The sequence below is a fragment of the Solanum verrucosum genome, unplaced genomic scaffold (genome assembly GCF_900185275.1).
Source record: "Solanum verrucosum unplaced genomic scaffold, falcon-dt-bn FXZP01000178.1, whole genome shotgun sequence".
NCBI lineage: Eukaryota > Viridiplantae > Streptophyta > Magnoliopsida > Solanales > Solanaceae > Solanum > Solanum verrucosum.
Window position 1 is genome coordinate 741,068 of NW_026020286.1, and position 72,089 is coordinate 813,156.

General features: G+C 35.7%; 1 pseudogene; it reads left to right on the forward strand.

The window, feature by feature from the left end:
• Positions 1 to 11,614: 11,614 nt before the first annotated feature.
• LOC125834316 (uncharacterized) lies at positions 11,615 to 36,877 on the forward strand (annotated as a pseudogene).
• The last annotated feature ends 35,212 nt before the right edge of the window (positions 36,878 to 72,089 follow it).

Genomic DNA, 72,089 nt, shown 5'->3' on the forward strand with positions numbered 1-72,089 from the left:
ATCAGGACTTCTGTTCTAGTTGACTATTTATTTATATGATTTCCTGGAAGTAGCTGTTTCCTTTATAGATTAGTTGACAGGGGCCTTGCCGGCCAATGGCTTAGTTTTAAGCCGAGATGTACTTGTTTGATTTCTTGATTGCGTGTGGCTGTCATGCGCTAGTAGAAAATGGTTCAGCAGGGTCGGCTCGGGTCTGAGTTTTGGCATTAGGAGCCAGTTGCACCCCTCGAGTTTGGGGCGTGACATATAGTACACAAAAATCGATAAAATCTTGTTTTTATGATCTTGGGATCATTTAAACTGGAAAATGTACCAGATTGCCCCTCAGGACCATCTCACACCATTAATAAGGTCCTAATGAATGTCAACAAAAAATTTCGGCTAAACTCATGTCAGAATTCTGTATCACCAAATATCCATGGACTATTATAGTACACGAAATTTGATAAAATTTGGTTTTTCACACTTTGGGGCCTATTTAAACTTGAAAATGGGTCCGATTACCCCTCAAGACCATCTCACGCCATTAATATGGTACACAAACATGTACAAAAATTTTCAGCCAAAATCATACTGGAATCCTGTATCACCAAAAATCCATGAACTACATCACATGTAAGTCGATTAAATCTGGTTTTTCACGCTCTAGGGCTCGTTTGAATTTGAAAATGAGCTTATTTTCTTCTCGGGACAATCTCATGCCATTAATATGGTCCTAACGGACATCCACAAAAAATTTCGGCCAAAATCGTGTATCACCAAAAATCCATTGACTATATCACACGTAAACTGGTAAAATCTGGGTTTTCACGCTCTAGGGCTTGTTTGAACTTTAAATGGGTCTGCTTGCCCCTTGGGACCATCTCACGCCATTAATAAAGTCCTAACGGACGTCCACAAAAATTTTGGGCAAAATTATGACCGAATCCTGTATCACCAAAAATTCATGGGCTATAGCACACGAAAATTGGTAAAATCTCGTTTTCACGCTCTTGGGGGAGTTTAAACTTGAAAATTATCCCATTTTCCCTTCGGAACCATCTCACGCCATCAATAAGTTCCTAACAGACGTCTACAAAAATTTCGACCAAAATCATGCCGGAATCCTATATCACCAAAAATCCATGGACTATTAACATCCAAATATACTTCTTGAAAAGAAATATAAATGGTCGTATGCAATATATTAACCCAACTATGAGTCGGGGTCAATCCCAAAGAGAATATGAAAGAATGTTGTCAATAACAAATATTTAACTCGATAGTCGTTATTTAAAAGGGGGGATTTAAATTTAAATAAAAAAAGAATAACAATAGCTTGGAACTGAGTATTTATTTATATTAAGATTATTATAAATAACTAGGAATGTGTTCCCCATCATTTCATAAAATAATAAGAATATTGTACTAGTGATCTATTTCAATTTTTAGCATGGAAGGTTGGTAAGTTAGGGAATTTCATCACCCAATTTGTTCCGTCTACGGGTGTATGCTTTACTAACCCTTACCCTTAACCCCAGATTAGCCTTCGCATTATTAGGGTAGACTATTAGATAGAGGCTAAACACGTCTAAATCTCTGTTGTTTAATTCTTTTCTCATTCAGTACTTCCTTGGTCCGACAAGTAGGAATGAGGCGAGTTCTAACGTTGGCTAGTGTTAAAAAGCATTCAAAACGAAAGGACTAAAAATACATGCCTCAAAATCATTCAAGAATCACTTTGTACATCAACTTACTTTAATATTTCATCATGGTTCCCACAACCCTAGTTATGAAATTTAGCTACTCATTATCTCAAAAACACAATCAAAATTGATTAAAATAAATATGCTTGTGTTAATCATAAGAAATTAAGAACAATAACTAAATTATATTTTATTAACCATGAATACAAATAAACAATAAAGGAGAAGAAAGAATAAACCAAAATTCTCTGGCCTCCACGGCGGCTCTTCCAAAGTTCCTAAGCTATAAAGAATTTATATTGTGTATTGTTTCTTGATTCTTGGTTGTCCAAAGAATAATTTTTTGTGCCCTATTTATAGATATAAAAACCCTAAATAAAATAATTAAGTTTAAGAAAATTAGGAAATCAAAATCCAATTGAATTGGATTTCCACGTATTTTTATTTTTATTTTTCAATAACCGTTGTTCGCCGCCTCAATAATTTTGAGGTGTCTTCTTTAGCTGCCAAGTGTACAACAAATAGGAAATTTGATATTTGATCAATTTCAGCCACTGTCTGCATTATATACATGAATATATTATTTTATTCAATTTAATCCATTAAGCTAGCTACTTGATTTCCTTCTATGATTTCTTGTTTTTAATTTATTTGTGCTCCAAATTTCTTCATCTTCATGTCATTTTAATCCTACATATTAAATACACAACATAAGAATATTTCGTAAAATTTATGCTCAGAAAGGATAATTAAAAGATTAAATATAAGGCAAATAATGATTAAATATGTATTTTTTTAGACTCACATCACTTTCCTTAACTGGATAGGTTGACTTCAAACGGGCATATCTCCTTCATCCAAACTCGAAACTTAGCAAATTCGGTGGCATTGGAAAGAGGATTCAAAGACTTTTCATTTGATATCTTATGGGCCACCTAACTCTTCCTATACTGAAATTTATGGTTGTTTGAAGTTGACCCACAACTCACAAGTTAAGCTTAATTTGAACAAATCCCAAATTAGTTCTTTCTAAGGAGGGATGTTACAATATCTCCCCCTTGGGAACATTCGTCCTCGAATTTGATTAATCTAAGTAGACCTAAGGGTGGTAACATCTAACACCCAACTCATACACCCAATATGCAATTTAAAACAACATTTCAACTTAAAAGTACTAAGAAAAGAATTAGTACATTGATTTGAAGCTTCTCCAGAAGCAAATAGATGTGGTTATGTCTTCTTCATATCCTTCTCAGCCTCCCAAGTAGCTTCCTCAACAAATTGGTTTCTCCATAAAACCTTGACTGATGCAACCTCCTTGGTTCTCAACTTGTTAAACTGACGATCAAGTATCTAAATGAGAATATCCTCATAAGATAGGTTGTCCTTAATACCAATATTCTTAGTAGGTATAATAAGCGAAGGATCGCCTATGCACTTCTTCAACATTGAAATGTGGAATACCGAATGGACTGCTGCTAATTCTGGCGATAACTCCAACTCATAGGCTACATTGCCGATCCTATTAGATATCTTGTAAGGACCAATATATCGAGGACTAAGTTTCCCCTTATTACCAAATCTCATATGACCATTCATGGGTGAAACCTTCAAATAAACCCAATCATCCACCTCAAACTCCAAGTCTCTTCTCCTAACATATGTATAGGATTTCTGATGTCATTGCGTTGTTTTCAACTTTTCTTGAAAGATCTTCACTTTCTCCATAGCTTGATGAACCAAGTCTGGCCCTATCAACCTAGCTTTACCAACCTCAAACCATCCAATAGGAGACCTATATCTTCTCCTATAAAGAGCCACATATGGAGTCATTTTGATGATAGAGTGATAACTGTTGTTGTAAGAAAACTCAATGAGAGGTAAGTGATCATCCCAATTACCCTTGAAATCGATCACACACGCCCTCAACATATCCTCTTAAGTCTGAATTGTGCACTCTGCTTGGCCATCAGTCTAAGGATGGAAAGCAGTACTCAAGTTTACCTTCGAACCCAAACTTTTCTAGAAAGACTTCCAGAATAGTGCGGTGAATTGCGCACCTCTATCTAAAATGATGGACACTGGAACTCCATGAAGTATGTCTTGGATATATAACTTGGCATAATTTTTTTCTGAAAAGTTAGTCTTACCGATAAGAAATGGGTTGATTTAGTCATTCGATCTACAATCACCTAAATCGAATCATGCTGCCTTCGAAACCAACCACCTCCTCTGTATGAGATTAAGCTCATTCTGACTGAGTACATATTGAAGACTCTTGTGATCGGTGAACACATCTACATGAACACCATAAAGATAGTGACGCCATATTTTCAAAGCAAACACTACAACAACCAACTCTAGATCATGGGTTGGGTAATTCTTCTCGTGAATCTTAAGCTGTCTAAAGGCAAAAGCTATAACCTTGCCATTCTGCATCAATACACAACCAAGTACAAATCTAGCGCATCACAATACACAACAAAGCCTTGTGTACCTTCTGGTAAGGTTAACATTGGGGCAGTAGTCAACCTAGTTTTCAATTCTTGAAAGCTCTTCTCAGAAGCTTCAAACTGTTGAAACTTTGCTATCTTCTGAGTCAACTTAGTCAACATGGATGAAATAGATGAGAACCCCTCGACAAACCTCCTATAATAACTATCCAATCTCAAGAAACTCCTAATATCAATTGGAGATATGAGTCTGGGCTAGTTCTACACTGCCTCAATCTTCTGAGTGTCAACTCAAATCCCATCACCACAAACAATGTGGCCTAAAAATGCCGCATACTCACACCAAAACTCACACTTTGAAAATTTGGCATACAACTCCTTATCCTTTAGAGTTTGGAGAACTATTTTGAGATGACTAGCATGGTCTTCCTCATTCCTCAAGTAAATCAGAATGTCATCAATGAATACGATAAAAAACATAACAAGATAGGGTTTAAACACTATGTTCATAAGGTCCATGAACACTGTAGGAGCATTAGTCAAACCAAAAGACATAACCAAAAACTCGTAATGACCATAGTAGGTCCAAAAAGTTGTCTTTGGAATATCACTCTCTCTTACTCTCAACTGATGATAGATCGGTCTAAGGTCTATCTTAGAAAAGCAAGTGGCACCTTAAAGTTGATAAAAAAAATCATCAATTCTCAGAAGGGGATACTTATTCTTTTGTCACGACCCAGGGGTACCCCCTAGATGTAACACGGCGTACTCAACCCTGAAGGGGTTTCATACAAGCCCTTAACATATCATGACATAAGATAAATAGAAATGATGCGGAATTTAAAACTTTTACAATCGAAGTCTTTCATAAAATCAAATGCAAGTCTAGACATTTTCTCAATAAGCCATCTAACACAATCAAGTATCAAATAGGGTCACAACCCTTTACAACATAGTGTCAAAATATAATGTACGAAAGAAACTAGAAATGAACAACTTCCGTCCTCGAACCATGAGACTCACCAAAAGCGTGGAGAGAATCGATCCAAGCTTTGAACAATAGGAAATGCACACCTCAACAACCGGGCCCTACACTTATAGAAAAATGTTGAAAATATGGGTTAGTACAAAAATATACCAAGTATGATAGCCATGCGTAAAATCCTTCAAACATGACAAAAGGGGACAATTTAGTTCAAATCATGCACTTTATCAAGTTTAAAAAGTCATCATGCACATTAGTGTAAAAACATAAGTCAAACCATCTCATAAGTAACCTTAAGCTATACTTGTGCAATGCATAGATAAGATCTCATAATCCTATCTAATACTAAGTATCACTTTTAGGCAACCATAATCATACATATCATGCTTTGACCACATCATAGACAATACTCATAGATACGGAAAACATTCATGTTCATTAACTCATACCAAGGAAAGCCACTCATAGCAACAATCCATATTAAGCATGCATAATTCATATATCTTTATAGCATAAGAGAACCACACCATAACCAATCTCAAAGTCTACTTGTGCAATGCATGAATGAAGTCCCATACCCCCACTCACACTAAGTAGAGCTTCTTGAGAAGCCATAAGTCATAGTTCGTGTTTGTGTTCATGTCACAATTCATATTCTTGTCATGTAGGGAAATAACGTTAACCAACATAGACCATGCAAGCTACATGGAATCCGGTGTCATGCCCCACACCAAAAAGAGGTGTCCTACTTGCCTAAGGTAGAACTAAATGTATTAGCTTTTAGGTGGATCCACTAGCTAAAGACCTATGTGGGAACATAGTTACGGGATAGGGAGATTGTTACTAGAAACCCCAACCTTTTAAATTGATGGGGGAGCTTCCATCTCATGAGATTATTTTTAGAAACCCGACCTTTATTGACGGGAGGGCCTCTACCTCATATTTCATATCCACTCGGTGCTAAGCATTACTTCCCAAAATTTCATGTTTAATCTTGAATTAAGTTCACATGCATGAAAGAGTGCCTTGAAACTCCATCCAACATAATTCGTAAAATAGCTCATAGATTCAATAGGTGAGAATGGACTTTCGACCTTAGAATCATCATTAATATGTGAGGAAAACTTTCGCATCATGATTATGTCTTTTCATGAGAATGGTCTTCCAATCAACACAAGAAGATTATCGTGGTCATAGACATTTCATGCATAGTCATGTATAAGGGTGAATATGAGAAATAGCATTTCAACAACACCTTAGTTACATCTTAGTCATGTTCATGCATGGAGTGTGTATGTGTGATGTCCTTTCAATGACACAACAATGGTATTATCATCATAAACACTTCACTCTTAAAGTGTTCATAAACATGTACGTAAATTCACAATCATGCATAATTCTCATATCTTGCATTCAAGAGTCATAGATCACATTAAATCAACACATCTAGGATTCACTACATTAGACATAGATATAATCACACTTAAGTAGGTCATTAATTACATGCATAAACTCATGTTCTCATATTATAGGTCATGTGGGTAAAGTCTTTCAACAATCATGCCATACACAATTCAACATACATAATAGTTTACCTCTTAAAGCCTTAACATTCATAACTCATTCATATTAGCTTTTACCCTTAAAGACCTAGAAATCATTTTCATACTACAAGCCTTACTCTCAAGAAATACCTCACATAGTCATCATGTATACCTAACTCTCAAGGTAATCTAACCACATGATTCATTTTTAATCAATTATAGTCATATAGCATCATGTAAACTCAATCTCAATACTACTCAACCATGATCCATCATATAACCCCTAACCTAATCCATTCATGTCTACAAACTTTACTTATAAGAAATTCATATCTAGGTGATCTAATCTCAGGCAATTCATAAAGAAATTCATCAATCTTAGAATGTCACATCTAAGCCCTCAATTTCCTCTTTCATGGCATAACACTAGACTAGATCAATTCCACCCTAGAATCTTAGGTTAATCAAGAATACATGTATAATTATACTAAAATCATGCAATTTTATCATAATCAACCCATATCCAATCAATTGGATCTACATGCAACAACATCCACAATGTAGAGAAGAACCCTAACTAGAATTGGGGAATTCATGGATTCTTGAGAAATTCAAGTTAAAACCTTATAAAATCATCAATATATCTATAAAAAAAATAATTCAATCTTTAAAAACCACTTTGAAAGGAATCAATGAAATTGAGATAAAACCTTAACTTTTGGGAAATTGCAAGCTTTGAAATCTAGTTTTGGAGGGACTCTATGGGTGAAATCTTCCCATAGATGAAGAGCTACTATACCTTGATGATGATTCCCCAAGGAATTTGAGGAAAAAACCTTGATTTCTTCAAGCTCTAGCTCCAATTCTACTCTTTTTCTTTCTTGAGTTTTAGAGAGAGAAATATTGTGAAGAAGATGAACTTTTTTATATGATTTGGGTGTTTGTGAAAAATGACTTAGTTAGGAGGTTAAAGGGTTAAAAATAGCTTATGTAGGTGTATAAAGTTCATACAAAACGACCCCCACTTAAAACCAACTAAAAAGAAATTTACTAAAAGACCCCTCACTAGGCAGCCATAGTGCCAGGCACCACGACAAGGCTCACGAGCCGTGGTCTTGTTTGTGGTCCTTGGGCAGTGGCTAAGGCTTGTTACATTTGTCCTCCACAAACTAAGGCTTCTTCACGAGCCTTCCCCCGAGCCGTGGTCTTCACTACTGACCGTGAAGTGGCTCGTGAAGATGAGCCATTTTTGGGCAGCCTTGAATGGTACACTGCCTCACCACCACGAGTAGCCCCACGAGCCGTGAAGGCTCTTGCTTAATAAAGTTTCAAAGACACTTCATCCAATTCTAAGCATCAATGATCGCTAATCAATATATAACCCAACTAAGTGAGTTGGGGTTGAATCCCACAAGGAGCGGTACGTGTTTCAAATTCAATTGGAAAGTATGAACATGGTCAATTCAGTCATAGGAATAAAAATTATCGAACAAAGACATCATTCAAATCAGGGGGTGACACGAATGTCAAATTGGGGGTTTTGGTTTTGATTATCAGCTACAAACAGTCACAAACAATACAAATTAACAATATTGAGACGGGTTCTTGGGGTGTGATCGATTATAGGCTAATATAGACATATTGGTAATTGCAACTATTAGATATTAGTGAGTATGCTAGGCTATACCGGAGGTAAACTTTCTCTCGAACAATTTACCCCGAATCAAGTGGTTTCTCTCGAACATCAACAAGCATGCAAAATAAGAGTAGCCCACACCTTAATCCATTCACTCTCTCGAGCTGAATGTGTGGGATTGGGTTTAGGATTCACTCTCTCGAGCTGAACCCAGGTCAACCCAATACCCACAAACCATCAATCAATAATTTTAGTTCTAAAACCTCTCTCTCGAGCAAGCCAATAACACAAACCTAGAACTGCATTTGCAACTACAATTCTTAAGTTAAACCACAATTAATGATTGAACTCACTTTTAAATAGCATTTAGACTAACAATTAGCAATACCCATAAGCTAAATCAACCCATAATCACATAATCACACCCCAAGAATTGGAGTTTTAGCTAGACATCATAAAAAGGTAAAAACTGTTACCAAATTGATTATCCATCAACTAGGTAAGAGTGATTTCGTCTTTACAATGCTCAAATTTGAAGATTCTCAAAGACCCACTTCCAATTTCTCAAAAGTGAATTTCTTCAATCCTTCAAAGTTAAGGAAAAACTTAATCAGATATTGTTCTAAAGTGTAATTCCTCTAAAAATAAGATTTAAGATACTAATCTAAATATTCAAAAACGTATTTATAGTCGCCAAAAGTGTGTTGTGAAAAGTCACTCGGTGAAGTAAATCAGGCTCGCCGAACCACTCGGTGAGCCGCCCTTTGTTCTTTTCCCTTGCTCTTGTGCCTTGTTACTTAGCATCCTCAAGGTCTATAACTTTGGGCGATCTATCTTGGCTTTGCGGAATCACTTGGTGATCCGCCGATTGCTCAATTTCACCGCCTGCTCATTTTCACCGCTGACTACTCCTTTTCACACTGGAACTTTAGGCGGTCTAATGATCCACTCGGCGACATACCGAGTGCTCTTGGCGATCCTTAGGCTCGCACTTCTTCATATCTTCAGCTTGTTTTTGTCCTTTTTGCCTGCTGGTGTCCTTGCTTTGTTCCTCAATCCATATACCTGAAAGTCAAGGATTTACATTAGTTACTGGCACAAATTAAGCATTCGTGGACACGAAATCTATGTAAACAAAACCCTAAATGAGCCCAAATCTTGGACTCATCAACAACCCCAACTTAAACTTTTGCTTGTCCACAAGTAAAACTCAAGTTCAGCAGTTCAAAAAGGATGTCTCAAACAGTGCTACATAAGACTCAATCATGAATACACACAACAAGACTCAACTTACTCATGCAAGGATCAATTGTGCACTCAATGATTCCAATTGTGACTCACCATTATAAAAAATGCTCAAGTTCACAATACCTGTTTCAGATGCAAGTTCAAGCTCAACAAAGGTACCCAAATTCCCTCACAACAAAGATGATTCCATATTCACACACTATTCTTCAACATTTCATAGCTCCAAAACCACACAAGACTCTCACACTCACAAAGATAAACACATCCATGACTCCACCCATAGGTTTGCCCTTATTTTTCAATCAACATTCATTTCAGCTCACTCAAGATAAAAAAAAAAAAAGTCTTTTCAAGGCTTGTAACGGGGCTGAGTGTAAATGTATGATCATTTAGGTTCAGTGGTTGCTACCCTCATGAAATGTGGTCTGAACATTACTTTTCTTCCTTTTCTTCAGCATTTTTATTCATGCTCAAAATTCACCCCATTATTCAACTTTCTGGACACCCCATTTCTTTTGCAACTTTCAAAACTTTATTTCATAACTTTTCATTCTTTTTCTTTTTCTTTCTTCTTTTCTGTCTCTTTTTTTTTTTATATGGAGGGGTTCCATTTTTTTTCAAGATCATGACTTAAAAGGGGAATTCTTCATATTTCTTGATTTACCTTCTCTTTTCACCACACCCCCAACTTAGGCTTTTGGCCTAAGTTGGCTATTCAAACAAACAACACTTCATGAGAGTTATGGGTGAATGGATAAAGAGGGGTCACATTTGTTCAAGATTCTTCCAAGAAAAGGATAAGGCTCAAAGGGGGTTCAAGCAAGGTTCACACACCTCAAAAGGTTGGCCACAAAAGAGGTATATTGTCACATTGTTTCACTCTTCAAAGTTGTTGCCTAAGATCATTTCAAGAGCTTGCATCACTTGGTCAACCGGACCAACGGGGCAAATTCTAGGTGTTCACAGTATGCTCATCACACAAGGCATTGTCACCAATATCAAACAAGACTCCACACTGTCGCTAGTGTGCAATGTTCATCACAAGAGACTCATTCAATAATCGGCTAGTCACAACGAGATGTAAAAAGTTCACACATTCTGTATGCAACTTCATTTGGCCTCGTCATAGCCACACATTCATTTTTGTTTGATTAGGAGCACTACTCAAGTCACCGGTATTTATCATGATCGATGCTCAAATTTGCACAAGAACAACCACATTCACACGCAACAAAAGTGGCAAAATTTTTTAGAAGGGTAACAAACCATTTTCATTCATAATAAGGAGCCACAAGCTCAAACATCCACAAAATAGAAACCAAAACACAATTCAAACACAAAAACACAATATATACAGAATGTAGTCACAAGAGGTAGGTATGGAAATACCTCACCCCACCACAAATAAAAATGCAATTGTCCTCAAATGCAACAAAATAATAAATAGTCAATAAAAATGACAGAGAGGGAGGTAGAAGGCTTTCTTCCTTCCAGGACTCGTGACTGCGATGTGCAAGCGGGAGGGGGTACCCCTCTTGGACACTGATGAGGTACTTCCCATGGATCCCCATCTTCACCCTCTTTTGGTTAGAAAGGGTTCCACTTCCAGGAGCAAACAGAGGAGGACAAACCAGACTAGTAGCAACCAGGCGGCTGCTGAGGCGGACGACGACGAAGGCGATGATAGCGCAGGTGGCGACGCCAGTCCCAACCAGTCCCAGCCCCTACTGTCCGAATCCAGTGTAGAGGAGGACCTAGCTGTCTTCCGGAGACAGTTAGGACACTCATTTTCTAGCACTACTCCAGTCCCACCCAACATTGCCCTGGAGGTTGAGATGCTCCGTCGCGAGCTGGGTCAGGAGATGAGGAACGGTCGATAGAGGGATACACTTATGGTCCGGATGTGGAAGACCCTGAAGGTTGTCTTCTCGTGCGTTGTCCCCGGTCAGGAGCTTCCCCGGGTTGAGGCAGGAGACTCTTTTATGAGATTCAAGATTAAAATATAGGATACTTTTCGAATCTGCTTACTTGTTAAAGTAAGGCAGAAAGAGTACCCTTTCGGCATGGACGAGGCCATGACTGGCCTGGTACCCCCTTCAACTCCGATGATGACACCCCCTGGTCTCAGGACTCTTGATTTGGTTTTCACCCCTTTTGGGCTTGTAATTTGGAACAATACTTTATTTTATCTTTTCACATTTCCCTACTTTTGTAAGCACATGGATTCTGGTTTTTCTGTGTGTTTTCACAACTTATAATTGATGTTAAGTTTTATAATCTATATTCGATTGCTGAGCACTGACTGAATTGCAGGAAGTAATTTATACACAATTCGAGGTCTATGTTGGATAACTAGGAAAATAGGGGAAACAGGGCTAACGTTCTGTCTCGCCCTGTCCCGCTCTGGTGGGAGAATTCTCACCCTGGCGGCACCGCCCTGGTGAGGATGGTCCCGCTCCAGCGGAACCAGAACCCCGACCAAAGTTTTTCTGGGTTCATTTTGTTTTTCAAAACATTCCCATTGATTCCCAGGTTCCAACTAAGCATTTTCGGATAATACTTTCAACTAGGATATTCGTTGTCTACCCCTAGGTCAACCCAACAGGGTACACCCTAAATTTTATCCCAGCGATTTCAGCACGACAAATATGCTCATCCCCAAGATACCCCCAGACACACATGATTATTAGTTGATTGAAACACACATCGAGATTCCATTTATGAATTAACTCATAGTTTATCTAGAACCTTGCACCGAACTTAGTCGTGACTTTTTTTTCACAACGAGTTTCAGGATACTCAAACAATTACAACACACATAATTTCAACAATTCAACCATTATATTGCACATATCAAGGTTGAGACACACAATTATTGTGCACATAATCATATCATCACGTCCAGGAAACACTTTTCACATTCGCAGTTAATCCTGACAACAAGAAGCATACTTTCACATTTACAAACTACACATCACAACAATTCCACCTTATTAGTTAGTTCATTCCATATACGACCATTATTGATCGTCTATGCCTTATACAACCCCTAAGGTTAGATACCAATTGGAACCTTCTCAGTTTCAATTAACTTTGCTTGAGATACCAATTGGAATCGAGAGATACCAATTGGACTCAACTCATACCACAAGCAAAAACTCGCACAAAAGGAGAGAAATGATGGAACAACTTCCTAGGATGCTTCATAGCTTCCTGAAGATTAGATGTGGATGTCAACACACCCATCTGCAGGGGTCTACTCCATATTTTCTCTTGTATGGGGAGACCAGTAACCTGACTCTAATACCAACTTGTCACGACCAAACCCACCGGGCCATGCGGGTACCTACTCTAACACCTAAGTAGGATAACCCTCGATTCCCAACAATTTAAAACATACGGAAGATTAAAGAAAGACTGAGATAAAAGAATTTTCTAAAAGATTTTTATAAATAAAGGTATTACACAAACTCAAGTTAAGACTTGTAAAGTAATTAACACCCCATGGATTTAGTCTAAACAGGCACAAGAACTTCTAATATTACAAGGTAGAAACAAATAGCAAGACACAGCTCCCACTGTGCGAAAGGAAAGATAGAAGCTGCTGGAGATTTTCTTCGTCTTCACCTAATGAAACATCGCCGACCCTGCATCCAGACTATGCCCAAAAGGCATAGCAAGAGTAGTATCAATACAAAACCACACGTACTGGTAGGCATCATTGGTCAACCCAACTCCCACCGTATTATATAAGAAATCAACTAGTGAGAAACATGCAAGTTAACCGTTTATTCCTCCACCTTTTCCATTCCCGGATACCTCCAATTACACTAGTACCTTTTCTACTAACTTCTGTCTCAGTCAACCTACTGACTAGGTTCTTGATCATAGGGTAAACATTCTAAGTCATAAAAGAGTCCACAAATACTACCCCAACCATTCCGACTAACCACTCACGACATACCCTTACTTCCTTTACATCACAACTCAACCCTTGACCCATAATACATTGTATCAAGGCTTTCTAACAGTTAATTACTAACCCTTTCCCCAAGGTAAAATCTACCTATTTATTTACATCACGTACACTACCCCCCTCACTATTAAACTTTTAAGGACGCAGACAACCCTCTACCTAATCAATAGCAACTCTTGGACCTTTGGTCCCCACTTACCGCATCACATTCTGAATTTGGACTCAACTCTTTCGGAATTATTCAACACACAAAACACATACCGGTTTACTCAACATAGTAGAGTAATCATATATAGGTTACCATAAAACTTTATCAATTCAGGAGCAATGTATCATTCCACATTCTCAATAATACACATATATCACTAGTCAATGGTTCTCTCACGGGACCCGTACTCAAACAGTTAGTGTGTCGTATCGTGACACCCAATCCAATGTATGCATGTATACCGGAACGTGGAATCCGATCCAATGTATGAATGTATGCTAGTACGTGGCATCCGATCTAATGCATGTTAGTATGCTGGTACGTGGCATCCGATCCAATGTATGTATGTATGTTGGTACGTGACATCTGATCCAATACATGTTAGTATGCCGGTACGTGGCATCTGATCCAATGTATGTATGTATGCTGGTACGTGGCATTCGATCCAATGCATGTTAGTATTCACAATCACATCAATAACGAACATACTTATAATCGCACAATCAATCAAGTATTAGGTTCATGGCCTGCAAATTATACAATTTTAGTCTTTCCCTTAGGCTTGATTCATTCATCTCAATTCCACCCACGTATCCATATAACGAAGCCATCAACACATTTATATCACGCAATAGGAATTCAACCCTCACTAAACCCTAACACCCATGGTGAGGTTTTACCCCTTATGGCACAGATCCTACGCAACAGTTGGAGTCACATGCATAATCATCCCTTATTCGGTGCACAAAGGCCTACACATGAATTCTACAATTGATTTACATTATACTATGCAACTAACACAGATTTATAACTACTTAATTAACAAAACCTAGCCTTCCTGGGCGCCAAGCGGTTGTAGAGAGATTGAAGCTCCAATCTGGGCTTCCGAACGACGAGACGACAATTCTTGGCTGGAATCCGCAATCTATCGACTTCTCCACGCTAGAAATCTCTTTCTCCTTCTTTCCCAAGTTTAGGGCAGCTTTTCGAGGGTTTCTGGGATGATTTAGTCTAATTTAGGTGTTTTTGGAAGAAGGGGAAAATAAGATTTTGCGTTATTTACATACTGCCCACCCAACCTACTCTTGCGGCTACTTACCCCGCTGTGGCGCCGTCGCCCTAGCGGCATCTGGCCAACCCTGGCGTGACAGAGGCCTAGTAATTTCCCAAAGTTTTTGCTTTGCCTAACTAACGACGGTTCGGGTCGTTACATGTATAGACCTGAACCTGATGATTTCTAAGTTATAAAAATATTTTAATGTACTTTACTAAGTGTAGTAAGTGTATATGATGTGTTTTAGGGTCTTAAGATACCTCAAACACCAAGCCAAGTTCAAAGTATTCCTATCGGCTAAGTTTTCACATGAGTTCATATTAAGGTCAAACTAAAATAAGTATATCTCTTAGAATATAAAAAGTTAGGTGGCCTATAACCTACCAAATTAAAGGTCTATAAGTCTTCTTTGCAACTCCACTAAGTTTTCATCATTCAAAGTTCAAAGTAAAAAGTTATGGTGGGTTTACTGGAACATGTTCGGATTGAGAAATTCGGAGAGGATACCTGTCCATTCGGCACCGATTGGTTTGGTGAATCGCAAAATTACCTCGCCAAAATGTCCCAAAAACGTTCAATATCTAAATATTTTGGCCATCTAAAGCCCCATTTGGTGATCCACCGAATATTTCGATGAGGGAACCTCCAGATTGCCGATGGAATTCATTAAAAGGTCATGTTATTTGATTTTTATGATCTTCATACATTCCCAGAAGGGCATTCATGAACTTTTATACTCAATTAACTTCCCTAAGTCCATCTTATAATCTACTAACATCATTATATGTATGGAAACTCTTATAATCTCTAATTTTGTTTCTTTAAAAAATCAAGAACACCAAGGAAGGAATTTCTCCAATTTTTCAAGATCTAAAGGCTCCAAATTCAAGATCTCTTCAAGAATTCTAAGGTTTTCAATCCAACATTTATTTTCCACACTAAATTTCCAAGAAAACCATATATAGAAGGATTTCTCAAGTTCATGCTATAAGGTTCTAAGGCACCAAAATGAGTTCTTTTTTTTTTTTAAGTCTCATTTTCTAAGGTATGTAACGGTTCAATGAGAGTACTCTTTTCGCGCTCATGCCTAAAGTATTTTGGTTCTTAAGAATTTCAAAAGATTACTAGAAGTAAAGTTAGGACTTTTATGAAATTATGATCTTTCTTCAATAAGCTATGTTTTCATTGTTTCACTTTGATTTTGAAACCGGATGGTACTGATTTTACATGTTTTTTATGGTTATGCAAACCCTTATGGATTTTAAGCATGAAAAGAAGCATTATATGAATTACAACCTAAAAACATATTATTTTAAGATGACTTTTGATCATAGTGTAACGATCCGGAAAATGATAGAGTGAAACTAGAGCCTCACATGTGAGTTTGGAGTCGAGAACTTAATGAAATGATTATATTTGAATTTGACCCAAAAAGTTCTTAAAAATGTGCTTCAGAAGTTACCGGAAACTTGTTTAGCTGTATATAAAAAGATCCGTTTCGTTTTTTGAAAATACGACTTCATATTCTTGTTTAGGGGGTCAAATTGAGTGGGAAATGGGTCTAAACCAAATTTTAGAGCAACCGTATCAAAATCCGAAATTTCCAAGTGAAGCCTTTTTCGAGGGTCTACTTTGGAGGGTCATATCTCCTAGCACACAAATTATTTGGGTGGCCAATAATATATCCATGGAAAGCCCTTTGAGTTAGCTACCTAACACACTTCGTTTCATCTCATTCGGAGTTTGGACGAAGAAGTTATGCCCATTTTCGTAAAATCTGTTCGGCAGGAAAAGACAATTTCCAGTAGGCGTGGTTACTGTTCACCCGCCTCATTTTTTTTCTAAGTGTTGGACCATTCTTCCAAAGGACATATATTATTTCCTAGATACCATTAGTTCAATTCCCATCCCTAAAACATTTCCCTCTCTACAATCCTCCATTAAGAAGAAGAAGAAGTGGGAGCTAGGGCTTTGGATTCAAGGCTTTCTTCATCAAATTTCGTGGGAGATCATAGCAAAGGTATGGTGATCCTTGATCCTTCATTATCTTTCCTTCAAGGAGTCCATTAAAAAGGGTTTCAAAAGTCTTCAAAGAACAAAACTTCTATTTTCCATTCTAGGTATGAGTTCATGGGTAAAATGTTTTCAAAGTCATTATATTGGTGAATTGAAGTTATATTTATGATTTTAAGATGATTTTATATGAAACTTCTTCAAGAACCCATGTTTTCATTAAAAGCCTCGAATTTGCTTATGAAGTGGGTTTAATGCCTATGATTTAATGTTGATGAAATTGTGTTTAGATCGGATTGTATTGTTGATTTATATGGTTTTGTATATCTATTTATGATGAATTGTTGATATATGGATGAATTGAGGATTGTGGCCTTATGGGCAAATTATGGGTGAATCACCTTGTGGTGATAGAATTGTTGGGAATTGAGTAATGGTTATTATGGCTTTGGAGGATGGTAAGTTGGCTTAATCTCATATTATGGATAAAAATTGTTCTTGCTTGGTTTGATCCACTTATGGTGGAGGTGTTTAATTATGGAATGTATTGTGACCATGGCCTTAAAGGCATAGTATGAGAAATTGGAGTGTTATCATGACATTATATGAATGAGAATTCAATGAAGATAATGTGATCATGTTATGAACGTAAATGTGTTGCTATTGAAAGATTATTTCTCAATTTGACACTCATGAATGTTGATGATAGAATATGAAGGATTCTTCAATATAAAGTATACCTTGAATTGGTAGGGCTTATGCATCATTTTCTTGTATAAATGATTATATTGTTGATGGTTGAATCCTCGGATCGGTAGGCTAGTGGCACCCTTCCACACGAGCTTATAATGAACCTTGGAATCGGTAGGCCTATGGCACCTTTCCATGAAGGTTAATGATGAGACTTGAACCGGTAGGCCCATGACACCCTTTCAAGAGGAGTTAATGAGCTTTCCTAAATGAACCTTGAAACGGTAGGCTTAAAGCACCCTTTCACGTGTTAATAAATGTATTTTGGAGTTGGTAGGCCAATGGCACCTCTCATATGTGATAATGTCAAGGTAACGAACTATTCTATGGGAATGTAGGCTAAGCACCGAGTGGATTTGGTTAGATGGAAACTCCCCCAATAGTTAGGCATGAGTTTCAATGATAGTCTACCTTATCCCATAAACTATGTGCCCGCATAGGTAGCTAGTGGATCCATTAAGCTATATACCGATCTTCCTTAGGCAAGTAGACCACCTCTTTACGGTGTGGGGACTTATGACACCGGATTCCATGACAAGCTCTCATGGTCTACGTCGGTTAAACGCTTACTTCCCATCATGCGAGATTTCATTATGGTTTCTTGATAGGTTCTACAAAGTGTAGGTAGTAGTATGGGATGCTACCTATACATTACACGAGTAGGCTTGGAGATGGTCATAGTGAGTTTCTCTAAATCCTAATGTATGTGATACAATTGTGGCCTAAATGAGGTTATTAAAGAATGTTGGCTCTCAAATGCTTAATATGAGATGCATGCTATACTTGGGTTATATTACGAGTTATTTTCCCTTGTCATGTCTTAAGTGATGATATACCTCTTATGTATGAATATTGTGCAAAGGTGAAAGAAAGGAATGATAAGTTGCCTTAAGTGACCTTAATGTGGTGCCTTAGTATGGATGGTGGTATGGGACGCCATCCATACATTGCACGAGGTATAGCATAAGGGTTTCTTGAGGTGAAGGTCCAAGGTAAAAGTTTTCATGTTGAAATTGTTTAAAGGTAATATTATGACTTACTTGATGTTTATGCTTGTATTGTATGTCTTTTATGCAACTATTCATGGTACTTCAAAAAGTGGCATAATGCATGGTTTCTAACCAAAATGTCCCTTTTGAAGCATGTCTTGCATGGTCATCATACTTAGTACATTTTGTGTACTAACCCATATTCTTCATATTTTTACTATAAGTGTAGGTTCCGGCAAGGGATCCCTCCTAGCTAGTTTGAAGTGTTGGATTGCTTTCCTCTAAGACTTGGTATGTCCTCATGGATTCGAGGATAAGACTTTTAAGTTCTTTTGTTCATGTAATAGACTTCTTTTGATTGTAAAGGGCCGTGTCCCTACTTATGTTTTGTGACTGTGTCTAAGATGGCCATGTGAGACTTAGACTTCCGCTGTGTGTTTTTAAAGTTGTTTTAATGAAGTTTAAATGTGTGGATGTAAATAAGTTTATTTTTTATTATTCCGCACTATTTTCATTATTGAATGCAATGAATGACTATGTGGCTCGTATAAGACCCCTTCGGGGTCGAATACGCCATGTTACGACTAGGGGGTACTCTTGGGTCGTGACACATAGCCTCATATATGATTCAAGATTATAAGTGTTTTTCATCCCTATGAGCATGATATGAATTACAACCTAAATACATGTTAATTTAAGATATGACTTTTGAGCTGAACCTCATATATGACTCAAGATGATAAGTGGTTTTCATACCTTTGAGAATTATATGAATATATTTTGTTTTCGGAGTACTATTTAGAACCAAGAAGTCGCATGTTAGAAAACTCAAGTCCCCTTACTATGCGCCAATGTAGGATTATGTTTCACCACTTTGTCGGCTAATTTCTTGGCCTTGAGAGGCTCAAATTAGTAGATCTACATAGATATGATATTGTTTTATACTCTATCAAAGTATATGGAAGCCCACCCAACTAGGTTAGTTGTTGGACATCATGAACTCGCATGGTGTATATCGGTTAAAAGAAACTCTCAAATATGCATATTTTACGATATTCTCTTAACTTCATTTGAGGTATTTGAGTATGCTATTTAACATTATGATTATGCAAGGCTACTGATTTAAACTCAATTTTTTGTATATGCTTTTAAAAGATCTTAAAACGGATATTTATGTATGAGTTTCAATTGCTTCTCTTTAGTCCCTTTATTATGATTATGACTCTACTTTTTAGAACTTTATTTCATTGTTTCCTCCTTATGTTACATTATATGAGTATGTTGGTGCCCTTACATACTCAATATATTCTACGTACTACGCATACTTTTCTTTGCGTTGCATTCTTTTATGATGTAGATTTTGGCTCATACTTAGACTCGTGGCAAGTAAGGTTACAACATTTCTAGTTAGCACTTGACGAGCCCTCCTCACTTGGGAACTCCACTAATTTAGGTTATTAGACTTTTCTTCATGTTATCTTTGATTTTAAGGTAGTGGAGGCCATGTCCCGCCAAAAATATACTTTCAATTGAACTAGTAGAGGATTACTTCAAACAATAGAAATGTGATTTCATAGATTTTTTAATTTCTATTATTTAGTCATGCATTTTAGCTTCTGCTTAGATCTTTATTTTATGCTTTGATATGTATACCAAGGATTAGCTTGGGGCCACTCGTGGTTCTAAGTATCGTGTCCCTCCTGGGCTATAGACTCAGATCGTGACAAAACATCAAAGCACTAGGTTCAAGTGTCATAGAATGTCTGAAAGCATCTAGTAGAGTCTTTTTTATGGGTGGGAAGTGTGCCAAACTTATAAGGGGGAGGCACGTGATGTTGAGGAAATATTTTTCCTTCTTTCATACTTTGGATTGTGCAATAGAGTTATCCCCTAAGAAACACATGCAAATTCATGCTTTGTTATAATTTCTCTAACTATTTCTCAACTTCGAGGTGATATAATTAGTAAAACTCAATTCCTACTGATAAGATATTCTCAGATAAAACTATCAGCATTTCAAAGACTGTGCCAAAGGCTTGAGAGGAGTCCATTAATGTGATTTAGCCCTTTAATTTGAAATCTTATGTCCTTTTTAATGTAAATTGTGTTGCTGAGCCAAATTATGATATGCATTCAGATTCTTTTATAATCCTTCATTACATATAGCATTAATGAAAGATAAAAGTATTTGTCCAGATATTGATTGTTTTGGGTCTTTCATGAGTCAAGAAATTCGCTTAGGGTGTTCCTAAAGGTAAAAGGAAAAAATAACCCTTTTTAGTATTTTTCCCGTCAGTTAAATCATCACTACATCCTATTAGTTTAGTAAAATCATTATAACTCTCTACTCTGAATGACTCAAACTTAGTGGCGTTGGAAAGAATACTCAAATGCCTTTAATCTGATAGTTTATGGGTCACCTAAATTGTCATATTCTAAAAGATATGAGTATTTTAACTTGACCCAAGTAGAATCTCATATCAAAACTTAATCGGTAAGGAAACTTTCAACTTAATTTTATGTTAGGGGATTCTTGTGACCTTAATTAATCTCCAAATTTATTCTCACACTAAAGAATTGACCTTAACACCTAAACACAATTTAAGAATTACACAAAACGACCTTATGCGTAAATGAAGAATGGTTCGGGCCTTATCTTAGAAATTTTCAGTAACACCCAGTTATTTGAAAAAGAACTAAAATTAGAAAGAAGTCATTTTTGGAAATAACTAAATTTGGAAATTTTGGCAAGTTATGCTAAGTATGACATTTGGGTCAACTTCAAATGACTATAACTGACAACACATGATGAGTTATATGGGCTACAAGATATAAATTAAAGGTTTCTGAATCATCTTTCCAACACCACTGAGATTTCTAGTTTTCAAGTTAGTATGAGGGAGATACGCTCGTTTGAAGTTGGGCTGTCTGGATAAGGAAAGTCAACCGGATTTTAGAAGGGTATTTTGGTCTTTTCATTACCCAATTAGTCTAATTCATTTTTAGTGATTTAATTGGGGTCAAAAGTGAATTGGTTCAGTTTACGCAACACAAAAATTACGCTAGGGTTTTGAGAGAAGACAAAAGAAGAGAAAAAAGGAGAAAAGAGGAGAAGAAGCCTAATTTATCTTGTTCTGGAAGTTTCGCTTGTGGATTTCAGCAAGGGTTAATCTCTACGAGGTATGTGAGATCACATAGAGTTGGGTTCATTCACCCACACGCCAATCATGATTTAAATCAGCGTAATTATGTTCTTGAAAGAAGAGTTTATGAGTTCTTGATGAATTCTGTTGAAAGTTTCATTTGAATCTTGATCGATGAGTTTTGGAGGAGTTCTTGAGTTAATTGCATGAGTTGTAAGGTTGTTTTTGAGTAGATTCTTGTATACTTTGATTGTGTATTCAAATCTAAGTGTTTAGGAAAGAAACCAATCGTATCTAGATGAATTAGGGTTGAAAAACGAACAAGAAATTTCATCCAAATTCTGGTAAAAAGGAGTCGGGGCGCCGCGCCACTCAGAGCGCCCCACATTGGGGTTTGCAGTTTGGGCTCTGGGCGCCGCGCCACTCAGCGCCCCAAACCAAGTTCTATAGTTTTGAGCCTGGCACATGGCACCACTCAATAAGCTAGGGTTGCCAGGTCTTCTACTCTTTTTCATTTCTTTCAGTTTGAGTTCCCTTGAATCGTACCTATTTTTTCTAGTTGATTTCTACACTCTAAGGTACGTCTAAACATCATGAGATCATACATACCATTAGATCATAAACCATGAATCAATAATTCCAATTCAAGGAAAGTTAAGAGTCAAGTCAACAGAGTTCTTAGAGTCTTTCAAAAAGTCTTTTACATTCTTTCTAAAACATGTTTTAAAGACTTGAGCGTTGTTTTGAGTAAGAGTAAGTGTGAAGTTCATTTCTTCAAAAGATTATAAGGGAACTAAGTATTCCCAAGAGTTAAAATGTTTTCACATTTAAACAAGAGAGGAAACACTGATTTTCAAGAGAGCGTTTGAGCTAGTTTTTGAGTGATAATCTCAAACTCCAGACAGATTTATGTTTTTAAACATATGAGCTAGTATATTTTGGGAGTAGTATTGAGCACTGATTTGGGGACAACTTTGACTTCGAATAATTGAAAAGTCTCCATAAATCGTGTAGCCAACATGGGTAGACAAAGGTCATACTTTTTAGATGATTCCTTGATGCTTTTAGCATAGACTAGTGGATCCACTTAGTGAGGTAGATTCTATACCACTGGCAAGGTATATGACGGCCCTGGCAGCATGAGGCAAGACGATGTACCATCACTTAAGCTCATAGAGATGGTTTTTTTTAGAGAAACTCCCACAGAGATATTTCGTATACTTATATACACAGATTTATTTGTATTTTCATATACAAACTGAGTTGTTGTGTGTTTTTTAATGCACTTAGTTGTTATCTTTATGTTTTAAAGCTTTTCTTTATGCTGCATCTTTATTTCTGCTTTATATTGAAAAGAGTTGAGTTGAGTTGAGAAGTGATAAGTGTTTCTTTCAGATTCCAGTTCAAGCTTATGTTTGTTTAGATTTCCCCTCACATTTTCGTACATTTAATGTACTGATACCATTTGGCCTACATCGTTTTATGATGCAGATACACGTAACCAGGATCAACATCCAACGCTTCGTTGACCCAGTTGAGCACTCAGAGCCTTGTGGTGAGCCTCTTTCCAGAGGATCTCCATTTTAATGCATTGTTTAGTAGTTTCAGTTGTTAGGATAATCAGGGGTGTTGTCCGACGTCCCTTATAGTTTTAGAGGCTTCATAGACAGATAGTTATAGTTCTTTAGTCTTGATATTTCAATTGTTTGATTTTAAAACTTGAGTTGCCATTCTGGCTAAGTTGGATGATGTTTTCTAAAAAATTCTCAGTTTATCTATTCAGACAGTTTATTTAAGCTTGTATTTAAAGTACTTTTCAGTTGAGTAAGTCTTCCACTGAGAGTCAAGCCAAGACAAGGGTTTTCTTAGGGCAAACAAGGGTTCTCGAGTGCGAGTCCGGCCTAGAGTATATGATCGGGGAGTGACAAACTTGGTATCAAAGCACAAAGTTAAAGATTCCTAGGGAGTCTATGAAGTAGTGTTTGTAAAGTCCTAGTTTTCGGTGTGAAGCGCTCCACATCTATAATTAGAAGGCTGCAACATTTAGGAACTATCTCACTTCTTTTTTATTGATTTCGTGCGATATATTTTATATCTATGAAAGTTCCTTTCTAATTCATTCTTGTGTGTGTCTTTCAGATCATGCCTCCATGAAGAGCTGTCAGAGGCCGTCCTGCTAGAAGGAATGTTAAGGAACAAGGGGTACCTAATACACTAGAAGTGCAACCCTAAGGAAAGGTCACCAATGCTGAGTTCCGTGAGGCCATCCGGAAGTTGAGCCAAGTCGTGACCAACCAAGCTGGGCAACAAAGAGAGAATCGTCAAGAAATGCTTCTAGGATCCGTGAGTTCTTAAGGATGAATCCTCCAAGCTTCACTGGTTCAAGTGTCATTGACGATCCGAAAAACTTTGTTGAGGACCTTCAGAAGGTTTTTGAGATTATGCATTTTGTCGATGCTGAGCGAGTGGAACTAGCTGCTTATCAACTGAAGAGTGTGTCTAGAATCTGTTTGACCAATGGAAAAAGAACTGGGCTGAGAATGCACCGATTGTGAGCTGGTTTGTGTTCGAGAGTGCCTTTGTAACACCTCGATATTTGAAAATAACTAGAAATAGTTAGAATTGGAAATTAGTCATTTTAGGAAAGAATGAAAAATCTGGAAATTTGTTTAAGTTATGTTAAGTTTGAGTTTTAGGTCAATGACAGACGATGATAACTCCTAGCTTAGGATCAGTTAGGTGTGCTTCCAGATACCGTAGGAAATATCTTGGAATTATATTTCCAACGCCACCGAGTTTGCGTGATTCTGAGTTTGTATGAGAGAGATATGCTCATTTGAAGTCGGGTTGTTCATATAAGGTAAGTCCAATCCGAATTTTAGAAGGGCATTATGGTTTTTTCCATACCCTATTATTTTAATTTCGTTTTTGGTAATTATTTTAAGGTCTAAACTGATAGGATTCAGTTTACGCTATTGAAAAAGAGTTGGGGTTTTGAGAGAAAAGAAAAGAAGAGGAGAAAAAGCAAGGATTCGTCGATTTCTTGGAGATTTACGTGTGGATTTCGCCAAGGGTAAATCCATACGAGGTATGTGAGATCACATAGCGTTGGTTTAGTTCACCCACACGCCAATCACGATTTAATTTAGCGAAGTTGTATTGTTTTGAAAGCAAATCTTATGAGTTTTTTATGTTAATTCATTTGAAATCTTATGGGTTCTTGTTGTTGAAGTTTCTTGAGGTTGATTCATGTATTTAGGGGTGATTTCGAGTTGAATCTTGCGTATATTGAGGGTATAGTCAATTCTAAGTGTTTGGGGAAAGAACTAAGTTGAATTAGGGGGTTTAGAGTTGGAAAATGAAGAAGAAAAGTCGGAGTGCTTTTTAGCATAGACTAGTGGATCCACTTAGTTAAGGCGTCCTATATGACGGCAAAATATAGGACAATTCTGGCAGCATGGGCAAGACGATGTATCATCACTTAAGCTCATAGTGGTGGTTGTCGGTTAGAGAAACTCCCACAGTATTATATTACTTTTATGTAATTAAGTTGTTATTGCATTACTCTAACCTGTTGAGTTATCATCTACTATTTTTAAATGCTTTGTATAAATTGCACCTTTATTGTTGTTTTAACCTTGCATTTGAGTTGAGTATCCATGAGTTGAGTAAAGTCAAGGTAAGTGTTCCTCTCAGATTCCTTTCAAGCTTATGTTATGTTTAGTATTCCCCTTGCATACTCGTACATTCAATGTACTGATGCCAGTTGGCCTACATCGTCTTATGATACAGACACATGTAACCAGGATCAACATCCAGCACCTCGTTGATCCAGTTGAGCACTTAGAGTCAGTTGGTGAGACTCCTTGCTATCTAGAGGACCCCTTTTTATCATTTGATTTAGTACTTTAGTTGTTAGGATTTTCGGGGGTCTTGTCTCGACATCCCTCTTTGTATTAGAGGCTTCATAGACGAGTAGTTATAGTTCTTTAGTCTTTCCATTTTCAGTTGTATACGTTAAGACTTGAGTTGCCATTTTTGGCTAAGCTTTATATCTCTTTAAGTTATTGCTTGAGTTGTCTTTTGGGACTGTTTCTTATGTTAAGTCTTCCATTGAGTAAGTAAGTCGAGCCAAGGGTTCACTTGGGGGCCAACAATGGTTTTTGAGTGTTGGCTATGTCCAAGGTGTAGGCTCGGGGGGTGACATCCTTCATGGGGCGTTTATTTCCCCGTGACCTAAGAGAGGCAGAGGTAAAAGAATTCCTCACTCTTAAGCAGGAATCTATGAGTGTTCATGAGTATAGTATGAAGTTTACCCAACTTTCCCGCTATGCTCCAGAAATGGTTGCTGACATGAGGAGTAGGATTAGTTTATTAATTGATGGGTTGTCTCTTATGTCAAGTAAGGAAGACAAGGCAACTCTGTTGATAGGAGACATGAACATAGCAAGACTGATGATTCATGTACAACAGGTTGAGGAGGACAAGATGAGGGATAGAGAAGAGTTTAAAAACAAGAGGGCTAAGACATCAGGGAATGAGTCTGGGCAGCGGAAGAGTAATGCGAACCGGTCTTCTTTACAATATAAGCAAAAGGGACCTGCTCCATCATCTGCTAGTGCACCTGCACCACAGAATAAAGGTGAGTTCAACAATCAAAATTCACAAAACTTCAGAGCTAGACCTGCAAGTCTCAACGTAGTGTTGCACAAGGAGGTAATGGGATTCCTGTATGTACTAAGTGTGGTAGGACCCACTCAGGGGTGTGTCGTGATGACTCCACTGGTTGCTTCAAGTGTGGTCAGAATGGTCACTTTAAGAAAGAGTGCCCTAAGAACAGACAAGGAAATGGTAATGAGGGCAATAGATCCCAATCTTCTTCAGTTGCTCCACCAGACATAGCTGCACCTAGAGGAGCTACTTCAGGGCAAGACGGTGGATCAAACCATCTGTATGCTATTACTAGTTGCCAAGAACAAGAGGATTCGCCAGATGTTGTCACTGGTATGATCAAAGTCTTTACTTATGATGTTTATGGTTTGTTAGATCCAGGAGTGAGTTTATCTTTTGTGACTCCATATATTGCTATGAATTTCGATACTCTCTCTGAGAAACTTTTTGATCCCTTCAGTGTTTCTACACCTGTTGGTGAGTCTATTCTAGATGAGAGAGTCTATCGTGATTGTACTATTTGCGTCAATCACAAGAGCACCATGGCTGATTTAGTTGAGTTAGACATGGTAGATTTTAATGTCATTCTAGGTATGGACTGGCTTCATACATGTTATTCCTCCGTCGATTGTAGAACTCGAGTTGTTAAGTTCAAGTTTCCTAATGAGCCAGTCATAGAGTGGAAGAGTAGTTCAGCAGTGCCTAAGGGTCATTTTATTTCATACCTTAAAGAGAGAAAGTTAGTTTCCAAGGAGTGTGTTTATATCTTAGTCCGAGTTATAGACTCTAGTGTTGAGACACCTTCTATTCAGTCAGTTTCAAAAGTCTTTCTAGACGATCTTCCCGGAGTCCCTCTTGAGAGAGAAATAGACTTTAGTATAGATATTCCTCCTGATACTCGTCCTATCTCTATTCTGCCATATAGAATGGCACCAGAAGAGTTGAAAAAGTTAAAAGAGAAGTTGAAAGATCTCTTAGAAAAAGGTTTTATTCGACCAAGTGTCTCACCTTGGGGCACTCCGGTCTTATTTGTGAGAAAGAAATACTGTTCTCTTAGAATGTGCATAGATTACCGTCATTTGAACAAGGTTACTATCAAGAATAAGTATTCTCTTCCGAGAATTGATGATCTTTTTTATCAACTTCAGGGTGCCACTTATTTTTCTAAGATAGACCTAAGATCTGGCTATCATCAGTTGAGAGTAAGAGAAAGTGATATCCCTAAGATAGCTTTCAGGACCCGCTATGGTCATTATGAGTTCCTAGTTATGTCCTTTGGTTTGACCAATGCTCTTGCAACATTTATGGACCTTATGAACAGAGTATTCAAGCCTTGTTTAGATATGTTTGTTATCGTATTCATTGATGACATTCTAATTTATTCGAGGAATGAGAAAGATCATGCAAGTCATCTCAGAGTAGTTCTCCAAACTCATAAGGATAAGGAGTTATATGCTAAGTTTTCTAAGTGTGAATTTTGGCTTGAGTCTGTGGTATTCTTAGGCCATATTGTTTTCGGTGATGGAATTAGAGTTGATACTCAAAAGATTGAGGCAGTGAGAACTGGCCTAGACCCACGTCAACAACTGACATTAGGAACTTATTGGGATTGGCTGGCTACTATAAAAGGTTCGTCGAAGGGTTCTCATCTATTTCATCTCCTTTGATTAAGTTGACTCAGAAAATAATTAAGTTTCAATGGTCTGAAACCTGTGAGAAAAGCTTTCAGGAATTGAAAAAGAGGTTGACTACTACCCCAATATTGACCTTACCAGAGGGTATGCAAGGTTTTGTAGTATATTGTGATGCGTCCAGAGTTGGATTGGGTTGTGTGTTAATTTAGAATGGCAAGGTTATAACTTATGCCTCCAGAAAACTTAAGATTCATGAGAGGAATTACCCAAACCGTGATCTAGAGTTGGCTGCCATAGTGTTTGCTTTGAAAATATGATGTCATTATCTTTATAGTTTTCATGTAGATGTGTTCATTGTTAATAAGAGCCTTCAGTATGTGTTTAGTCAGGAAGAGCTTAATCTCAGACAGAGAAGGTGGTTAGAGTTACTCAAGGATTATGACATGAGTATTCTCTATCACCCAGGTAAGGCTAATGTTGTTGTTGATGCTTTGAGCAGATTGTCTATGGGTAGTACCACCCATTTTGAGGAAGACAAGAAAGAGTTAGCAAAAGATGTGAATAGACTTGCACGGTTAGGAGTTAGTTTAATGGATTCCAGTGAAGGAGGAGTGTTGGTGATGAATGAGGCTAAATCATCATTAGTGTCTAAGTGAAAGAGAAACAAGACCAAGATCCTAATTTGCTTGAATTGAAGGAAAATGTTCCTAAGCAAAAAGTAATGGCTTTTGAACAAAGGGGAGATGGTGTATTGAGGTACCAAGGTAGATTGTATGTGCCAAGGGTGGATGAACTTCAAGAGAGGATCATGGAGGAAGCTCATAGCTCCAGATTTTCTATCCATCCGGGTTCCACAAAGATGTATCGTGACTTGAGAGAAGTCTATTGGTGGAGTAGTATGAAGAAAGGCATTGCACAGTTCATTGCTAAGTGTCCGAATTTCCAACAAGTTGAAGTTGAGCACCAGAGGCCCGGTAGTATGGCTTAGAATATAGACCTTCCGGAATGGAAGTGGAAGATGATCAATATGGATTTCATCACATATTTACCACAGTCTCGCAGACAACATGATTCCATTTGGGTGATTGTAGATCGAATGACTAAATCAAACCAATTTTTGTTGGTAAAGACTACCTATTAAATAGAAGATTATGCTAAGTTGTATATTCAATAGGTAGTCAGACTTTATGGAGTTCTGGTGTCGATTATTTCAGGTAGAGGTGCACAATTTACTGCACAATTTTGAAAATCATTCCAGAAAGGTTTGGATTCAAAAGTGAACTTGAGTATTGCTTTTCATCCTCAGACTGATGGTCAAGTAGAGCGCACTATCCATACTTTAGAAGATATGTTGAGGGCTTGTGTGATTGATTTCAAGGGGAATTAGGATGATCACCTACCTCTCGTAGAGTTTGCTTATAACAATAATTACCACTCTAGCATCCAAATGGCTCCGTATGAGGCTCTTTATAGAAGAAGATGCAGATCTCCTATTAGGTCGTTTGAGGTTTGTGAAGCTGGGTTGATAGGACCAGACTTAGTGCATCAAGTTATGGAAAAGGAAAAGGTTATTCAAGAGTTATTGAAAACAGCGCAGAGCCGTCAGAAATCCTATACAGATGTTAGGAGAAGAGACTTAGAGTTAGAAGAAGATGATTGAGTCTATTTGAAAGTTTCACCCATGAAGGGTGTTATGAGATTTGGTAAGAAGGGGAACCTTAGTCCCCGATATATTGGTCCTTACAGAATATCCAAAAGGATCGGTAATGTGGCTTATGAGTTGGAGCTACCCCAAGAGTTAGCAGTGGTTCATCTGGTGTTTCACATTTCTATGTTGAAGAAGTGTGTGGGCGATCCTTCACTTATCATACCTACTGAAGATATTGACATTAAGGATAACTTATCTTATGAGGAGATTCATGTTAAGATTCTAGATCGTCAAGTTCGCAAGTTAAGGACCAATGAAGTATCATCAGTCAAGGTTCTGTGGAGAAATCAGTTTGTTGAGGAAGCTACTTGGGAAGCTGAGGAGGACATGAAGAAGAGATATTCACATCTCTTTGAGTCCGGAGAAATTCCAAATTAAGGTACAAATCCTTTTCTTGGCATCTACTTTAAGTTGACTTGTTATGTTTACATTTTGCTTGTTGGGTGTGTGAGCTAGATGTTAGAAGCTTGTTGGGTGTGTGTTTAAGTTGACGAATGTTCCCAAGGGGGAGATATTGTAAAACCCTGCTATTTGAAAGAACTAGAATTAGAAAGAAACCATTTTTGGAAATAACTAAATTTGGAAATTTTGGGAAGATATGCTAAGTATGAGTTTTGGGTCAACTTTAAATGACCATAACTCACAGCACGGGATGAGCTAGGTGGGCTAAAAGATATCAAATTAAAGTTCTCTGAATTATCTTTCCAATGCCACTGAGTTTTCTAGTTATCGAGTTCGTATGAGGGAGATACACCTGTTTGAAGTCGGGCTGTCTGGATAAGAAAAGTCAACCGGATTTTAGAAAGGTATTTTGGTCTTTTCATTACCCAATTAGTCTAATTCGTTTTTAGTGATTTAATTGGGGTCAAAACTGAATTGGTTCAGTTTACGCTACACAAAAATTACGCTAGGGTTTTGAGAGAAGAGAAAAAAAGAGAAAAGAGGAGAAGAAGCCTAAGTTATCTTGTTCTGGAAGTTTTGCTTGTGGATTTCGCCATGGGTTAATCCCTATGAGGTATGTGAGATCACATAGCATTGGGTTTGTTCACCTAAACGCCAATCACGATTCAATTCAGCGTAATTATGTTCTTGAAAGAAGAGTTTATGAGTTCTTGATGAATTTTGTTGAAAGTTTTGTTTGAATCTTGATCAATGAATTTTAGAGGAGTTCTTGAGTTAATTGCATGAGTTTTAAGTTTGTTATTTAGTAGATTCTTGTATACTTTGATTGTGTATTCGAATTTAAGTGTTTGGGGAAGAAACCAATCGAATCTAGACAAATTAGGGTCGAAAAACGAACAAGAAATTTCGTCCAAATTTTGGGGAAAAGGAGTGGGGGCACTGTGCCACTCAGAGCACCCCACATTGGGGTTTGCAGTTTAGGCTCTGTGGAGCCGCGCCACTCAATGCGCCCCAACCCAGGTTTTGTAGTTTTGAGCTTGGCGCCTGGTGCCACTCAGTAAGTCAGGGTCGCCAGGTCTTTTATTCTTTCCAACTTCTTTCGGTTTGAGTTCCCTTGAATCGTACCTATGTTTTCTAGTTGATTTCTACACTCTAAGGTACGTCTAAACATCATTATATCATCCATATCATTAGATCATAAACCTTGAATCAAAAATTCAAATCAAGGAAAGTTATGAGTCAAGTCAAGAGAGTTCTTAGAGTCTTTCAAAAAGTCTTTTACATTCGTTCTAAAATATGTTTTAAAGACTTGAGCATTGAGTTGAGTAAGAGTAAGTGTGAAGTTCATTTCTTCAAAAGATTATAAGGGAACTAAGTATTTTCAAGAGTTAAAATGTTTTCACATTTAAACAAGAGAGGAAACACCGATTTCTAATAGAGGAAACACTAATTTCCAAGAGAGCCTTTCAGCTAGTTTTTGAGTGATAATCTCAAACTCCAGACAGAGTTATATTTTAAAACAAATGAGCTAGTAAATTTTGGGAGTAGTATTGAGCATCGATTTGGGGACAACTTTGAGTTCAGATAATTCAAAAGTCTCCATAAACCGTGTAGCCAACATGGGTAGACAAGGTTCATACTTTTTAGATGATTCCTTGATGCTTTTAGCATAGACTAGTGGATCCACTTAGTGAGTTAGGTTCTATTCCCCTGGCAAGGTGATTATCATTTTAATTTTTTTTTATTTTGATATGAAAAATTATTTGTGTTTTAGTTTATGTAAGTCCTCCATCCTCAATTTTTTTTAAATTTTTTGGTGATATTGAAGTCATTTTATCCATAGAGACATTTGATTTATCAAGAATTCACAATTCTGCTAGTTTTTTCTTGAAAAAGAGTGTATATATAGAGAGAGTTGTTATCAATTTTAGGTTGAATCTGAACTTGTCGCAAGCTAATTTAGAAATGAAGTCTTCAAATTTGTTTTTATTAATTTTCTTCTCCTGTGTCTGGTGAATTTTTGAATGCTACAATCTCTGGTCAACATCAAGTTTCTTACCAAATAACAACATTATTTATTTCCTAAATTTGTATAATGGTCTCAGATTTTTTTTAATTATGGTCATCATCTCTTGAAGTTTTTTAAAAAAAATTCCAAAAATGATTCTTTATTTTATGTCATTTGTTGAGGAGAAAGAAAAGGTTGTTGGGATGTGACAGTTTGAACATGTGGCATTTTTTATATAAAAAAAATATAGGCTTTTTAAAGTTGTGTTACATTCCGTTCGAGTTTTTTATAATATAGTATTGTTATAAGAATTTCTCCATTTCCTTGTACATCACTATTTTTTCAATTCTTTGTAGTTTCAATGATAATTATTTTTTTGTTAATTTCTTGTTGTATCTCTTATTTCCTTTATTTTTATTTGATTGTGTCAATTAATATTGTAGAGTAACATGGATGATCAAAATGGCATGTGGTATCCAAATGGTGATTAATACTTCGCACTTAGAGATTTGTGGAATTCTTACGAAGAGTGGAGTGCATATGGTGTTGGTGCTCTCATTTATTTGAAAGATGATAATGAGAGTGTTCTTCAATATTATGCTCCTTACTTATCAGCGATTCAAATTTACACCGTCAAATCAACTTTCTCACTAATAAGATATGAACGGAAATACATTTTTTATCTGTTTCAAAAGTAATCAAAATTACACAATCAAATTACCTTTTTTACCAATAAGGTATAAATGGAAATATATTTACTTTTCTTTTCCTGTTTATATTCAAGTAATGCAAATACAAAGGCTTGTTTTCATAAAAAAGTCTAAAATTAGCTTTGTGCCTAATATCATCAATTTCTTCCTTTACTATATTTTGAAATAACTTTTATTTTTAATCTTTAATTGTCTTATTTATTAGGCAGAATAGTTAGAGAGATGATTGTACTTATTTTAGTTTGTCAATTCTGTCTCTATGCTATGTGGAGTTTCATTCAAAACTAATAGTTTGGACATCTTTGACTGTTGACTTGACTTATATAATACTTATTTTACTAAGTAGGATAAAGTGTGTAATTACACACCCTTAAAAGTGAATTAATACAATAATTTACATTTAAAAAAAACATTAAAATCCTAAGGAGAAAAATAACAATAAGAAAGAAAAAGGAATTAAAAAAAAATCGTCAACTTTCATTTGTCCCTTCACCAAAATACCCCAAGCCAAAATATAGAAAAGAGAAAAATGTAACTATCTAATTGATTTTCTCTTTCTCCTCTCTGCATTTTCTATCTTTTATTTTTATTATTTTTCACTAACATTAAATTATCACATCATAAGGAGATTAATAGTAAAGTACCCAAAGCTTTTTTATAACAAAAAATACCTGAAATTAAACAAACAAAAACATTCAAAAAAATTCGAAGGTGGAAGAACATATAAAAAGGAGTGGAAGTAGATTTATTTGGTAACTTGTGAGAGTATTATTGTTCATAGTGAAAGTAGCCTTGAAAGAGGTTGAATTTTTAAAAAAGGAGGAGCAACCAAGAGAGCTTCTTTGTATCCTCTTTCACTTCACTTTTTATTTTCTCTTTAAGAAGATAAAATATATAATAAGAACTTTTGATAGATATAATATAAAGTATATTCACTTTTTCTTGGAGATATGTGATGATTTGGTTGTTGATACTACTAGCTTCACTCTTCAACAATGAATGACATTTGTACACAATTTGTTAATCATGAAAACTTTAATATAGCTTCATAAGATGTTGAATGCAAATCTAGAGATCATGTGTTTCAACAAATTCTTCCTTTTTTATGATATCAAACTCATAGCAACTTCATAAGTCTTCATATGTACTCTTGTACCATCTTCAATATTCATAAGATCTTGATGCCCCTCTTCTCACTTGATGATAGCTTCTATGTTGACAATCTTCTTTTTTAAAAACAAAGTTCTTTGTTGTTTCAACACTTTTGGTTGGGAACAAGTTATCCCAGAATTAATTATCCTGTGATTAGTTATCCTGAGATAACTTATCCCACCATGTATATGGGATAACTCATCCATCACTGTGATATAAATGGTGGGATAAGTTATCCAAGCAAGACACTAAAATTTTTATCACATGACTATTTGTTTTTATCCCTCGCACCAAACGACCCCTTACAATTTCATGTCGATATTTACAACAAACTTACTTCACATGATTTGTAAACTTATAGTAGTTCACCTCGATCTCTAAAAGGTTTATAAGATTCTTGTGTTTATAGACATTAACAACTTTAGCCTCTTTCAATTTGTACAAATAGCTAGGCTTACATAATAAACAAGAGTTGTGATCTTACTTAATCAGCTACATGACTAACCTTTCCCTCATTTGTAGTTTGTTAAATAGCTAGGTTAGATAACCTAATCATAATCTTATGTCTCTTCAAATATATATTCTCCCTTATGTTTCTTATCAAAAATATTCTTCAACTTCCACACAATAAGCATGTTCTTAAAAACTTTATCCATTTGGCTTTATAAAAAATAGTAGTGCTAGGTAAAGGTCTTTTGTGAGCATGTCAATGTACATTTTCTACTCAAGAATTCATCAAGCCTAATTAGAAAATGTTTAGACAGGTCTTTCTAATTCATAAAGACCATATCAAGTAGAAATTACATTTACTTGTACCCAAAGGCGGACCCACCCCTATAGATGAGCGTGCATGTGCACCTGTTAACTTCGGAAAAAAATCATGTACGTATATGTATATTTATCTTGAGAAACTGATAGAAATTAGAATATAATTAACAGGGCACAGATAAGGAACATAGAAGTGTCATTGTGCTATTGGTAAAAGCTTGAGGAACCACCCGCAAGACCTGGGTTTGAATCCAGCTTGAGCGCTATTTCACTAAGATAATATTGGTGCACCCAAAGTTTTCAAATCCTGAGTTCGCTGCTTCTAGTTGTACCACAGTTATGGTCAAATTTAGTTCTCTTTATTAAGAAAGAAGAGTTTCTAAACTTTGTTCCCTTGTCTCTCTTTAAAGAAATTATTGATATCTTTTTAATTCCTTCTTTCCTCCTTACAATGTTTCTTTTCTGCTTTATACTTTATTGTGTTTAGTTCCTCTTGTATCACCATTTTATTCTCATACAATTCTATTTAATTTCTTTAGTAAGAGTGTACCAATTTAAATATATAGACTTTTGAAAAAATTGATGATCCTGTTATGTGTTCTGTAGAAACTCATCTTCTGGAGATCATGATGTGGATTTCGAGACGGAATCTTGGAGTGATGCAAGTGAGAACAGCGAGAAGTTGTCGAGAACTATAAGTAACAACTCCATTTCTGCAGATTCATGTTTTGAGTGGGATGGTTCAAGAGACCGCCTTGGCTATCTCTATTTCCACTATTCTGAGACATGCTCTCCTTTTTGGAGAATTCCCTTTTCAGATAAGCTACACACATTATATTACTCTTGAAATTTCACATCTAATATGTATAATTTTATTATTTTTGACGTAACGTTATGGGCTACATTATATTGCAAATAACAATTAAGTTGAATAGACTTTACTTTTATGCACAACACCAAAAGTTGAGACCAGTGAACCCTGTTGTATTTTCCCTTAGGTAATTGAACTGTTTCCAAGTCACTATGTTTCATAAAGTAACTAATGTCACGGACTTAAAGTCTCACTAAAGCTCCGTGCGGCACATGACACTAAGGACTCATTGAATCCATAGAAAATCCTTCTTCATTGCTACATTCAACAATTGCTTCAGTATAACAACTTTGTTCCATAAGTAGAGATTGATCACATCGAGTCTACTAACTATATTAGGTAGTATAACATGCAATAGATCTATAATTCTTGACTTTAGTAGGAGAGGGGACTTTACCAAATCGGTGCCTCAATTTGAATAACCTCGGGCAAGGATTATGAAACATTCACTTCAATCGGAATTCTGGTGTATGAGATTTTCTCAAAGTTGATTGTAAAGCAATTTGTGTATAAAGGTCTCCCTACTGCACTAGCCACTTTGATTCGAGCTTCAGTGGACCAATACCTCATAGGCAATCCAAGTAACTTCACCCATAGTGGGATTACACAATGTCTTGATCAAAATCAAAATCAAGCTCCCATTGTTTGAGTATGATAGGCTTATTGTTATAGTAATATGGTCCATATTTAAGTACCTTTTCCTAAGTATCCATATTTTGCTAGTCCTTTCCTTGTAGGAAAAGGTTTACGACTCTATACATAGAGACCCGTTCCTTCCAACTTAATCAACAGTCACAATATAGTCCTGGGGGCTTTGAGAGTTTTGTATAGGGAGAGAAACGGTGAGACACAAATGTTATGTTAACACTTGTGTGGACCTCTTTTTATTCCGAGTGAATTGTGTGAGGTTACTTCTTCGATATTTTGTACTCTCATATTTATATAGTGAATTGCTCATCTCTTCTTGTGGACGTAAATCGGTTGACCAAACCATGTTAAATGTTTGTATCACTTTTGGTATATTTCTCATTTCTCATTTCTCTTCTAACTCATAGACTTTTGAGGTTTGTTTGGTTAGCTTTCGCATGACACCGAATTATTTTGATCAATAGTATATATCATTTCACATCTTTTTATGAAGCTAATATTTGTTTGGGTTTGCTATAGATCCTTGAATTTACTCAGCACTATCCTGGACTCGCAACGCTAAAGAGCACTGAAAAGGACTATGAAAAACTATGTGATCTTCAAAATGCTGCAGATTCATGAAGGGGCGGATTTACGTAAGACGAAGGGGGTTCATCCGAACCCCCTTCGTCGAAAAATTACACTATATATATTAGATTAAATTTTTAATATACGTGTATATATATAATACTGAACCCCCTGAACTTACACCAAAGGCGTAGCTCAGTGGCGTTGGGGGTTCAAGAATTCACTCTACTGCACGCGAGGTCGCGTGTTCGATTCCGAGCAGAGGCATTTCTTTTATCAGCTTATATTTTAGGCGTTTTAATTTATTTAAAAATATAATAATGCAATCAGAAAATGATGTTTAGTTCCAAAAAATTAAAACGCTGATTGGGAATTTAGGATTTATTAGTTTAATCCCTAATTATAAAGTCAAATATTAAAAAACCCTTTTCTTCTTGATTCGACAGTTTAATCCGACCCGTTTAATTTATTTGTGGATATTATTTATGTGATTAATTTTTTTTTTGAACCCCCTTGATGAGAATCCTCCCTCCGCCACTGGATTCATGGCTGAAGCAGCTTTCTTATAGTCACCATGACTTCAATTTCTTCACCGCGCATTCTAACATGGAGCGTGGAGGTTACTCATTATGAACTCATTCACAGCCTCCGCCATCATTCTTGTTATGTTTTTTAGATGGTTTTCTCCAAGAAATTGATGTACGTTCTTTCAATTCATTTGGTGGGGGGAAATTGTTAGATTGTTTGAGATATATTTTCCTTTGTGATTTGGGAGGAATTCAGTTTTGTACCAAAACCGTTGTAGAGCTTTGTAAACATCTCATGCAGCTCTATATTTCAACAAGTAGTAAAATTTTGGCCTAGGCTTTGGGCATTTGGTTAACTTACTGCATGGTTGCCTTCAGTGCTATCTCTTGCCACAGGTTTCATCATGTTGATGTTCAAACCACAACAAAATTAAGTCCAAGTTGTATAGGCTTCAATCTTCTTCTTTTTTACAACCTAGAAACTCTGGAGTGTCAGGGTTCGAAGCTTGGACGAATAATGAGTTCTTACCTCTAGTCATCTCCACTTACATACTTGGCGTTTATCTATAGCGACTGGCATGGTATGACGCCATAATGTGTGTCTAAATCACACGTCACGTGATGTGCTCTAATCATTATATCAAAGCCAACCTTGTGGTTGTTTATAGTTCAATCTTATTTCCAAAAAATAATTCCCACTTAGAAGTTTTGGTTGCCAAAAGTCGACCTAGATACATATAATATCTCATCTTAACCTCATCACGTAGTCCCCATCCTCACTACCCCACGCCTCTATCACTACCCCACCTCTCATAGTGAAAAAAGGTAGCCTAATCACTAAACTCTTGCTATATGTAGGGTCCAAAAAAGTGTTAGACCACAAGGGTCTATTGTACGCAGTCTTACCCTACATTTCTATGTAAGGCTATTTCCACGGCTCAAATTTGTGACCTCCTAGTTACATGGCAGAAACTTTACTAGTTATATCAAGGCGAGCTACCAAAGTAGCATTACAATTCTACTTCACCTTCCATCTCTCATCTACCTTTCATATCTACCAAACTAGCATTACAATCCAACAAAGTTTGGAGATCAATTGATAGTATCGTCAATCAGAACTAAAACAAAAGGATAAACAAAGTACCAACATTCCAATCCCAACAAAGAAAAAAAATTCAAGAGGACTCAAATTCAAAGAGAAAATTATAATTGAGAAGGAGGTAGAAATTACCACACAAAGCAGCCCAAAAAAAAGTAACACAAGTATAAGAAAAATCAGATAATAACAAAACAATACACAGAGAATCAACAAATAGTCAGAGAAATTAAAAGCTACCGGGGCGAAGCTACTAATATTTTGTGCAAAGAATATATGGTTGGGTAAAAAGGGCATCCAAAAGTGTTTATAAAAAGAGCACTCAAAACAAATTACATAGAAACACAATTTTTGCCCAAATAAATTGGGTCATATCAGATACTACAAAATTAAAAAAAGATTCAATGGGCTTGAGATTTGGGTTTAGAAATAGAAAAAGGAGGCAAGCGCAACTCAATTGGGTTTGATCTGAGTATCTACAAACAAATCAAGGATGGTTAATTGGGAAGGAAGTTAGCAGAGTAGTTGTTGAATGAAATGGAGAAGGGAATGTGTTGGAATGTATGCGTCCCCTAGTTACGATAGGACCAAGTTCTTAGCACAATTAAGATTAACAGAAGATAAGTACTGAAGGTAAAGATAAAACACACAACTTTATGTGGAAACCTCCTTGCTCAAGGGAGTAAAACCACGACCTGTCTCACAGGGTTTTCAAACTGCTTTTACTAAACTTCACAAGCCAAAGTAAAACCCAGTTTACAACACACACGAGATTAACCACCTAATATCTATTTTGAGTAATACACTATCACTCAATGAGCCTAAGCAATGCCTGCATTGCCCACTATACTAACCCAACTGATTAATATAGACTTTAGCGTAAGACACGAAGTTGCCCTCAACTAAGTTCTTACAATGATTCACCCAAGTTTGAAACGTTTCTAACACAAGCAAAATGATTCCTACAATATAAGCACAAATACAAGCAATCAAAGTAACAGCTGGTTCAAGAAGCAATTGGACAATCTATGAGGTCCCTTGCTGTTTTTGAAGCTTGAATATCTCTCTTTGCATGAATGAGTGATTTGTTGTTTGTCATGTTGAATATATCAAACATCAAGAGTTAATACCCATTGGACAAACAACCTCGTCTCTTTTGATTGGTGTGGTACACTGACGACCTCACCAATTTCTGTCGCGGACAACTTTTCAGCTTATAGCACATGGGCCTGGACGAGTATACTCTACAGAGGATCGGGTCCCTGCATTTGTGAAGAGATCATCAAAACATCTAGGAGCATTAAGACTTATCATTTTCCCCCTTTTTGAAGATGACAAACAACCTACAAGTAGCCTCACATGAGTTAATCATTCATTCAGAAAAAAAACATTAGTTCCCCTTATCAGTAGTATTCCCATCCATAAGTAGTTCCCCCTAACTATAGTATTCCATTCATGTCTTCTCTTTTCTCTTCTTAATTTCACAAGTAGTTACAATCAAATTCACCCTTTTGACATCATTGAAAAGGAGTAGTAGTAAACATAAGCAGGTTGCATGCAAAGCATTAGGAAACTCTGGGCCATGGGCCACACATTACATGCACAAGTAAGCAGAAAAAAAGAAGATAAAAACATACTAGACAGGGCACAACAAGAAATATCATTTAATCACAGAGCTAACCACAGAAGTCAGTCAATGCAGTACACTTTGTAACTTGGCCACTAGAGTTAGAAGGAAAGACTGGATGACATGGGGACATGACTTATTTAGGATGGAGGGGGAGTGAGAGATTTCATCAACAAAGTCATTCACTCATTTGCATCAACATGAGCTTGAATGATTTTTTTGTTGAGAACTTTGACTTCCTCACTAAGTAAGGCATTTGTCTTCAGCAACTGCTCATTCTCAACTCTCAACTTTTCGACCTCTTTCTAATCCACAGTATTAGTACCAAGTCTCTTAGAGATAGCCCTCTGCAACTGAGCCTTAAGTTGTGCAATCTCAACCTCCTTATCATTTAGGATTACTATAAGGTTAGTTAGCTCTCGTTTGAGAGAGGCTTGCTGCTCTAGAAGATTTGACACTTGAGACTTACCCTTTGTCTTTCCCTCAACACATTCACACTCCAAGAGAGTGACAACAGTAAACATATGCTTAACAGTACTAGGTACTCCTCGTCCAAGAGGCACTTCAAAATGTCTGAACACATAGTTTAGCAAATAGCCAGAAGGAATGCCATGTTTGGCTACCTTCCAAGCCATCACCCTGTACATATGTTCAAGCATTATAGCAGGAAGATTGATTTCCTCAAGTTCGTCCAGTTTTTCCATGAGAAACAGATCAACAGCAGATGCTACAGTTCTCTTCTCTATCCTTGGTACCAATACCTTATTGATGAACTCAAACATTAAATGGTACTCCTCTTTGAGAAAAATTTTAGGCAGACCTACTCGTTTGATGTCCCCACGCTTTGTGGCCTGTTTAGTAAACTCACTGGAAGGTTTGAAGCCTTCAATTGACCGGATCCCTTTCACAGGAACACCCAAAATAATTCCTAGAGTTTCCTCATCCACACATATCTCAACCTTTTTAACAATAGTCCTAACCCCCCCCCCCCCATCACGCAGCAACTCAATCTTATAGAAGAATTCACGCACATCTGGTTCATGCAAGTATAGTGTTGGGGCTTCAAATAGGTGATTCCAACTTTGTAGGGAGACAAAATAAAAAAAAGTGGATATACCGAATTCTGTGAGGATTTCAGGGTCGAACACTCTGCCATTCAACACCTTTTGGTTTTCCATTTATGCTATAAGTTCTTCCCTGGTCATCACCTTTTCTTCAACTAGCTTTTGAACATGAGGACCTGGTCCCTTGATGGGTTTTGGTTTCACAGTGGCCTTTTTACTCACACTCTCCTTTTTCACGAGAGATTTCTTCATTTATTTGTGACCCCTTTTAGATTTAACCCTCTCAATCTCTGCTTCCTTCCTTCGTTTAGCCACAGTTATAGAAATGTCATCAGATTCAGTCTCACTAGACCCTACATGCAAAGGTGTTGAGGTAGGTTCCTCAGGCATAAGACCATTCCTTCTTCTATTCCTGTTTCTTTCCGTTTGAATTTCATTTGATGCTATGGCACTTCCCATAATATTTTGCATCTCTCCTCTAGTGGCATATCTTTTCTTGTCCCCTTTTATGTGAGACTCTACCATCTTCCCTTTGCCCTTTATTTTTATTTCATGTTCAGACTCAACAGGTTCATTGTCAAGTTTGGTTTCAGCAACAACATAAACTCATTCTAGATATGGGACATCTATTGTTGAGGCATTAGCACCTCGAATCCCTTTTCTATGACATACCAAGAGAGTTTCTTCCTCAGCCTCTTCCTCACTATCAACATTAAAAGACTTGGGAGTTTGGTTGAATATGGGTTGAGTACTGTGAGGGACCTATTCCGGCGATCTCAACTCTTGTTCCAATGGAGTTGGTTGAACATCTTTTCTAAGGGAGGCCAAACTTTGTATGACCACCAATTCCTCTGCTGCTGCTAGAATATTGGACTCTGGACCCTTTCCCTCAGGCAAATCTCCTTCGAATAGTCGCCCAGACATGGCAGAAGACATAGCCCTAGAGGCCACTTCTACTTCTTCAGTGGAGAGTTTGATACTGGGCTTTACAACTTACTGGGCCTCGAAATTTAGGGATTTGTCACCAGATAGAACTAAAGTAGGAGAATAAGGTAAGATTTCCCCAGATTGGATTGCAGGAGATGCCACCACTACAATGTGGGGTGTGTTAGATTTGCCAGTCTCACCAATACCACTGACTGGTGTGGAAGGAGATTCTTCAGGGAGAGGAATGGAGAAATTGAATGAACTGGGATTTTCAATTTTTTGGGAGACATGAAGTTTTGAGGATGAAGAGGAGTTAGTCATTTTGTACCCTTTTTTTATGCGAGAGAAGAAAAGACTTAAGAAGAAAATAGTGAATTCAAAGAAGGAGTAGGAAGAGATTAGGATGTTTGAATTCACTGAGGAGACTGTATTTAAAAAGGGTATCGGGTCCCTGAACAGTAGCGACGCTTGGATTTAAAGTGAAAAGACATCTGAAACTGACACAATGAATGGTGTAGGGACACGTGGCAGTGACCGTTGACCGTTGACAAAATTGTGTATCATAAGTGATACTAACCTTTGGGGGACTAGGTCCCTGCATGTAAATAGCCCTGCCTGTATAATTAGATCTTCCCTCCAGCCAACATGTCATGAGTGTGTACATGCAGTAAGGTACCAGATGTAAATTTTCAAACGATAAGCAATACAACTTGCATAAATACCTACCCTCATTAACATAGTCAGAGAGAAGCTTCATGAAAGCATGTTATGAAATCAGGTGAGTTTGTGCATCCCCAGCTTCAGTCTGTTCTTGACAAAGTTCTCTTTACTCAATGGCTTTGTAAAGATATCGGCCACCTGTTCTTCCATCTTTCAAAATCTCATCTCCACATTTTTCTTCTCAACATTATCCCTTAGAAAGTGATGCCTCACATCTATGTGTTTAGTCCTCTTATGCTGAACATTGTTTTTGTCCATGTTCATTGCATTTGTGTTGTCGCATATGAGGGGAATAGTGTCTGTGAGAGCACCAAGGTCTTCGAGTTATTGCTTAATCCATAAGAGCTGAGCACAACATGATGCAACATCCACATATTCTACTTCTGTTGTAGACAATGCTATTGAATTTTGCTTCTTGGTGCCCCATGAAATTAGTGATGACCCTAGGAAATGTGCCATGCCCGAAGTTCTCTTTCGATCAACAAGAAAACCTGCATAGTCAGCATTAGCATAATCAGTTAGATCAAATGAGTCACCAGAAGGGTAGAAGAGGACCAGGTCCTGTGTTCCCTTCAAGTATCTCAATTTCATTTGGCTGCCTTTAAGTGTGATTCTTTTGGTGCTGGTTGGAACCTGGCACACATCCCTACACTGAAGACTATGTTAGGCCTGCTTGCAGTGAGGTACATAAGTGACTCAATGATTCCGTTGTACATGGTCTAATTAACATCAACCCCTTCTTCATCGATGTCAAGTTTGACACTTGTGCTCGTGAGAGTATCAAGAACTTTTGCCTCAAGCATGTGAAACTTTTTAAGCAGTTCTTTTATGTACTTCTCTTGGCATATTGATGTACCTTGAGAAGACTGGTTGATCTGTAACCCCAAGAAAAATGTAAGCTCCCCCATCAGGCTCATTTCAAATTCTCTACTCATTAAATCAGCAAACTCTTTGCACAGTGAATCTGAAGTAGCTCCAAGATGATGTCATCTACATATACCTGCACAATTAAAAACTCTTTACCTCTGGATTTTAGGAACAGAGTATTATCAATTTTACCTTTTTTGAACCCGTTTGCAAGTAGGAATTTTGATAGGCATTCATACCAAGCTCTGGGAGCTTGCTTCAGACCATACAGAGCTTTGTCCAGTTTCAGCACATGGTTTGGGAAATCAACATCTTCAAAACTTGGATGTTGCTTGACATATACCTCCTCCGTCAAATACCCATTCAGGAACGCACTCTTGACGTCCATTTGAAACAGTTTAAACTCCATGTAGGCAGTAAAGCCTATCAAGATTCTAATGGCTTCCATTCTAGCTACAGGAACAAAAGTCTCATCGTAGTCGATCCCTTCCTCTTGATTGTATACTTGAACCACAAGTCTTGACTTATTTCTGGTGATGACCCTGTGCTCATCAAGTTTGTTTCTAAAGACCCATCTAGTCCCGATAATAGTTTTGTTGAGAGGTATGGGGACCAGGTGCCACACCTTGCTTCTTTCAAACTGATGTAGTTATTCCTGCATTGATGTTACCCAATCAGCATCCTATAGAGCTTCCTTGACATTCTTGGGCTCAATTGTGGATATGAAGGCTGAATATGCAACTATATTTCTTGTTTTAGATCTAGTTTGTATTCCAAATTCAAGTGGAGAAATAAGATTGTCCAACGAATGTGAAGATTGATGTTTCCATCCGGACCTCCTAGTTATTTCTTCTTCAATATCAGCAGCAGATTCATCTTCTTCAAGCTCTGGGTTCTGAGACATTTCCTCCTGAGCTGCACCGGAGGGACCAGGTTCCTTTATGAGTTCTGCACCTTTTCCTTCTTTTGAAACTTATGTGCTTTCAGGAGATTGAATTACTTTGTCTTGTTGACCCTTCATCAGTTCCTCCAATTCAATGTCTTATTTGTGTTCATCCTTGTTCTTATCATCAGATTCATCAAATATCACGTGCATACTTTCTTCAACATACGGAGTTCTTTTATTGACGATTTTGTATGCCTTGCTGGTGGGGGAGTACCCAACAAACACCCCTTCATCACTCTTGGCATCAAACTTGCCAATATCATCTTTTCCATTATTCAATACAAAGCATTTACAACCAAAAGATTTCAGATGAGCAATTGAAGGTTTCTTGTCATTCAACAACTTGTAAGGAGTCTTCTTGATCACAGACCTGATGAGACACATGTTTGTAACATAGCAAGCTGTGTTGACTGCTTCTGCCCAAAAATTCATTGCAAGCACTGAGTAAATCACACGGTTCTAGCAATGTCCACCAAGGTCCTGTTCTTTCTTTCCATAACTCCATTTTGCTGAGGAGTTCTTGGTGCAGAAAAATTATGACAGATTCCATTTTCAGCACAAAAGCCTTCAATTTGAGAGTTTTCAAACTCTGTGCCATGATCTGATCTGATACTTGCTATCTTGCAGTTTACCTTCAGTTGAATTGCTTGGGCAAAGGTAATCAGTAGTCCAACTATCTCGTCCTTGGTCCACAAAAACAAGTTCAAGGTGAACCTGGAGAAATCATCAACAATTGCCAGAATGTATCTCTTACCTTATCTGCTTTGAATTCTGACAGGTCCACATAGATCTATGTGTAGAAGTACCAGAGGTCTGGTTATTCTCACACCTTTCTTGGTTTTGAAGGATGATCTTGCTTGTTTCCCCCTTACATAGGCCTCACAGACTTTGTTGTTTGAAAACTTCAGTTTTGGCAGTCCACGGACCAGGTCCCCTGCAGAAAGCTTGTTTAGTAAGAATGAACTCACATGTCCCAATCGCATGGGATTTGCATTGTCAGTTTGAGCACTTAGACATGGGAGGTTGTTCCCTTCTACCGAGTCAAGATCTGCAACATACATATTTTTGACTCTTTTGGCAGACATAACAACTTTGTTAGTTACACAATTAGTAACTAAACACTTGTCAGACAAGAATTTAACTTCATTTACCTTATCACAAATTTGAGATGCACTTAAGAGATTGTATTCCAAACTATTCACATAATGAACATTATCTGTGGAATGATCTGCTGATATTCCTATTTTCCCAATTCCAAGAATGAAACCCTTCGTCCCATCACCAAATGACACACCACCGCCCTGGTGTGCTTCCAAAGAGAGAATTTTTTGAGTATCTCTAGTCATGTGCCTTGAGCATCCACTATCCATGTACCGGCACTGAATGTTTCCTCTCTTCTGCACAAGAATCACTTATTAGACTTAGGAACCCACTTGAGATGGAGTTCCCAAAAACTGTCGAAAGGCTTAATGAGAAACCTTTCTATCCATGGGGACAAAGTGTTCTTGCTAAAATGGTATCTGGGACTAGGTACCTTTTTCTTTTCTACAGTACCTTTTCTCGATTTGAGAAACTTCTCCTGCCTTTCTTTTACTCCTTTTAGAATCTCACATTTTTCTTTCAGAAGACCATTTCTTCCATAATGGGTACACAAAAGATTGTCAGAAACAACGACATATTTACTGTGAGGATTATAAGGAGGCTCTATCTTTCTACAACCTAAGCCTTTTTTGCTATTAAACTTTTGATTTGCTAAGTTAGAGAGAATCTTAGACGAATCAGTCTATTTGAGGGAGTGTTTTAACTCTTCTTTGATCTTACATAGATCCTTCACTAATTGAGAGTTGCTTTCAAGGGAAGAAACTAACTTAGACTCAGAGGCCTTCAGTTTCTCTTCTAGCTCAACCTTAAAGTTACGGAGTTTTCATTTCCCACCCTCAGAGGTACCAGGTTCCTCGTTGGGCTACGAACTATCAATCTCTAGAATACTTATCCTAACACTCATTTCAGACATTTAAGAGTTAAGAGCTACGTTTTCATCTTTGCAAATACTCAGTTTTTCACTTATCGTCAAATTATCAAAAGTTAATTCATCGACTGATTCAATTAGTACAACAACAAGGTTTCTCAATCTTTTAATGGAAAAAGTATCTATGTCACTTTTGAGGTAAAAACGGGTTACCTCATCTTGATTCTCCTCATCATCAGATTTTGCCATTAGTGAGAAAATAGAGTTGAATACAGTTTCATCATCTTTGACAGCCATCATCGAGACATCTTCATGATCGTCTTCCTCTTCCTCGAATTTGCTGGATCCATTTCCCCATACAACAAAGGCGTTCTTCACTAGTTGGTCAGCATGAGCCTTTCTTTTGGCATGACTTAGGACCTGGTCTCTTCGTTGAGGTTTGAAGTGCTGAGTTTCCTGCTTCTGACTTGGACAATCCCTCATAAAATGACCAGGTTTTCCACATTTATGACAAAGATCATTTGCATTTTTTGTTCTGCTAGCAGAGCCTTTCTTTTGAAACCATCCATGCTTCTTGATGATCTTCTGGAACCTTCTAGTGATGTATGCCATCTCATCCTCCTCTTCAGTTCCATCATTCGAAGATATTTTCAAGGCCACTGACTTCTCCTTCTTTCCCTCTTTCATGGTTGACCCTTGTTGCCTATTTAGCTCGTAGGTTTGAAGGTTTCCAATCAAGTCATCCATGGTGAGTACCTTCAGATCTCTTGCTTTAGTAATAGCATTTACTTTGCTCTCCCATGACTTGGGAAGCACCCTGAGAATCTTTCGAACTTGTTTGCTTGGGTCAATTGATACGTCCAAACTAACACTTCAAATAAGAAGTGTAAACGGTCGTTGTCAATTTACAGAACTCAACTAGAGTTGAGGTCGATCCCACAAAGAATTTCTTTACAGATAAGGTTTTATTGTCATTTTGAATGTTGTTATTATCTCCTAAACAAATAACAATATAATGTAAATTCGGTTTGGTTGAAATGTTCTAATTACCAACAGTTGCCGTCAAAATCCAGAATTACGGTTAACAGACTATCTCATTGTAAAGTTAATTCAGTTAACTAAGAGAAACCAGGATTGCGTTCACCATAACATTAGTTCTAGTGTTCCCCCGTAATTTGAGTGTCAGGCAAATCAATGTTTACAAAATCTTTGCGAGTTAAATTTATCTAATGCTTCTCAGCCTAATCAGATAATGACCACTCATGTTCTCTCGACCTTATAGTGTTACCAACATTGAACCTCGCTTGAAATGATATGGTGTTAAAGATCTTTTCTTTCGAACTCAAGCTTTAACTCCAATTTGTTAATTTAGTTTAGCTTTTTTTCTAACTGGTATTTTTCTCTCGAACAAATACAAGGTACAGAATCGTCTAATGTGTGCACTCACTAGACTACAATGATATTGAAAGCTAAAAACTACAGGTTGTAAATACAGACTGCCTTTTGCTCGTTTTACGAGATCGCAACTAAAATATCATCATAGATCCCATAACCCCAGTAGTGGTATTTAGCCACTCATGGTTTCACATAAACAACCAATAATTAGGGATGAAAGCATATTGAAAAAGACTTACGGAATTAATTGGCAAATCAACAATCACTTTCATACGCTGATAATCTCAATCTGAATTCCCAACTGATAACAATAATCAACAATCCAAATATCGAAAGCTAAGAGGAATACTCTGTTCTTAGTCGTCAAACGTAAGACCATGAATAATGTTCCAAAAATGACCTAAAGTAATTCAAATAAAATGTTTAAAATGAGTCTTAGTTGAACTAGGACTGGAATGTCGGGTGGCTTTACGGCCACTTCTACGGACTGTAGAGGGCTTCACAGACCGTGAAGCTTTCCGTGAACTTCCCTTGGAACTTCCCAAAAATTACCCTTCAAACTTGATCACTAGAAAATGCACCACGATAAGCACGACGATCCGTAGTTAGGACCACGGCCCGTGAAGTGGTCCGTGGTCTTCACTTGGGTTTCAACTTTCTTCCACTCTACAATGCCTTCACGGGAAGCTGCACCACGACAAGCACGACGGACCATGGAGAGGACCATGGCCCATGAAGTGGTCCGTGGTCTTCACTTGGGTTTTTTCTGCTCTTCATCTTCTCAAGGCCCAACACTGCAGCACTTTCACGAGCTCAACCATGGACCTTAATGAAGTTAACGGTCCATGAAGTTGGCCGTGAACTTCACTTGATCAACATCAGTTCTTTTTTTTTTTTTAGTTTTCTATACAACCCAGATTATGCTTACACATTTAGCAAACCCATCAAATAATCCAAATTTTCACTTAATTCCAGTATTAGTTCATAGTTATTAAGCATCAAATGTGCCATAATTTCGTGGCACATTATCAATAGGCTCACCAAGACATCTTAGTTAATTGGTTATGGAAGTGAATCTTGTATTCGTCTCGTGGATAGTTTCGCCTTCCCTCATATAGAAATTCTCATACTGAGTCCTTAGCATATCTACCTTAGACTCATTTACTTGTATCGTTTCTTCATGAGTTGTTTTGAGACAATCCCAAATTTCTTTAGCTGTCTCGCACGCAGAGATTCTGTTGTACTCATCTAGACCGATTCCACACACCAATAGCTTCTTTGCTTTGTAGTTTTTCTCTATCTTCTTCCTGTCAGCTTCATTGTATTCCCTTCTGGTTTTGGGAATCACCTTGGTAAGTTCTCCATCTACTACATCCTTGGTGGGAATGTAGGGTCCATCAAGAATCACATCCCATAGCTCAGTATCTTTAATATTGATGTAATCATGCATGCACGTCTTTGATGAGTCCACAAATTGGACTCATTTAGGGCTATATTTTGATAGAATTAATGTCCTCAAATGCATATTTTATCTCAATATCTGATGAAAACCCTTAAGTTTTAAGTATTTGGAGTTTGAGGGAAAGCATGGACACTACTTAGCAAAAAAGGAACAAAGGTAGCTGAAAGAATGAAGAAATAAAGATCTGAGAATTGCCAAACCCATTCAGTGAATCACCAAAAGGTCTTATCCTCGCCTTTTGTTCCAGTGTGCTGAGCCCTGAAAGAAAGGATCAAATCGACAGTGAAAAGGAGCAGTCGGCGTGTCACCGAGCAGTTCCGTGAAGTAATACTATGTCGCCCAATGATCCAAAACACGACGATGAAACCTACCAAATGGTGGATCACTGAGTTGATCAGTGATCTCGACTAACGACGCCGAATGATCTACTGCAACACAAATTTTTGAAAACTATAAATACTTGTTGAGAGTTGTAGCTTAATATCATTTTTTTAATATAGAATTTTTAACATAGACTTTTGAGTTCTAAGTTTGGAGAGGGTTTTGAAGAACTTGAAGATTCAAAGGGTTTTAACTCCAATAATTTGGACTTGGGTCTTGTCGATTCTTCATTATTTGCTTGTTTTGAGACTTAAATCTTCATACCCATTTGAATGCAAACTCATTTTGGTATAAATTTCTATCTCTTTTACTTGTCTAGCTAAAACCTCAATTCTTAGGGTGTGATTTTGTGAATATGGGTTAGATTATCTGTTGGGTCTTGCTTGTTGATGGTTTATTTGTTGTGTAAATGTGATTTCGTTTTGTAGTTGTGGTGGAACTTAATGAAATTGTAGTTGCAAATATGATTTCACCTTTGTGTTTTTGGCTTGCTCGAGAGAGAGAGGTCGTAAAACTAAGACTACTAAATTGATGGCCGGTGGGATTGGGTCGACATGAGGTTTTGCTCGAGAGAGTGAACCCTAGTCCTTCTCCCACACACTCAGCTCGAGAGAGTGAGTGGACAAAGGCAGAGGTTGTTCTTCATGCGGCAAGTGGGTGTCCGAGAGGAACCCATTTGATTCTGGGTAAGTTGCTCGAGAGAGAGAATTCACCCCCACTATAGTCTAGCCTAGTCACAAATATTCAACGGATTTATTATCAAAAGCATGTAACCAATAGTTTAGTTTATCCCGTATTCCTATCACATCCCAAGAATCCCATCTCCTTGATTAGTACTTTTTGCATTTTTGCTGTTTTTTCTTATTTGTCACAAACCCCCATTGATAATTGACGCTTGCGTCACCCTTAGATTTAACATGTTTATATTCGATAATGTTTTTAGCTATGACTAATTAGAACTTAATTTTATTTTTCTATTAATTCTCAAGCCCACTCCCTTGGGACTCGACCCCAACCCTTGGTTGGGTTACTATACTATTGTACGATCATAGACACTTGTATTGGAAGTTGTGTATTGATTATGCAAACATCAGTCTTCCACCACCCGTAAAATTGTTCGTTGAAACGAGGTGGTCTAGTGGTGGACTGACCTTCTTCCAGACTAGGTGGAGCAGTCATTCCTTCAGGATCTTTTTTTTCTTGGTGTTACGACCCAAATAGAAAAGTCAAGCTCTGATACCACTTGTTGGAATGTATGTGTCCCCTAGTTACGATAGGAACATGTCCTTAGCACAATTAAGATTAACATAAGATAAGTACTGAAAGTAAAGATAGCACACACAACTTTACGTGGAAACCTCCTTGCTCAAGGGAGTAAAACAACGACCTATCTCACAGGGTTTTCAAACTGCTTTTACCAAACTTCACAAGCCAAAGTAAAACCCAGTTTACAACACACACGAGATTAACCTCCTAATCTCTATTTTGAGTAATACACTATCACTCAATGAGCCTAATCAATGTCTGCATTGCCCACTATACTAACCCAACTGATTAATATAGACTTTAGTGTAAGAGACGAAGTTGCCCTCAACTAAGTTCATACCATGATTCACCCAAGTTTGAAACATCTAACACAAGAGAAATGAATCCTACAATATAAGCAATCAAAGTAACAACTGGTTCAGGAAGCAATTGGACAGTCTATGAGGTCCCTTGATGTTTTTGAAGCTTGAATATCTCTCTTTGCATGAATGAGTGATTTGTTGTTTGTCATGTTGAATATATGAAGCATCAAGAGTTAATACCCATTGGACAAACAACCTCGTCCCTTCTGATTGGTGTGGTACACTGAAGACCTCACCAACTTCTGATGAAGAGAACTTTTCAGTTGTATAGCACATGGGCCTGGACGAGCATACTTTGCAGAGGACTAGGTCCTGCATTTGTGAAGAGATCATCAAAACATCTGGGAGCATTAAGACTTATTAGAATGCTACTTACTGGGTCTTGAAGAAGTGGCTTTGCGTCATCTTTTGCAAGTTTGAAAGCGGGTTTTGTCATCTTCTTTACTTCGATTTTGCCATTCTTGTTAGATTCTTCGCCTCCCTTCATAGCCCTTTTACTCCAGAAAATTAAATGAAAGGTGTCAATTAAGTCTTGGTTTTGTTTTTGGTGACACTTTGACCAAGAAATAATCAAATCCACTTTAAAATGTAATTAAGTAAATCTGGGACTGAATTAACATTTTCAAAACTTTCTAATCTTTTATATACAAAAAATCACTTTATTTTTCAAATTTTATAACTCTATCCAACCATTGAATTTTCTCTTCTTCTTCTCCCAACGTTCTCTCTTATCTTCTTTTTCTTCCTTAGAAAATCTGAAAATCCAACTATCAAAACAAATACTCTCCCAATTATCTTATTTTCCTCCTCATCTCCGGTCGTGACTCTCTCCTCTTTCTGAACTGAAGATCGTGTTCGACTTAAAATGGGTAAGTCATTTTTTGAAAGATTTCACAATTTTCGAACAATACATTCTTGATACTAAGGATTTTCTTGGGTTAATGAACAATAAATCGTTCTATAGATGTGAAAATTGAACAATGCTATAATGGTACCTATTATTTATTGTTTTTGAAAGAAAATCAACAAACTCAAAAAAACCCTAATTTTGAGGAAATGTATATGTATTGTTAACATTCAGTGAAAAGTCATTTTTTGTTGTTCTTTTTGTGACCAGTTTGTTCATATTAGTTTAGAAATATAGTCTTGTTCAGTTAGAGTAAATATATATTATTTGTTGAAAGATGTGTCGTATGTCGCTACATTTTAGTGATATGTTGGTACATATTCCAACAGAGTTGTCATATGTTGGAACATATCACCTATGTGTTAGGGCAACAAAATGGTCATTTGTAGTAACAGAAGATTCATCTGTGGCAACAGATGATTCATCTATAGCCACAGAAGATTCATCTATGGCCACATAAGATTCATCTGTGGCAACATAAGATTTATTTGTGGCAACATAATGTCCATATGTGGAAACATAAGTATAAATTGCTACCCATTATTATTTTATAATCAATTGTAAACTCTCAACCTTTTTTTATTTACCTTGTGGCCCAACTGATACAAGAAGCTTCATCTATGACAACAACTCAATCTTTTGTTGGTGTTGCTTCCTCTTCTAACATGAAATGCTTTTCTTGTCTATGCAAAAAATGTGAGGAACAACATGATTATTTGATTAATCATGTTAAAGAACTCACTAATATTTTTAATGAAATGACTTATAATATTGATGTACATACATCCAAGAAGATTTCACAATCTTTGAAGTATATGAGCTTGAAAAAATCGATTTTCCAATCACTATGTATAATTAGTAAAAGAAAAAAAAACAATGACTACTATTCCAGTATCACACTCAACCCTAAAATTCAAGGAGAATGAGAATGAGAAGGAGAAGGAGGAGGAGGAGAAGATGAAGGAGAAGCAGAATGAGAAGGAGAAGGAGAAAGAGAAGGATAAGGAGAAGGATAAAAGCGAATAAGAAAGCGAAAGAGAAAGAGAAAAAGAACCAGAAGAAAGTCGCCAGTTGTGATGTTAAGCAACAATATCCATTTGAAGGTTTTAACATTGACAGTGAGGGTCCAACTGAACTAATGTCATCTTTCTCGCAATGGATAAACGAGGGTCTTTACAAGCATCAAGCAAAAAAGTAAAGTCATTCAATTATTATTAGTATTTTCTTCTTGTTGTCCACTAAATAATTATTTATAATGATTACACAATTGCAGAAAAGACAAGGACAATCACTACTTAGCCAATTGCTCGAATCTTGAGTTCAAATAACTTGATTTTGTAGTTGCATTTCCAAAGAAGAAGGACTGGTTCTACATAATGTCTCAACCCAATAAGTGTTGGACTGATGAGGTATATCCATGCCCACTTTTATCTTTTGATTAAGACATGAATACATACAAATAAATTGATACAAAAATACACTTGTTGATACATATGTACTGCATGTGGATGTCATTTTATACTATTTGTGGAAGAAGTCGAAGCAACAGAGTCATTCTAAATATCGATATACCACTACTAATTGTTTTTTCAAAACATACATTGACAATGCCAATGTTGTTCCTGAAAATGAGTATAAAATCGTTGGCACTATCAAAGGGTTTGGTATACCTGGTGGACTGCCTTGGCACCTCACAAATAAGGTTTAAGTCCTTGTAAATTGTAATAGGGAGTTCAGTGGGTCTTGGTAGTCGTTGTATTGAAGGAACGGTGCATAAAGGTGTATGATTCGATGTCCTTATCTAGGACTAACAAAAAATTGTGCTCTGAGATTCAAAAGTTGTATACATTGTTGCCAAAGTACCTTGAATCCAGTGGATATTTTTTTATCAAAAATACGAAACCAACTGGTCAGTTCTTGAATCTTACCAAGGAAAGAACAAATCTCACCTATTCGTAGTCAAACATGTTACTGGTATTGCCTAACAAGCAAGAAATAGTCTGTAAGTATCACATTATTTTTTGTCTTACCACTATTGAAATGTGATGTTATTATATTTTCTAATTGATGATATACCCTATAGAGATTGTAAACTTTTTGTTGCTGCATACGCTGAGTTTTTTAGTGATGGACTCTAAGTACCATCTTATAGAATTATTTCTGAAACCCTTTGCATGAGATATACTTCACTCCTATGGAATTATGAGATTTTAAAGGCTCGGAGTGGCTATGTTAGTAACAATGACGACCCACGAGGGCCTAGACCTAAAAAAGCAAGTTTGATGAAAATATTGTGGTTACCGCCATTGATTAATTGATGATTATGTTTATCATTGTGAATTACCTTTTTGTTGATAAGTTGTAAAAACAAACTGGTGAAATGTTCATTTTTGCCGATAATATTAATATTAATGATTATTATTATTATTATTATTTTGTTGGAACAAATGGCAATTATGATGGAAAGGAAGAAATATGGTTTATGTGGCAACATATATAACCTCTGTTGTAAAAAAACCACATAATTATCTACATGTGCCCTAACAGAAAGGACATATGTGGCGACATATGTCACAGAAAGGAGATATATGGTAACGTATGTCACAGAAAGGAGATATATGGTAACGTATGTCACAGAAAGGAGATATATGGTAACGTATGTCACAGAAAGGAGATATGTGGCAACATTATATTGTCACCAATTGTTCATTTTTGCTGATAATATTAATACTAATGATTATTATTATTATTATTTTGTTGGAACAAATGTCAATTATGATCGAAAGGAAGAAATGTGGTGTATGTGGCAACATATAGAACCTCTGTTGTAAAAAAAACCACAGAATTATCTGCATGTACCACAACAGAAAGAAGATATGTGGCAACATATGTCACACAAAGGATATATGTGGCAACATATGTCACTTTGAATTGTCAAAATTATATAAAAAAAAAGGTTTAAAGCAATCGTCCTTCATTTTCCCTCTCTCATCTATAAAAGGTCGTTTCATATTCCAAATTTAATTTATTTTTACTAATTTCCATTTTCTTTTCTCTTCTTTCCTTTCATCTCTTGTCTCTCATTTCTCTATTATTCCTTCACAGATCTAGTTGTTGTTGAGATATTTCTACAACATCAGTGGTAATCTATTGCGATATTTTTTACAACAAGTCGCCATTGCCCTCATCATTTCTAGTTCATCGTTCTTATCTTCTCAGGTAACATTTTATTAGGGTTTTGAAATACTTACTGGTATTAAATCAGGACGTTTTTAGTGGTTTATCACTTATTTATTTGTATGATGGTTGGGGTTGTTATTTCTTTTGAAATATTATCTGATTTCAAAAAGCTTAATTTGTAGTTGGTTGGTTAGGTTTTAGGGAGTGTTTTGTTATTTGTTGGTTGGTTCATGTGTGGTATTGAATCGTATTTGTTGTTTGTGTTGTTGTGTGTTGTGTTGTGTTGTTCTGTTTGGTTGTTGTTATTTTGTTAAGAAATATTTGATTTTATGGTTGCAAATACAATATAATGCCTTCTGTCAAAAGAAAAATTGTATTAAGAAATGAAACAACTGACACAAAGATCCAGAAGAGGCCTAGGACTAAAACTTGTAGGAAGAAGAATAAAAATTCGATTTTCACACTTTTAGAAGAACTTGCAACTGAAGCAGTTTCTTCTTCTCAAGTAGAACCAGAATTTTCTCAAATAGAATATGAATAAAGAGAAGAAAAAAAATGAAGTTGATGATGATGGAGAAAGAGAAGAAGGGAACAAAAAAGAAGTATAGGAAGAAGAAGGTAAAAACAAGAAGTTGAGGAAGAAGAAGAGAACAAAAAGAAGTTGAGGAAGAAGAAGGTAAAAATGAAGAGGTCGAGGAAGATAAAGGAAAACAAAAAAAGTTGAGGAAGAAGAAGGAAAAAATAAAGAAGTAGTTGAGGAAGAGGAAGAAAAAATAAATGAAGTTGATGAAGATAAAGAAAAAAATAAAGAAGTTGAGGAAGAAGAAGGGAAAAAATGAAGTTGAGGAAGAAGAACAAGGGAAAAAATGAAGTTGAGGAAGAAGAACAAGGAAAAAAATGAAGTTGAGGATGATGGGATCAAAATTGTCAATGTACACTTTCCCTGTTCATTTCCAGCCTAATGCTACTGGTCATAGCATTATAAGGTCAGTCATGGGAAAATCTTTCGATTCCTTCAGGACCATACTGAAGGCAAATGGTTTGGAAGATTTTTTTAGGAATAGTTATTTTAGTCGATGACTTGATTTGCCAGAAAAAAATAATGCACGTTTTCAAATGACTATGGTCTATGAACTTCTGAAAGAAGGTTCATTTTTTAGAATAATGAAAAGAAGGATGGGGTGTTGATTAATTTTTGTGGCATGCCACTCTTCTTTGGCAAAAGAGAGTTTGCCATAGTTATAGGATTAAAATGTCATTCTCCTTCTGAGAAAATCCCTGAATTTACAATAAAAAAACAACCACGGAGACGAAAGGAGAAGCACAAACAAGTAAGGAGCAGTCAACTGAAGAACAAGACTTGGTGTCCTTTGTTGGCCGAAGCTTCAAAAATCCCCAATTGATATATTTGTTGACTTACAAGGATACACCAAAGAAGAACAAGGAGTCACTGTGCTTACTTTGGTTTGTACATAATGTACTTTTGGCCAAAGATGTCAACAACAACATAGCCCTTAAATTGGTGAAGTTATTTGAGGATATTGAGGCTTTCAACAACTATCCTTGGGGTTATGACAGCTATGAATTAACTGTCAAATACTTGTTGGCTCCTTTATCTCCAAAGACCAATAACTTATTTGGATTTATATGGGCTTTCATGGTAAACATAAATGTTCTTAGTGTTTTTATATATTTTTTGAATAATTCAACATTTTATTTGTGGCATGTATTCCTTTTTTATAGGCTTGGGCATTTAAAGTCATTCCTCATTTGAGGCATCAAGTAACTGCAGAAGAAGAGATTTCATCTCCAAGGATATTGAGATGGTTGAGAGCAAAAAATGTCAAAAAGGATTGGATTGGTGCAAAAAGGATTCTGGCAGTCATGAACCTGAACAAAACTCATTTTTTGACTCTTGATATCCTCTTGTTCAAGGGTCGCATGAATGTTTATGACTACTCCATGATGATTCAAGCACATAATTTGGAAAACATAAACATAGATGATGATACAATTCAACAATCTAAATCAATCTAGGCATAAATTCATCAACATTCATTCATAATCAACAAACCCACTTCATAAGGTACAATGTAGAAATTGAGAGAAATCATGGGTTCATAGAGTATTTTCATCATAAATCATCAATTAAACATCAATATAATCATAGTTTATCATTTGAAAACGTTTGATGCAAGAACCCATGAGATTGAGTGAAACTTAGGGTTCTTGTGTAACTTGAAATCCTTGAAAACTTCTTTGAAATTGACTCTAGGGTGAAAGCTAACCCTAGATGAAGGATCACCATACCTTTTACTTGAAGAATCCCATGAAAATCTACCCAATAGCCTTCCTCTTCAGCCCTAAGTCTTCTTCTCCTCTTGGTCTTCAATGGAGTTCTCAGAGAGAAGATATTTTGGGAGATAGGGTTTTGATTTGGGGAAATTGAGAATGAAATCTAAAATACTATTTTAATGTTTTAATACTTATAAAATACCTCAAAATACTTAAAATAATCGAACCCACACTAATTGGGACTTGGAGTGAATTTACTAATTCACCCCTAGCTTGGTCGTGTCACTTGACATCAAACCAGGTCCAAATGACGGACCCCCATCCACGGACTGTGGATGGGTTGACGGACCGTACTGGTCATCCGTCAATGGTGGCTATGGCTTGCACTTGGGGGACATGACCCACGGAGGTCACCCACGGGGCGTGGATGGACCTACGGGGCGTGGTCCCCTTCCGTGGTCCACCAAGTTCGGGGAAGCCTTGAGGTTTCAAGGGGTCTTGGGGTTAGACTTAGGGTCCTCCTCAAGGACCCTAGGGTGGCCCAAGGGGAGTAATACCTAGATGTTTAACCCCTAAACCCTTCAACCTTGACTCGGGAAAACATAGAACTACTCCAAAAGTCATGACAAACACAAACGCACACACGTTAGGCTCTAGTTTCACTAGTTTGTTTTTAGGGTCATTACATTGTCCCCCACTTAGGAATTCAAGAACATAACTTGGAAAACATAAACATGCCATTGATAGTTGATATAGTGACATGCAAGGCTAGGCTAGGCTACATATCCATATTTACAAGGCATTAATGCCAACAAAAACAACAAAATTTACATCTGAAATGCCCTAGCCTTATACTACTACTTTAGCCAGCAAAAAAGGACTTGACTGGAGGATCTGAAGTCAGCATTGAGTGATTAAAGCTGGAGGGGCATCACCATTCTTTCTTGAAGGTTGGTGGATCATAGCTACCCATGCACTCTGTCACAAGACCACCTACAGAAAAACAAACAACCATAGTTAGCTACCCCATGCACTCTGTTACCAGACCAGACATGATGTTATAAAGTAAGAAAACTTACCAAATGATGAAGTTATCCTTCATTAGACAAGATTCAACAAAAATAAACAGCGACCATCACCTATGCACTAAGAAACACACTTGAAGAAGACATCATATTAACTGAGAACAACATAATTACGTTGATCACCCACAACAAGAGCATGCGAAGACTTAAATTTTTCCAAGGTGGTAACATATTCTCAGGGAAATTTGAGTGAGAGAGTGAGATGAGGAGAAAGGAGAAAGAATAAAGGAAAGAGAGCTTTTTTGTGAGTAAATTGTGAATTAAGGGAACCCTAACCCTAACCCTAACCCTAACCTAAGTATTAACCATTTTATAATGATTGAGAGTGAGTGAGTGGAGTGTGTGTTAGTGGAGTGAGGAGAGTTTTCTATAATGATATGTTACATGTTGCATTAGGTCAAAATTTAATTGAATTAACACCAAAAATCACATTTTAGGATATGTATATGTTGCCACATATGCCATATCTGTTGCAATTTCTGCCCGAGAATTCAATGTTTTATCCAACAAAACGTGCATATGTTGCCACAGATAACACTTCAAGGATGAGTTAATCGATAAATTGAACAATTTAGCAATGGAAAAATGTAGAATTGGACCATATTTTAGTACTTTGGACCATAATTAAGCAACAAAAAGATGCTATAACACTTGGAACAACGATTTACAAGGGTGTTGTATAACTATATATCATATGGAATTACTTAGTCATTGTGTGATGAACTAGTGGTATGATATAGAATTGATGAAGGTTGTTGTATTAGACCATAATTTTGTACTTAGACATATTTTAGGACTATATATTAGAGTTACATGTTGCATTAGGTCAAAATTTAATTGAATTAACACCAAAAATCACATTTTAGGATATGCATATGTTGCCACATATGCCATATCTGTTGTAATTTCTGCCTGAGAATTCAACAATTTATCCAACAGAAGGTGCATATATTGCCACTGATGACACTTCAAGGATGGGTTAATCGATAAATTGAGCAATTTAGCAATGGAAAATGTAGAATTGGACCATAATTTAGTACTTTGGATCATAATTAAGAAATAAAAAGATGCTATAACACTTGGACAACGATTTACAAGGGTGTTATACAACTATCATATGGAATTACTTAGTCATTGTATGATGAACTAGTGGTATGATAGTATTTGTAAAAATAATTGATAAAATTGATGAATGTTGTTGTATTAGACCATAATTTTGTACTTAGACATGTTTTAGGACTATATATTAGTGTTACATGTTGCATTATGTCAAAATTTAATTGAATTAACACCAAAAATCACATTTTAGGATATGCATATGTTGCCACATATGCAATATCTGTTGCAATTTCTGCCTGAGAATTCAACAATTTATCCAACAGAACGTGCATATGTTCCAATAGATGACAGTTCAAGGATGAGTTAATCAATAAATTAAGCAATTTAGCAATGGAAAAATATAGAATTGGACCATATTTTAGTAATTTGGACCGTAATTAAGCAATAAAAAGTATTATAACACTTGGAACAACGATTTACATGGGTGTTATATAACTATCATATGGAATTACATGGTCATTGTATGATGAAATAGTGGTATGATAGTCTTTGTAAAAATAATTGATAGAATTGATGAAGGTTGTTGTATTCGACCATTATTTTGTACTTAGACATGTTTTAGGACTATATATTAGTGTTAGATGTTGCGTTAGGTCAAAATTTAATTGAATTAACACCAAAAATCACATTTTAGGATATGCATATGTTGCCACATATGTCATATATGTTGCAATTTCTGCTTGAGAATTCAATAATTTACCCAACAGAACGTGCATATGTTGCCACAAATGACACTTCAAGGATGGGTTAATCGCTAAATTGAGCAATTTAGCAATGGAAAAATGTCAAATTGGACAAAATGAGAACACTGAGTATAAACAGAAAAAAGGTCACCTTTTATAAAGAACAAATTCAAAAATCAGTACAGAATACAAAAAGGTCACATTTTTCTGCATGAGTGAGTTTGCAAGAAAATGTATATATGTTGTCACACAAGACAATTTAATTAATATCACACAGAAATTTAACTACTTCATCTAGTTCTAAATCACAACTACATAATTCACAACGAACATGATAGAATTGATGAACAGTGCAACAAATGAGTCTTTCTCCCAACAAATGAGGTTTTTGGCACCTTTCCACCTAAAAAACATCGCAACTTCTGTCTACATCTTCTGAGTTTTAGTGGCTCCGTTTTCTCATGTTGGCAATGAACATTAAGCCTTCTCTCATGGATTCACCGTCCTTGAAGATTGAAATTATGGCAAACGTATATGATGCACCAATGTGACCTCCATCTGCTGCTTGATTAATCATTCCCAATGCATTTGGATCGCTACGGTTGAAATAATAAAACTACAGAAGAAATAACAGATTTAAAAGGCAAAATACATTGATAGAAACGTGGATACATGCGAAAAACATTAAAAATTACCACACATTTTCTATATAAGGCTTTTAAATTCCCCGATACTCTGCACATTTCTGGAAAGAAGTGCATTTTCAAACAACTGACCAAGGGTTACACTGCCATATATATTTAGTAAAGTCGCCAACGTTACCTTTTGATATACAAAAGGTTCATTACCGACTTGATTGAGGACCCTGGAACTGAGAAATCAAATCAAATGGTTAGGAAATCAAATTAAAGAGCAAAAATCGATTAATACATGCATACCTTAATTTAACATTCATTAAATCTTTGAAGGAATAGGAAGCAATCATTTCAACGATATCAATTAGTAGTTCCCTCGGAAGGGATTCAATGTAGTTTTTTTTATTCTTAGTCATTTTTGAAGATTTTTTCTTCTTCCTTCCCATCTTGGAGAAAATTAAATGAAAGGACCTAAGTTGTGTTCTTCTTATATAATCTCAATGTAATGAATGTGAAAAGTTGCAACTTCTGAAGACGAAGAGACACTTTTGACTTTTGAAATGCAAGTACTTAATTTTTTGAGAAAAAGATAAAATATGAAGAATTGTAATTAATGAAGGAGGTTGTTGTATCCAACAGAACGTTCATATGTAGCCACATATGACATTTCAAGGATGGTCAAAATGAGAACACTATGGGGAAAAAAACAAATGTTTTTAGATTAAACATTTTATAAAGAACAAATTCAAAAATCAGTACAAAACACAAAAAGACCACCTTTTTCAACATGAACTTGCAAGTTATGTACATATGTTGCCACAGATGGAAATTTAATAAATACCACACAGTGGTATAAGGCAGAAATTTAACTACATAATCTAGTTCTAAATCACAACTACATAATTTACAACAAATATCATCTTCATCGTCACTTCCCTTGGGCCAATCATTCTTGCAAGTGATTTGCTCAGGTTGATGAACAATGCAACAAATGGGTCTTTCTCCCAACAAATGAGGTTCTGGCACCCACATTTCACCTACAACATATCGCAAATGTTGTCGACATCTTCTGACTTTTAGTGACTCCATTTATTTTATGTTGGCAATGAACATTAAGTCTTCTCTCATGGATTCACCGCCATTGAAGATTGAAATTATGGCAATCACATAGAATGCACCAATGTGGACACCGTCTGTTGCTTGATTAATCATTCTCAATGCATTTGGATCGTTATGATTGAAAAAATCAAACCACATAAGAAAAACACATATAAAAGGTAGAATACATTGATAAAAACGTGAATACATACAAAAAAAATTAAAAATTATCACATCTTTTCTGTATAAGGCTTCTAAATTCCCGATGCTCTGCACATTTCCAGGAAAGAAATGACTTTTTGAACTTTCACCGACCATCTACGATAAGCAAAGTTGACCAATGTTACCATTTGACATACAAAAGGTTCATTAGCGACTTGATTGAGGACCCTGGAACTGAGAAATCAAATTAAATGGTTAGGAAATCAAATTAAAGAGCGAAAATTGATTAATACATACATACCTTAATTTAACATTCATTAAATCTTTGAAGGAGTATGAAGTAATCCCTTCAACGATATCAATTAGTAGTTCCCTCCGAAAGGATTCAATGTAGTTTTTTTTACTCCTAGTCATTTTTGAAGATTTTTTCTGCTTCCTTCCCATCTTGGAGAAAATTAAATGAAAGGACCTAAGTTGTGTTCTTATATAGATATAATCCCAATGTAATGAAATTTAAAAGTTGCAACTTCTGAAAACGAAGGGAAGAGAAGAGAAGAGACAACTTTTGACTTTTCAAATGGAAGTACTTACTTTTTTTGAAAAAAGGGTAAAATATGAGGAGTTGTAATTAATTTTTTTCTTGAAAGTTGTTCCAATGACAATAATGATTGATTGTTCACACACCTTACACGTAATTATATATTAGAAATATGTTGGAACAGATGTGTTTTCTATTTTACTTTGAACACATAATTGACATATGTTGGAGCATATGTAATATTATGTTGTTAGATCTAACACATAATTAATATATGTTGGAACAGATGTGTTACTTTGTAGTACTTGTAATACATAATTGACATATGTTGGAACATATGCAATATTCTGTTGTAAAATCTAATACATAATTGTTATATGTTGGAACAGATGGAATATTTTGTTGTAAGTAGCAACATATAATTGTCATATGTTGTAACAGATGTATCAGTTCAAAATAAATCACACATTTTATATAAATAACATAACATAAGTTGATTCAAATTAAGATAAAAAGATAGGGAACATCAGCCTCCACTAAAAAAGATAGGGAACATCAGCCTCCACTAAAAAAGAACATTAATTAAAATTCAACAACACTTATGGAGCATTTCGATTTGGGCATGTAGTTCTTTTGTGGCCAAAGTCCCTACAAACGGAACACTTATTTTTTCTTGTTGGAAATGATTCACCAATGCCACGCCGTCACTTATATCTCCTTCTTCCAGGTTTGCTTGGATCAACATATGGAGGATGTATTTCTCTCTCTATGATATCCAAAGGGACAATCTAAGAATCTTCAGGTGGCATCGGGTGAATTTCCTCACAATATGCAATTATGTATTTTTCCACTGAATAATATGGAGAGGAGTACTCATAAATTTGATTTCCAAAATTGGCACCATATTGGGATCGAAGCGCTGTCATGGCATGTGGACAAGGTATTTTGTCCAACTCAAAAATTCTACAAGTACAAGTTCTTTTTTGTAGATCCACCGTAGCAACATCACCATGACCAGTGAAACTGAACTTGTAGTTAGCAATTTGATGAGCCAACAACTTGTTTTCCGCGTTGACATACTTTGATATGTCTTTTTCAATTGAAGGAACAAATCTATTTGCAGAGTTCACCAACTCCATAAAAGTGCAAGTCTCATGTTTATTTCATCAAATAGAGCGACAATGGAAAATTCTCTTTCAACATCAAACGTAGCATTCACTGACTCCGCGATGTTTGACGTCATAATGTTATATCTACACAACATAAAATAAAAATCAATCAAAACACATAAATTACAATAAACTCAAACGAGATGGTATAGACAATAATGTACCTATTTCCTGGGCAAAATGCCTTGCTCCATTTGTGGAATCCAATACGTTCAAGAGTTTCAGCTGCCTTTGGTACCAACTCTCTTATTTGATTGAAATGGTCATTGAACTCACATCTATTGTACGCCTTTGCTGCTTTATAAAAATGGGACACTACCTTTGAATTGTGAAAGTCATTTCGAATATTTTTTTCAAGGTGTCTCATGCAAGAACCATAATGAGATGCATGGTAGATAGTCAAAACCATCTTTTGAATACTTGAATGCCTATCCGAAACAATGTGCAACTCATCAGTATCATCTACAAAGCTTCATATATTTTGAAAATAAATATATGAGGCATCGCATTCCTTGTCCACAACACAGAAAGCCACTGGAAATATATGATTCTCAGCATCTTGTGCCATTGCCGATAGCAAAACTCCTTCATATTTGCTCCTCAAGAATTTCCCATCAACGGCTATTACTTTTCTCATTTCTTGAAAACCAAATATCCAAGAGGCATATGATACAAATAAATACTTGAACCTCCCATTTTCATCGAGCGACAATGTCGTCTTGCTTCCTGGATTCGCAACTTCAAGAATATAATGGTACGCATTAAGCATTGCATACTCGTGCTCATCTGTTCCCCTAACATTAGACTTAGCATGTTTCATGCCCTTATAAATCTTCCAATTGCTTTCCTTACAACCCAATTTTGTGCGAAGTTGATTTGACATATCTCTTGTGGATGGGCCTTTACCATTGGGAAACCTATTTTCAAAGTACTTGCCTATGACTTTTATCGTGGCATGTGGATTATGGCTTGTAAGATGCTTTGAACCACACATATGGTACTTTTCATAGATTCTAATAACAAACTTGTCGCTACTTGTAAATTTCACAGCCCTCAGCCACCAATTGCACTCTAGATATGAACATTTAAAAGAAAACACATTACGAGAATTGATCACCTTTTTCAGTGTAAAGTTTTTTTCAAGCAAGCAATTTTCAATGAATTTGCTAGTTCTTCCTTGTTCTTGAATGTCATTTCCTTATAAAAATTGGTTTCATCATCTCGAACATTATTCACACATGATGATTGACAAGAAGCTGGATTGTTGCTGCCAACAATAGGTGTACGAGGATTGTTGCTCTCAAAGTCCGGCACTTCATCTTTTCCAATTTCATCATCGTGATTATTCATGTCCACAACATCAAATTCATCATTTAAAAAATCGTGTTGGTCTTCTTCTAGCTTATGATCCTCCTCGATAGGAGTTTCATCCATGTAGACTCTTAAAATGGGTCTCACTGCTCCTCCCAAATGAACAAACAAACTAGGCTGATCAGTTATTTTAAAAGGTAAGACCTTCACATTATGAAAAAACTGAGAATGTAACTCATGAAAACATCTTTCGGTTGACAATTGAATCCACATTTTTGGATGACTAAATTCACAAAATCATCATACAAAAAAAAAAATCGACAGTCATTCCTACCAACCCTCCCCGTTTCTTACCATCCTTCCAATGCCAAATGTATCAATTTTTCTTCTCAACCCATTCACCACGACAATCAACCCCTACAAATAATCCCTCCATTTATTGTACCTGAAGAAATGAATTAAAAAAATAATTAGTGCTAATGAAGAAATGTGTAAGTCATATGTTGTAACATATGACTATTCTATTGCGAAATGTAAGTCATATGTTGCTACATATAACTGTACTGTTGTGACAAATAAATCACATGTTTGAACATGTGTAATTCATATGTTGCAACATATGACTATTCTATTGCGACATGTAAGTTATATGTTGATACATATAACTATTATGTTGCGTCACATAAATCACATGTTGTAACAAAATGTGTAAGTCATATGTTGCAACATATGACTATTCTATTGCGACATATAAGTCATATATTGCTACATATAACTATTTCGTTGTGACAAATAAATAATATGTTGCAACATATGATTATTATATTGCGACATGTAAGTCATATATTGCTACATGTAACTATTATGTTGCGACACATAAATCACATATTGTAACAAAATGTGTAAGTCATATGTTGTAACATATCACTATTTTGTTGCGACATATAAATCATATGTTGCTACATATAACTATTCTGTTGTGACAAATAAATCACATGTTACAACATATGGCTATTATGTTGCTACATGTAAGTAAGTTATATGTTGCAACATATGTCTATTCTGTTGCGATTGAAATAACCCTTTTGTTGCAACATAAGACTATAATATGTTCCAATGGTCAATTGTTGCAACATATATAGCCATTTGTTGGAAATGCGAATGTAAATTATTGAAAAAATTGCAGGTTATACTCAGATGATGATGAATGATTCAAACAACTATTAATTTTACTTAACAAAACAATGGTGTGTGAACACAACCACTTATGAAGTAATTTTAATTGATACAGAACGAAATCTAGTCCACTGATTAGATTAGCTAAATCTGATTCAAGAAGAAGAAAATAAGAAGAAGAAGAAGAAGCTCAAGGACTAGCAGCCAAGACCAACAATGTACGAAGAGCTTTTATTTCCCCTTTTGGTACAACTCGCTGGTGGCTTCCCTCCAGTTTTGGTTTCCATCAAAATTGGTTAAATTAGATTTTAGTCATTACTCTTTTACCCCTCATTTAATTCAATGGACCAAACTGCCTACTTATAAACTTGAGGGTAATTCCACAATCATTAATCCTTAATCACATAATTGTCACCTACACTCAATAATTAAGACTTATGTCACCACCATTTTATTTTGACACCTTTTTGTCAATTATAATTCGAAGTCCCCTTTTACTCTTACACCACACTATCGTTTCGAAATTACAAACAAAGAGCTCGTTATTGGTCTGGGCTCCATAAAATATAAAATTTTACAAAACTCTTCTTTCTTCTTATTACGGTATTACCCATATCATTTATTATTGGTTCAATATTGACCGCTTTATGACATACTAGTTTCACGGCACGTGCATTGCATGTATATATCGTATCATATAGTATATTATGTTGTAAAATAGAATTATTATTACTAAATTAAAGTTCTTTAGTAAATAATTATAATTGAGAGAACATAGGACAATTGTTTTTAAATGATTAAGACAGATTGTCATAGAGTTAGAAGGTGTTTGGATTGACTTAAAAGTTGGTCAAACCTACTTTTAAGTCAATTTTTTACTTCTGAAAGTGTTTGACAAAAATAAAAATGATTTAAAATAAGTTACAAAGTGTTAGACAAGGTTTAAAATAAGTTTAAATGACTTAAAATAAGTTAAAAATAAAAAATAGGTCTTCCCCTACTTTTTATTTTTTGACTTAAAAATCATTTCAGTTTGACATTTTATTTTTGACTTAAAAACTACATTTTAAGCCAATCCAAACAAGCTCTTACTTGTTTTTTTAGATCAAAATGACCAGAGATCGTTGAGACATTTCAAAATACATTCAAAGTTTAAATATGGGTAGAAAGTGACATTTCTTTTGTAGTATTATTTTTTGCATCACTCACTTTTGTAAACAAATTTGACCAACAAAATAGAAAAAAATATCAATATAAAAGAGGTCACGATAGCATTTCCTCTTGAGGTTATGACCGTAAATGATGGACACCATTTAAGTACAATTTTTCTCTTAAATATTCATACTTGGAATTTAGAATGTGCATGACACTAATAACAATTACCATAAATATTTCAATATTTTATCTCTATACATAATATATATATATATATATATATATATTTACAAAATATTATTGCTTAATTAATATTTGAGTTGTAAGGCTATCATAGAGAGGTAATTTTACAAAAAAAAATGTACTTCTTTAGTGAATGTCAACATTTTTATGAGTAGAATTTTATGGAGACAAAAAATATAACATCAAAAATTAGTTCTAAATAAAATTAGGTTGTTACAGTGAAATGTTGTTATAATTACGAATGATGGTCAAATAGAGGTTTGAGTGTATGTCAAATACTTAGCTTGACCAATTCTCTATCTTAGATATATATATATATATATATATATATATATATATTTCAATAGCATAATTTAATGTTAATATATGAACAAAATCACTTATGGAAGAAAACATTTTATTTCTTTAAGTTTCTATCTTATCTTTGTAAATTGTAGTCTTTTCTTTATGCCGCATACATATCATATAATTGTTGTCTAATAAAAGTATCTAATATCTTATAGAAGTTATATGTTGATATAAAACCTAAACTATTTCAATTAAAAAAATTATAGATGAATAAAATTTGAAGTATTGTTTTAATTTGATTTAAGATCATTTTACGATCAATTACTATTTTCTTATCTATTTGTATATAGCCTAGCAATCAATGTATCTTGTGATATAATATTTTCTCAGATTAAAATGAACACAAAATAATAGGAAATTCATACTTAAAATTTTTTTATAGTCAATATCAACATAAAAAAAGAAAAAAATATATGGAACAATTCATAGCCAATGAAAAAGGAAGACAAAAATATTTGTCCATGCTATATTCACTCTAGTATTCCATTTGATTGAAATCTCGTCTCCAACACTTTACTTTCTCCATTCATTTTTACTTACATATCTATTAAAAATTAATTATTATCATGGCTACATTTTCATATTATAAATAAAAGGAAAAATCTATTTTTGAAATAATGGGCTTAACATCAAAACTAACAATTTAATGGACTATGCAGATACATGTTGTTTTAGCAAAATTAGGAAGAAACTCCTTTGCCTGAGGGTAAAAGAATTAAAAAAATAAAATAAAGAAGTAGTATCTTACCCCAATCATGTGCCTTTTTTCGTATTTGCTTATTATTATTGTCTTTTTTATAACTTGATCTATTAATTTTATAAAAAATAATCCATAATGTGTGTACTCGTCATTGCTCACTCATTATGTGAACACTAATTATTAAATTCTCCCTCGAATGAAAACACAAAAGAAATTAATTAAAGAAACAAAACAAGAAAAAAAAATGAAAATCCCTATGCACTATTTATAGAAGTTTTCTGTGTGAAGCAAAGTTTACAGTTAATTACACATTTCTATGTTTTCTTCTTTAATAGAAAGTCAATTCCTAAATTTCAATGCTAAAAATTTTGGCGAAACATATCAATGGATAGGGGATGAATCATTTACGAAAATTTTAAATGATCTCAAATTGTCACAGAAAAAGACCCCCAAGAATTTGTAAGGAGTGAATGACTGTTATTTATGAACGACGAAATATGAAAGTATGTATGTGATGAAAATCGTAAGAGAAACATACAAGTGTGAATTGATGAATGATTTGCTACAATTTGTTCACCAACTCTTTCTTATGTGGTACCTCGAATTTCATTGAGTTTCGAACTTAATCATTTGTTGCAAATAACACTTAAGAAGAAGAAGAGTAGAAAACTTTGAAAAATCGTAGTTTAAAAGTGAGAGGAAACTCATTTATTTATAGCTAACGAATAGTTGTATGAATAGGTACTAATTATTCCTTATCAGAAAAGTCACATCCCTTCAAAAAGTCATTGTTCATCGAAAAAGATACAACTCATTAGAAAAAGTCACAACTCATCGAAAATGTCACAACCGTCAAAAAAGTCTCAACCATTCGGAAAGATCACAAGCCTTTAATATGAAAAAGTATCTACTTTTAATATAATACAATTAATTAAATAAATAAATTGAGTATTTTTAAGTGGCGTATTATAGTAATTCAACATTCAAATTTGGTAGTATAAATGCGTTTAAGGTAGTATAGAATATATATAGAAGATATAGATAATCAATTAAATAATTTTAATATTTGCTTTAAATATATAGCGAATATTTATTGGTTACATTTTAAATTAGTTAAAATTATTGGGAAAATTATATGCCTAAGCAAATATATACTAGTTAATTATTTAACATAGTTATAGTTTGAAGAAATTTCTTTTCGCCACTAAAATACAATTATATTTACATGGACCACGTCCATAATTTATATAATTCAGTTCCCAATTGTATAAATGTAGAATTTGTATATGCTTACCTTATTTATATACAATTTTTTTTGAAACATTTGATTTGTATAAGTTATGAAAAAATCATAACTACATATTTCATAATTTGTATATAATTATCCGGTTTGTATATGATTTGTTGATGCATTTGATTTGTAAAGTTTATGATAAATTCGTAAATGTATAAATACAAAATTTGTATATATATATCATGTTTGAATATTTGGCAAGCAAAATATACGAGGGAAAGTACCCATAACAAACCAAACTATAGTTATAGAGCGTAATTAGGCAAACTGTAACTAAAGAGGCTTATTAAATTTAATCTCTTTATTATTTATGAAATTTCCTCTGGATGCAGTTTATTACAGAAAATGCATGGTGTTTTTCCAACTCTTCTTTTCAAGATGAAGAAATCTCTCTACTAGCTTTCACAATTTTTTAAAGCTTTTTGTATTCGTAGTTGATCGATGACATAAAATTCTTGTTACTATAATAATTTATAATATTTTATTATAAAATATACAACTTTTTTGTTTTTTTCTTTACCCCTCATTATGAATAATGCTTTTGCTAATTGGACTTAGGAATTTTTCAGTTATTTATTTTTGCAATTGGTCATATTTTATATATCTACCATGCGAAGCAGCTCAGTTTTTGGGTTAAGTTAGGTTGGGGTGAACATAGTTAATTTGGATCGATTATAATTAGGAATGAGCGGTTTTGTTATTAAGTAATTTTTGGTGTATCTTGTATTTGCTGCATACTACACCAACATAATTTAAAATATAATCAATAGATGGTCGGCACATATTTTAAAAAATTATTTAAATGATTGTCGACAACAAAAATGGTCAACATTAGACCCAAAGGTGGATGACAAAGGTGTTTGGGAGCCAATAGATGAACGGAGGAAAGCTTTGTACCACTTTCATTAATTCGAAGGTATTTTAAACCCTTTTCTTTTTCTAAATGGTTATTGAAGTTTTGAAAATTATTGTAAGTATCATTTTTATTTTATTTAATATAAAAATATCACTTAAATTTTATTATTTTCCTCGAAAAATACTAAACACTTTAGTCCATGTCATTAGAGCCTTTTTAAATAATAAATTTACTTAACTAAAATTGTTATCTTATTCTTTGTTTTTAAATGAATAGATTAGTTTATCAAGAAGTAATTTGCATGTTTAAGTTCCGATACATAAACTTTATATTATTTTCCGAAATAGTTACTTATGTTTTGAAAATTGCCTACACTAATCACTTTAATTTTTTTAAAAGATGTTGATATCACTCACTTATCATTATTTTTCTCAAAAAGTATTAAATACAGTTAACGTCTCCTCTAAATACCTCAAACGTCTCCTTTTATACGAATTTCACACCCTAATTATCACAATCTATGTATTAGGGATCATATAGCGGACTTTAACTACTTGTGATTCAAGCATGATAGTAGTAATTGTTGTCTTAATATTTACAGTTTCTCCTTCTTCTTTCTCCTTCTAAAAGATATTTCATGTATCTACTGTTTACTCTGGAATCAGTACATTATTTATGATTTGTGAACCCGGCAAGTGTGTGA